This window comes from Glycine max, chromosome 18 (genome assembly GCF_000004515.6).
Source record: "Glycine max cultivar Williams 82 chromosome 18, Glycine_max_v4.0, whole genome shotgun sequence".
Lineage (NCBI taxonomy): Eukaryota > Viridiplantae > Streptophyta > Magnoliopsida > Fabales > Fabaceae > Glycine > Glycine max.
Genome location: NC_038254.2, coordinates 50,615,266 through 50,687,354, shown reverse-complemented (window position 1 = coordinate 50,687,354; position 72,089 = coordinate 50,615,266). Strand labels below are relative to the sequence as shown.

At 31.2% G+C, this 72,089-nt stretch overlaps 6 protein-coding genes and 1 long non-coding RNA gene across 13 annotated transcripts in view; 2 read left to right on the top strand and 5 right to left on the bottom strand.

Moving 5' to 3' along the window:
• The window catches only part of TAP1 (acetyltransferase TAP1), a 4,909-nt gene extending 3,058 nt beyond the window's left edge, over nucleotides 1-1,851 (bottom strand). Inside the window, exons 1-3 of one of the 4 annotated variants that reach the window (XM_003551574.5) lie at nucleotides 1,006-1,843; nucleotides 853-906; nucleotides 661-721 (exon numbers count right to left, since the gene is read on the bottom strand). In XM_003551574.5, coding sequence (XP_003551622.2) covers nucleotides 661-721; nucleotides 853-906; nucleotides 1,006-1,027 — 137 coding nt within the window. In that variant the 5' untranslated portion in view covers nucleotides 1,028-1,843. The other 3 variants (NM_001375892.1, XM_006602669.4, XM_014770469.3) reach the window with 3 other exon arrangements.
• Nucleotides 1,852-14,335: 12,484 nt separating this feature from the next.
• LOC100798809 (probable LRR receptor-like serine/threonine-protein kinase At1g06840) lies at nucleotides 14,336-31,372 on the bottom strand. Its single transcript, XM_003551573.4, has 21 exons — nucleotides 31,223-31,372; nucleotides 26,366-26,467; nucleotides 25,992-26,142; nucleotides 25,781-25,852; nucleotides 25,599-25,670; nucleotides 25,067-25,210; nucleotides 24,902-24,973; nucleotides 24,708-24,779; nucleotides 23,156-23,230; nucleotides 22,840-22,908; nucleotides 22,663-22,728; nucleotides 22,029-22,100; nucleotides 21,752-21,838; nucleotides 21,521-21,589; nucleotides 18,790-19,310; nucleotides 17,749-17,898; nucleotides 17,381-17,664; nucleotides 16,600-16,651; nucleotides 15,755-16,011; nucleotides 15,220-15,354; nucleotides 14,336-14,794 (listed from the first exon to the last, which is right to left on the bottom strand). The coding sequence occupies exons 2-21, from the start codon at nucleotides 26,454-26,456 to the stop codon at nucleotides 14,444-14,446; spliced, it is 2,862 nt and encodes a 953-aa protein (XP_003551621.1). The 5' UTR covers nucleotides 26,457-26,467; nucleotides 31,223-31,372; the 3' UTR covers nucleotides 14,336-14,443.
• Nucleotides 31,373-33,393: 2,021 nt separating this feature from the next.
• Nucleotides 33,394-33,936, bottom strand: LOC100798283 (uncharacterized). Its single transcript, XM_026126901.1, has one exon. It carries the CDS (start codon nucleotides 33,934-33,936, stop codon nucleotides 33,394-33,396), a length of 543 nt encoding a protein of 180 aa, XP_025982686.1.
• Nucleotides 33,937-43,212: 9,276 nt separating this feature from the next.
• On the top strand, nucleotides 43,213-47,033 carry LOC100813938 (BTB/POZ domain-containing protein At3g08570). 2 transcript variants are annotated; one of them, XM_006602666.4, is made up of 5 exons: nucleotides 43,213-43,649; nucleotides 44,287-44,353; nucleotides 44,700-45,857; nucleotides 46,228-46,690; nucleotides 46,913-47,033. In XM_006602666.4, the coding sequence occupies exons 1-5, from the start codon at nucleotides 43,573-43,575 to the stop codon at nucleotides 46,942-46,944; spliced, it is 1,797 nt and encodes a 598-aa protein (XP_006602729.1). In that variant the 5' UTR covers nucleotides 43,213-43,572; the 3' UTR covers nucleotides 46,945-47,033. The 2 variants fall into 2 exon arrangements, with proteins under 2 accessions (XP_006602729.1, XP_006602728.1); XM_006602665.4 differs by having other exon boundaries at nucleotides 46,228-47,033.
• An 842-nt stretch (nucleotides 47,034-47,875) lies between these two features.
• Nucleotides 47,876-48,930, bottom strand: LOC121173915 (uncharacterized). Its single transcript, XR_005889535.1, has 2 exons — nucleotides 48,060-48,930; nucleotides 47,876-47,961 (listed from the first exon to the last, which is right to left on the bottom strand). It is a non-coding gene; the product is annotated as an uncharacterized lncRNA (long non-coding RNA).
• Nucleotides 48,931-56,997: 8,067 nt separating this feature from the next.
• LOC100797753 (4-hydroxybenzoate polyprenyltransferase, mitochondrial) lies at nucleotides 56,998-64,326 on the bottom strand. Of its 3 annotated transcripts, none has more exons than XM_026126783.2 (9): nucleotides 63,694-64,326; nucleotides 62,958-63,093; nucleotides 62,046-62,167; nucleotides 60,948-61,017; nucleotides 60,675-60,824; nucleotides 60,251-60,386; nucleotides 60,060-60,156; nucleotides 59,518-59,589; nucleotides 56,998-57,495 (listed from the first exon to the last, which is right to left on the bottom strand). In XM_026126783.2, exons 1-8 carry the CDS (start codon nucleotides 64,080-64,082, stop codon nucleotides 59,520-59,522), a joined length of 1,170 nt encoding a protein of 389 aa, XP_025982568.1. In that variant the 5' UTR covers nucleotides 64,083-64,326; the 3' UTR covers nucleotides 56,998-57,495; nucleotides 59,518-59,519. The 3 variants fall into 3 exon arrangements, with proteins under 3 accessions (XP_025982568.1, XP_006602725.1, XP_006602724.1); XM_006602662.3 differs by having other exon boundaries at nucleotides 56,998-57,444; XM_006602661.3 differs by having other exon boundaries at nucleotides 56,998-57,453; nucleotides 63,694-64,325.
• A 7,754-nt stretch (nucleotides 64,327-72,080) lies between these two features.
• Nucleotides 72,081-72,089, top strand: part of LOC100797203 (flocculation protein FLO11) — a 4,800-nt gene continuing 4,791 nt past the window's right edge. The window contains exon 1 of the mRNA XM_006602659.4: nucleotides 72,081-72,089. This exon is cut by the window's right edge and continues 554 nt beyond it. The gene's annotated coding sequence lies outside the window, so the exon portion shown is untranslated.

Genomic DNA, 72,089 nt, shown 5'->3' with positions numbered 1-72,089 from the left:
GTACATGTTTGGCAACACTTAATTTTAGAGAAATACTAACTAATGCACCCCAATGCCCAAAAGCTCCTTGCTATGTGATAGTATGGGCGAGAGTTATTATGCAGCCTTACCTTTGCATATGCAAAGAGGTTGTTTCCGGATTCGAACCCATGACCAACTGGTTACCAAGACAGAACTTTACCACTGTGTCAGGGCTTGCTCTCACTTAATTTTAGAGACATAACAGCTCATTTTTCTAAATCTCTCTCAAGAAGTTGACAAAACTACATGATTATTTCTTCAAAATAAGATGAAGCATATACCCACAAAGTCGTATGAAACATATAAGAACCACCTAAGCAAGTTGAAGGAATAAATCGTACGTAATTCTTAAGTTTATACATGAAAAAGTGAAAACACACAACAAAAAAAAACAATAAAAAGTTATTTTCACTGCTTTCTATACAAATTTCTTAAAACAAGAAATAAGGTGAAAATAAAATGAAAGAAAAAAACATTTCCTTAAACCAAAACACCATTCCTACACAGTCAAAATATTTTAAAATAAGGCACAAAGTGGCCAATTTCCTGTTAATATGCATAAGATTTGTAACAATACAAGTCCAGTGCCCTTTTTGTGTTTCTTATATTAGCAAAATGGAGAATGGAAATTGAAGGTACCCAGATTTAATTGATTCCCAGAATCCAGCCTTGAGCTGAAAAGACTTGAACTTTCTGGTTGCTGAAACCAACAGAGAAAGCATTACAGCAAATAAATTATGATAAGAAATGAACACAAGGGAAGAAGGCAAGACAGTGAGAGTGTGGCTACCAGTTGTAGCAAAGGAGAAATTAAGATTGGAAGGAACTAACAATTGAGTTTGAGTAGACAGTGGATAATTGGCATGAAATTGAACAACTGAGAACCTGAAACAACATAAACACATGTATAAGTAATAATCAATACTAAAAGTAAGCATAAAAAAAAGAGTGGTACAAGATAGGAGATAAACAAAGATAACTCACGAAGAAGAGATAGCATTGACATTGAAGATTAGCATTTTGAGAGTGTGAGAGAGATGATGCGTGTCAGTATTGTCCACCAAACACTCAGATAGTTATCAGTTGATGACTGATGATGCATGTATGTAGATGATGATGATGATGGTATGCGTATCTCGGTCCCCAGCCATACTTTGTCGTTCTTCCCTTCTCTTCAATTCTGGATAATTGGTGTTTATACTTTCCTAATTACTAAACGCACTCCCTTTCCTTTTGTGTAGATTTTAGGATAAATACTCAAATTTATCCCTGAAAATGTGAGGTCCAAAAAATTGGTCAGATGAAAAACTCAAATTTAATCTCATAAAAAATGTGAAAAATTAGTCTTGTTAACATTTAATAAAAAATTAATCTCTAAACTTTAATATCAAATTAATCCTTGAATATGATGGGAATATGTTGAAAATGATTGGCATGTTTTTGTTGGGTGTGAGCAAGCTAAAGAGGTCTGGCAGGAGGTATCATTGAAGCATAAGGTGGACTGTCTAGCTCTATCAGTGGATGACATGAGAGCCTTCATCTTCGCTGCTCTTCAACAACTCTCGCATCCTAAGATTGAAGTGTTTGTTTTGGAGAAGGTGCAATGATAAGGTCTGGGATGATATAGATAAGCCAATCAACATTTGTTTGCAGCAATCAACCCAGCAAGTTTTCATTTAGAGGCTGAATCTAGAGATCTTCTTGTTACTCTGGATTGGTTATCTTCACGAGACCAGATAAGTGTCACTATAGAGACTGATTGCAAGTAAATCCTTGACATGATGAAGGTCAGAAATTTCCACAACAAACAAAGCAGGAGATATCATAAAAAGCTGCATCCATAAAATATCAAATTTACAAAACTGTAGTGTTTAGTTTGAGCCGACAAGCCAATCAAGTTGCTCATTCCTTGGTTAGGGTATCTAGATCCTTTGCTTGTCAGCATTGTTTTGATCATATTTCTTCTTGTATTGAACATTATATTCTCAGTGATTTAATATAATTATCTTTCCCTCAAAAGAAAAAAGGAGGCAATGTAGGTAACAACATTGAAGTAGAAGTGAAAGTGCCATGTAGAACATAAATGAACTTCATTGACATAAAACTTCTTTCACGTGGTCTATTTTTTAGAAACCACTGCGAGGAAAACTTCAAACCTTTGTACAATTTTCAACCCATGAAAACATAGTTAGAGTCACATAATTGATATAATAATAATTATAGGTTGTTCCAACAAACCTACAAAAAAAGAGAATTAGAAGGAATTAAAAATAGCAGAAGAAGAATATTAATGAGGCAACTTGGGATTTAAGGAATTATGCATGTATCAGTTTTAGGGGTTAACCACTCGAAAGAGGGTGATCACTAATGGAACTAAAAGAAAAGATTTCATAAGAATTCATTACTAGACATAGGGTGACATTCCTTATGCCCATGCATTTTCCGCAACATCTAGAATTAACTCTTCATGCATTTTTCTTACTGAATCTTTTCAAAGAAATTTGAGAGATAGGTAATTAAAATAGGCTTGTCATCATGAGGAATCAGAGGCAAGTAAATGGATAGATGTAAGTAGGATAGATCTAACTGCATTGATTAAGAAAAATTATGAATTCATACATCTTAGACAATTAAGACATGCTAGGTCTTAACACTTGCATCTCATTGAAATTTCCATTTTATTTTACTTCTTCGTGCTTAATTATAATTCATTGTCATTCTTCTACTCCTTCTTTTATTATTCTTCCCTTATAAATTAAAAGTTATTCAATATAAGTACAACACGAAATTCCTGTGAATTCGACACTTGGACTTTCGAGATTTTATTACTTAGACATTTGGTATACTTGTCAAACGTCTAACAACCCACATAAACAACAACGTGCTGTTTTATATATGGACTAATTTCCAATGCTATGTTATTACCCAATTAACATTAAACGGTTAATTTCAATTGTACTGCGTAATAGAAGAAAAGCTTTTAAGCATATTCTCTCTTTTTCCACATATTTTCTTATGATGAAATAGAGTAACGGAAATGCCTCAATATTTAAATGGATTAAAAATAAATGTCCAATCTTTATTGCAAAAATTTCTTTTTCCATACACTTTCTTCCTAATGGCTTTCTCCTCTAGTTGTCAATAAGTCATTAAATTAAAAAGAATCTTTGAAGCTATACTTCTCAAACACCTAGATAACAATAAAAGTGACCCAAAAAATTATAACAATAAAAGTGTAATCCGAAAGCATGTCTTGTTTTAGTAAAAAAAAAAAATACAAAAGTATGAACTTCTCAAGACATGCAACATAAAAGAAAAAGGAAATTAAGGAAGGAAAACATATTTTAGGAATGAGAATGTGAATAAAAAGAATGTAAGGCGTTAGATGATTTTCACTTTTCAATAACAGAAAATGTAAAATTTATGCAGAATAATCTCTATCTGCTACACGTGATTCATTCCGTGAATAAAGTGAAATCAGATTCTAAAATCATGTTCAATGCTTTCAGGTTCCACGTGTGGCAAGTGCTCACTAAGAAATATAAGATCACTGGTAATGTTCAGGCTTAAGACACTAATGTAAGGCATATTTCTATACAGTTCATCATAATCCATAACCTACAACATTGTATGAACACTACTTACCAAACATATATGTAAACAGAATCAATAGATATCTCTCCCAATACATACTGCTTAGTAGTTAATAGTTAGGACCATAAGTCATTACCATAATATCTTTGTTGCTGCATACTATTCAGATTCATTCTAAAAACTATCTTGGGAATAAAGAATGAACTACAACAAAAAATTTGGAAAACTAAGCCCCCATTTAGGGTGGTTGCAAGCTTTTGGTTTTCGGGTTTCAAATACAATTTTTAAAATAAAACGCATTCGGCATTGAATTGGTTTTCATCTCAATTTCAAAATAATTTTATATTCATTATTAAAACCAACAAAAAAAATTGTGAATTTGATTTTTAGTTTTAAAACACACATTCTAACTATCATCACTATACCACCACCACTACTATTGTCTCCACCATTTCATCGTCACCACCACCGCACCTTGTCTTTGCCACCATGACTACCACATCTCACCTTGATCTGTATGACCCAACACATTTCTTCTCTTTGGCGTGACCTAGTCTGGGTCAGTGGGTCACTAGTTTAATGACAATCCTAGTCAGGTTGTATTGGATTACATCAAGTTCAATGCATGATTGATCTGATATGCAACTTGACTCGTCTAGACCTTCGGGTTGTGGTCAAATCGGTCCGACTGACTGGATTGGTCCAGGTTATAAAACATTGGCATCATTCCACTGTAACTATCATGACCATCACCATTCTACCACCATTGCCACCATTGTTGTCGCCATTATTCCACCTCCACCACTGATGCAATCCAAGCCATGAACACTTGGTTCGGATCATTCCGGATGCAAATTCAAGAACACCATTGTTGGCCTTCAAAGAACACAAGAATAGAAAAACATAAAAGATGGAGAATATGAAGAAGATGAACAAAGCGACGCCACGATCCGTCGAGAATCGATAAGCCAAAGGAGAATCACCACAAAGGAATAACTTCTTTGGTAAGAATTAATTTTCAGTCAAAAACTAAAGAAGAGGCTAAGCTCTCTCTAAACACAAGCTTAATTCCAATTATGCAAAAAAGTTCCAACAATTAAGAGTTTTTGAGTATTTACAGATCTAGGCTTAAGAAGATAACTAAATCTCTAACAAAGGCCTATTTACATCAAGCTCAAGCTCATTAAACAAACAAACAAAAATTAAGAATTTTTTTAAATTCACGCTGAAGGTTTGCACTAAGTCAGACACTTCGCGCTAAGCCTAATTCCTCATCGAGTTGGAATTGTGCTAAGCTAGACATCTCGTGCTAAGCTCAATTTCTTCTTGGGTTGGAATTGTGCTAAGCTAGACACTCGCGTTAAGCCCAATTGTTGGAATTGCGCTTAACGAGCTGGTGCGGCTAAGCAAGCTGCTCAGTAGTCTTCAACGTGCTCTAATTCAACTTATGATTTTCTCCTTCCTTGCTTTTGATGAGTAGTTCATCCTTGATCATTTTGACCATCTCTTCTTGTAGAAGCTTGACTTTGGACCTTGTCATTGGACCCTTCAACTTATGAAGTGCTTCTAGGTCCTTATGCTCTTTGGATAGCCCTCTATCATTCCCTTCTTCTTGAAAAGAATCCATCCTCAGTTGTGCATCCAAAACACCTACATCACAAGAAGAAAGGTCAGCGACATTGAAAGTAGAGCTCACCCCATACTCACTTGGTAAGTCAATCTTGTAGGCATTGTCATTAATTCTCTCAAGGACCTTGAAAGGTCCATCACCCCTAGGTTGGAGTTCAGATTTCCTTTGTGAAGGAAATCTATCCTTCCTTAGATGTACCCAAATCTAATCTTCGGGTTCAAATACCATGGACTTTCTCCCTTTGTTTGCTTGATGTGCATATTGCTCATCTTCTTCTCAATTTGATTTCTCACCATTTCATGAAGATCCTTAACAAAAGTTGCTCTAGAAAGCCCATCCTTACTAAAAATAAAAGAATCATTAGGTAAAGGAATTAAATCAAAAGGAGACAAAGGATTAAAGCCATAAACAACCTCAAAAGGATAAAAATAAGTGGTAGTGTTGGTTACCCTATTATAGGAAAACTTGACATAAGATAACCACTCTTCCCAAGTTTTCAAATTACCTTTGATGAAACACCTTAGGAGTTGTGAGAGTGTTCCATTCACTACCTCGATTTGCCCATCGATTTGAGGATGACAAGTAGTGGATAAAAGAAGCTTGATTCCAAGTTTTCCCCATAATGTTTTCCAAAAATGGCTCAAAAACTTGGAATCCCTATCTAACATAATGCTCCTAGGCAATCCATGAAGACACATAACCTCTTTGAAGAAAAGATCTACCACATGACAAGCATCACCTACTTTGTGACATGGAATGAAGTGTTCCATCTTGGAAAACCTATCAACAACCACAAAAATCGAATCCTTGCCCCTCTTGGACCTCGAAAGACCAAGTACAATATCCATGGAAATGTCGGTCCAAGGGGAGGTAGGAATTGACAATGAAGTATACAAACCATGATGCATGACTTTGGACTTTGCCTTATGACACACAATGCAATTAAAACAAAACTTGATGATATCATGTTTCATTTTAGGATAAAAGAATTGTTCATGCAAAATGTTCAAAGTCTTTTCAACTCCAAAATGTCCCATTAACCCCCCTTTATGAGCTTCACAAATCATGAATTCATGCAAGAAACTTTGAGGCAAACACAATTTGTTATTTTAAAACAAGTATCCTTCATGCCTAAAGAAACCTTGATGAGACCCCTTTTCACACAACTCAAACAATTTAGAGAAGTCACGATCTTGAGAATACAAATATTTTATGTAATCAAATCCAAACATCTTTGTTTAAATAATGGAGATTAGAGCATATCTCCTTGAAAGTGCACCGACCATAACATTAGCCTTGCCTTGCTTGTGTTTAATCACAAAAGAAAATTGTTCCAAGAACTCTACCCATTTGACATGCCTCTTATTAAGCTTTCCTTGACTTTTCAAATGTTTGAGTGACTCATGGTCACTATGAATCACAAACTCCTAAGGAAGGAAGTAGTGTTGCCAACTTTGCAAAGCTCTAATAAGTGCATACAATTCCTTGTCATAGATGAAATAGTTCAAGATGACACCCTTAAGTTTTTCACTAAAATAAGAAATTGGGTGGCCTTCTTATAACAATAAAACACCTATGCCAACATTAGATGCATCACATTTAATTTCAAAAGATTTTGAAAATTTTGGTATAGCAAGAATGGGTGCATTTGTCAACTTTTCCTTCAATATATTGAAGGCTTTCTCTTGTTCACTCTTCCACCTAAATTCCACATTTTCCTTAACAATGTCATTCAATAGAGATGCTATGATGCTAAAATCTTTAACAAATCTCCTATAGAAACTATCCAACCCATGGAAACTTCTTACATCACTCACATTTTTGGGTATGGGTCAATCTTTAATAGTTTTAATTTTCTCATCATCCACTTGGACTCTCGTAGCACTCACAATAAATCCTAGAAACACTACTTGATTAGTTCAAAATGTGCATTTATCCCTATTAGGAAACAACTTTTCATGTCTAAGTACTTCCAAGACACTCCTAACATGGTATAAGCGGTCATCCATTGTTAAGCTATAAATCAAGATATCATCAAAGTAAACAATCACAAATTTGCCAATAAAAAGCCTCAAAACATGGTTCATGAGTCGCATGAAAGTGCTTGATGCATTAGTTAAGCCAAAAGGCATGGCCAACCACCCATAAAGTCCAAACTTAGTTTTGAAAGCGGTTTTCCATTCATCACCTTCTCTCATTCTAATTTGATGGTAACCACTTTTCAAATCTATTTTGGAGAAAACACAAGAACCATGAAGTTCATCCAACATATCATCAAGTCTAGGGAGACAACATATTTTGGAGAAAACAGCCATATGTATAAGTTCATCCATGTTGTTGTAGCTTTAAAGCTCTACAACATCTTGAATGTCCTTATTCAAGCCCTTAAAAAATCTAGCCATTGTAGCCTCATTACTCTCTTCAATGTTTGCTCTTATCAAAGAAATCTTCATCTCCTTGTAATAATCATGAACACTTTTACTTCCTTGATAGAGCCTTTACAATTTGTTATGCATTTCCCTTACATACTGAGGTGGGACAAATATATCCCTCATGATTCTCTTCATTACCACCCAAGTGTCCATTCTAGGTCTTCTCAATCTTTCTCTATCCACTTGGATTTGATTCCACCACACCAATGCATATCCTTCAAATTCTAAGCTAGTCAATTGCATTTTCTTTTCTTCACTAAAATTGTTGCAATTGAAAATTTGGTCCACTTTCATCTCCCATTCAAGGTAAGCCTTTAGATCATAAGTACCTAGTAACTTGGGAATTTTGACCTTCATATAATCCATTCCATCCCTATTCCTCATATGCCTATGCCTTCTACCTTCTTCATAGCCATCATCACTTCCTTGAGAAGAATAAGGTTACCGATGAGACCTCCTCCTCTCTATGTCTTTCATTCTCGCACTCAACTCTTAAGTGCTTCTTTGTATCTCATCAAATCTCTCTTCTATCCTCCTCTCAAAATTTCTTTGCAACTTATCCATTTGCTTAGCCAATGAAGCCATTAGCTTAGCGGATCTAGGAGAAGGTAGATCACTATCACTTTCAGAAACCATTGCTATAAGAAAAGGGTTAGTAAAAACAAATATTGGACCTTACCACTCACTAAGTGTTACACTCTTCAACATTTGTGTTTCACACTTATAAGACTTTTTCTATAATGTTCACTCTTGTCTTTTTCCACTCTCTAACTCTTCTTCAGCCCTTGAGATCAACCAAAGATTTCAATTCAAGGAGTATCCAAAGTGAAAGATGAAACAAATCCAAACTTGACTTAAGAGGTCAAAGAAGAAAACAAACTCTAAGACAAAACCTTGGAAGTTTAGAAGACAAGCAGTAAAAGCTCAAAAAGAAAGGACAACTCAAAAAGGAAGGCCAAATAAAGACAAATAGGAAGATATAAGAATTACAAAATTTTCTTCTCTAATGTTGTAATTTTTTTGGCTAAGTATAAACCACAAACCACTGCAATTATGCAAAACAAATGGAAGTATTAAAAAGCAACAATAAGCACACCTTAGGAGAGGGGGTTATAAAATATTGATGGTAATTTTTTTTAATAATAATTTTTTTACACTTGGGTCCTCAGATTTTTTATTTTCATTTTGACTCCAAAATATTTTTGCTTTTTGCACTTTTGTTCCTTGTATTTTTCTCTTTTAGGTCCAGAAACTTTTTATATTTGCAAAAATGCCCCAATGCTCTCCAGTAGAATTTTTGTTGGATCACTCATAATTTTTCTAGCAGTGCTATGAATTTCATGAAGAACATAAAGAACAACCCAAACTCATATTATGACCAAATCAACTCTAAATTCAACAAAAAGACAGGGAAATCGAAGGCACATGCAAGATTAACTAAAAAACACACAAGAAACACACAATTAAACACAAACAAACACCAATCAAATGAAAATCAGTTTCTCATTTTTCGAAAAAACTCAAAAACGAAAATGATAGAACTACATCTAATTGACGGATATAATTTCGAAATGCTATTTGAATTCAAGCTTTGATTACCACATGATGCAATCCAAGACATGGACACTTGGTTCAAATCATTCTGAATGCAAATTCAAGAATACCATTGTCGATCTTCAAAGAACACGGGAACAAAAAACAGAAAAGATGGAAAAGATGAAGATGAACAGAACGACGCCATGATCCGCGGAGAATCGATAAGCCGAAGGAGGATCCACCATAAAGGAATAACTTCCTTGATAAGAATCAATTTGGTTTTCAATCAAAAACCAAAGAAGAGGCTAAGCTCTCTCTAAGCACAAACTTAATTTCAATTATACAAAAAGTTCCTACAATTAAGAATTTCTGATTATTTATAGATCTATGCTTAAGAAGATAGCTAAACCTCTAATAAGGCCTATTTACATCAAGTTCAAACCCATTACACAAATAAACAAAAACTAAGAATTTTCGTAAATTAACGCTGAAGGTTTGCACTAAGCCAGACACTTCGCGCTAAGCCCAATTCCTCCTCGGATTTGAATTGCACTAAACCAAACACTCGCACTAAGCCCAATTGTTGGAATTGCGCTTAGTGAGCTGGTGCGGCTAAGCGAGCTGTTCAGCAATCTTCAACACGCTCCAATTTAGCTCCTTGTGATTTTCTCCTTCCTTGACTTTGATGAGTAGTTCATCCTTGATCCTCTTGGTCATCTCTTCTAGTAGAAGCTTGACTTTGGACCTTGTCATTTGACCCTTCAGCTCATGAAATGCTTCTAGGTCCTTATGCTATTTGGATAGTCTTCTATCAACCATCATGATGCAATCCTACCCCGCAAGGGCATTGGCTAGAAGACTCCAAGTAGATTGGGCTAGAGATTCAAGGAAAGGCCCTAGGGTTCTCATGAGCCTTAGGGTAGATTTTGAGCCCATGGGCTAAGTATGAGCCCGCTTATCTTTGTAAATATTAGAATAGGTTATTCCTTCGTCCAGGCCTTGTATTTTGGCCATTCTAGTAGTATAGGGTTTTAGCCTTGTATTTCGGGGCATTTTGAGTTGTCTTTGTAATAAGGACTTTTTTTTTTTATTTTCATGTTTTTTGGCATGGGGGTGAGCTTAGCTATTATAGGGGGTGTGTAGCTAAGCTCTAGCTTCTCATCTCAAGGAGGTGAGCTTAGCTATTAGAGAGGTATGTGTAGCTAAGCTCTAGCTTCTTAAGGAATCTTCTTAAAGAAGCTTCTCAAGGAGGTGAGCTTAGTTATGAGAGGGGTGTGTGTAGCTAAGCTCTAGCTTCTCAAGGAAGTTTTCTCAAAGAAGCTTCTCAAGGAAGTTTTCTCAAGAAAGCTTCTCAAGGAAGCTACCTAGTCTAGAAATAGAAGCATGTGTAACACTTGTTGTAACTTTGATGAATGAAAGTCTTATGAGATACACTTCAAAGTTCCACTTCTTTCCCTCTTTTATTCCTTCAATTTCATGCTCCCCCCTTCTCTCTTTCTTTTCCTCCATTAAAGCATCCTCTTCAAGCTTCTTATCCAAGGCAATTCTTGGTGGTGAAGCTCCTTCTTCCTTGGCTTATTCCCTAGTGGATGGTGCCTCCCCTATCCTCTTCTCCTTTGCCTTTCGCTGCATCTCCATGGTGAAAAATCACCATTGAAGGACCTCATTAAAGCTCAAAGATCCAGCCTCCATAGAAGCTCCGCAAGCAAGCTTCCATCACATCACTATCACCGTCACCACTCCTATCCTATAATCTCTTTCATTGTCAATATTTTATAGTAGAGCGAGATAACATAAAACTGTTGACTCAATTTATTTATATTTTAATTTATAATTTGTATTTATAAACTAAAAACAAAGAATAAACCAAAACTGATTTTGATTTTTAAAAATTTCAAAACTAAAAATAAGAAATCATCCTGAGCGAGGCATAAAATTATTATAACTACAAATATGTATACACATGGATAAATTATTAAAGTAAACTTCACTTGACAGAAGACATTGACAATTATGATACTTAATACACTTCATGTATTGAGGCAAGCAATTATTGGAAATTGGCAAAGCAAAAAAGCACCATTACTCCATGCTTTTATACAAGATAAATAAATTATTGACAAATAGAAGTGAGCATACATATAAAAAGTATTCACTTGTCAAACATAAGTCTTAATCGATGAAGTCACCATTGTTAGAAGTATAACTAAAGAACAACATTTTAGGCCTTAGAAAATCTTAGCCGCAAGAACTTGAGTCCTGTCCGCAAGAATTTTGAAGATTAACCATAGTGTACTATGCATAGGGTAGGTTATTTCAGAATTAAACTCAAAAACGTAGTGAAATAGGCATGTATAGTGAGAAATTCCAAGGTTATAGTATCATTCATGGTTGGTATGAGATTTTTGGTGTTCTGGGCAAACAAAAAAAATTATGTTCTCATAATCATTGAAATATTGTCCGCCTTGGAATTTTTGTTGTAAAATTCATTAATAATTCATCCATAATAAAGATTATTTAAAACAATAATAACATTGATAGTTAATATTATTTTAAAAGTGGTTATTAACATTAATGATAACATCAATAATTAATAATTCATACAAAATCATTTAAAGCAAAGCAAAATTAGTTTAACAAAATTGAAAATATTAAAATTCTATTTGTGATCTATTGTCACAAGATAAATTAACTAATTTTGTTTTACTTTAAATGATTTTGTATGTATTATTTGATTATTCATATTATGATTAATAATAATTTTTAGAATAATATTAACTATTTATATTATCATTATTTTAAACAATCTTGATTATGAATGAATTATTAATGAGTTTTAAAAAAAATCTAAGATGAACAATATTTCAATAATTATGATGCCTAATTTGATAAATTATAATATTTATATAAACTAAATAAAAATTTTGGTACCCATCTGAGACCATGATGTATTATGATTACAACAGACTAGAGATAAGTCAAGTTTATCAAATACTTTCTATAAATAAACCATCTCATAAGATTTATAGTTAAACTTGAGGATTTTACTGGTCGTAAACCATAAAATTTCTATTAGGAGTGCCAACTACCATTAATTGAAGGATGTTTCACTGCCATAGTATAACAAGTTTATGGGGTCACCGTGTGTGCACTGGATCTAACTGCCTTATATCCCATTATCTACAAGTAGCCAAAAAGAGTTACAAGGATAGGACAAAAGAATCAGACCAAGCAAAATAGTAACCTTCATATCATATTTAATCATAAAGATACCATACATATCAACACCAATTTTCTAATGGTCTTGCAGTCCTGCTAATTTTGAACCAAAAGATATCATGTTCCGGATATGCCAATTTAAATCGATCTTTTAATTCAGTTGCATTACATCATTGTTAGTGAATCCCCCCACCACACAAAGCCCCAGAGAACCGAACGACACATAGTGAACACACCACCCACAAATCAGAATCAAGCTAAACATCCCACCAAACCAAACCCTCAATTGCAAACCTAGAATCAACCAAGAGAAATAATCGCGAAAAGAAGACAATAGAAATTAAATTAAAAAAAACACTGGATATCTCATTGTTTGACCAAAATGTAAGAAGGAGAAAAACCACGAGTTTAATTTATCACCCAAATGAAGAAAAGCTGAATTGATCCCTTTGATATTATTATTGGGTTTGGATCTGTTGAGTTAAACTCATAGCATTAGAGCCTCACAATTTTTTCAATTAATAAGAAACATGTTATTTTAGAACCATAACAGCAGAACTTTTAATTTTACTGATATTTGAATAATCAATGTCTAAAACAAAATTAAGGAAATTTGGAAGTGGGTAGGGTGTCATCATAAACATAAGCTACAGTTGTATATCACAAAATATATATAGAATTAGAGAAATCCAATCCTCGTAAAATTCACAAACATGTAAGGATTTAATGATTAGTTAAATAGAATGGAAACAAAACAAAAAATGAACACAATAATCTTTGCCTGCATTTAAACTGTAAAGTGTTCATTGTTCGGCAGCTTTTTTTTATCCACGAAACTTTTTAGGATTTACATGATTTTTTATAACATATATTTCTAAGGTCACTTGTCAAGAGATCTAGATAATGAACCCCATAATGAAATCATTCATAATTTAAGCATATACTCTCAAATCCATTATGGACCAGCTTATTATTGCGTTATGTGTATATTAGCAATGCATTCAATTGAGATAAATGTTGTCAGATTAAGTACACTAATTCTTATACTATTTGACATTGTTTAGAATGTCCACTAATTCCTTAAAGTACAGATGTGGTAAATCTTGTTAGATTAAGTAACAATATTTCCCAGTCTGATATTGGAAATGTTTGCTTAAAGATATATAAGCAACCAAGAGATGAGAAGTCATGGTGTTAAAAGACCAAAACTTCTGCAGTTTAAGTACAGATGCGGTAACCAATATTCAAAAGGAAACCATTAAAGTTACGGCAAAAGAAACACTATATAGCTACATCCCTTATAAACTTGCTAGCATTAGTGTTTTGAAGTATGTCAAAGTAAAAGAAAATATGAGTCTTCATGTAGTGGATAAAAAATTTATTCACTAAATGAAAACTCATTTTTTTGTTCGTTCAATTGCCCTTGACAAGATCTTAATTTTATTATAGTGCTCAAAACTCATTACTTAATGAATTTCATCTTGATTAGTCATTAACTTTACAACTATTAAATTATATTCAATGTTCAACTTATGCTCTAAAACATTAGGGGTCTGGAATCAAAATATAATAAATAATAGGTCAAAGAAGAAAATTTTAACCTTACTCTTGAGAATTTTCTAAGGTAATATTATCCATTAAAAAATCTCAAAGTCAATTCAATAATTACATCAAATTATTAAATGAGATCTATTAATATTTATCCAAGAAATACCATCACACATATTGATTTATCCAGATTATTAATGTCAAATTCATAATAAATCTTATAATAAAAAATAATTTTAATTAAAATTATAAAATATTTATTTCTCATTTTTATAATTTCTATTATGATAACAAATTATTAATTTTAATTAAGAATCTTATCAAGTCAACTATTTTTTATAAAACAATATAAAAATAATAATAAAATAACAATACTTTATTATTGGAATTAGAATTAATTAGATAATATATATTGAATCTTAGATATAATTATTTCCAACGCCAAGGAAACTAGTATAGCATATCAGCGAGGAACAATGGTGGGAATGACACCACTGACAAGATTACTTCCTGACACATACGCGTACGTGTGTTGGTCCTCCCTTGCTGAGTTAGATCCTAAAGATGATGAGGGTGCCATTTCACCTGAATTATCTAAGGTAACATCTGGTAAACTAGCTTCACTTTCTGATAACATTGCAACAATATTTTCTAGTTCCCTCACAACATCTAGCATTGATGGCCTCTCCTCTGGATTTTCTTGGCAACAACTGAGGGCCAGAGATAAAAACTTGTCCAAGCAATCAGATGGACATAAACCCATTCTGCTCCCTATAATGGAATATATCTTGCCAGATCGACAAGCCTGATTAACCTGACACCAAATTGTGTACCATTAGTGATACGGGTTTGTTTACCTCTAATACTTCTTTCTACATGGTATGCAAATAAATCAGATATATGAGAATTCAAATGTGCCATTTTTCTGTGTACATTGTACTAGCACAATGGTAAAAATTTTGAGTTTAATTTGTATGCGTTATCAATGTAAAAGAAATTATACTACCAGTCAATAAAAAATCATTGATGGTATGATTCTTAAAATATTTATTATAATTAAAAGTTAAAAAATAAAACTTATCATTTATGTTGTTCTATGATTGAATGATAATACAAATTTTTTTTTATTTTGTTCTGGTATATATTATTTACTCATAATTTTTTATGATAATTTTTATACAATATTTTTAGTTATCAGATATGGAAGAGAAAAATAGTAATTGAAATTTGAAAGAGTACCTCGTAAATAATGTGTTTCCCACGTGATATTGGTTGCATGCCCGTCAAAAGCTCCAGAAACACAATTCCTAAGCTATAGACATCACTTTTGTCAGTAAACTTTTGAGTCAACACATATTCTGGGTCAAGGTAACCCTGCAGAAAAATTACAAAGTAGTCATCATATTCAGATAGTATTGATTTTCAGTGTTAGGAAAGAATGGACACAAAAATTGCCGCACCCCAATGTATCTGATCTAATGATAAGAACAAATTTAAACTCTACTACATCTAAAAATTAAATGGTAAGTGGGATTTGACTATTATGGAAGTCCCACACTTGAGACTATGATGAGGTGTGAAGAAACTTTGCAAACAACAGTAGAAGGGTAGGATATGACAATATGACAAGCCCGAAAAATCTCATAATTAAATTGTCAAAATTGCATAAAATGTATCAGTTGAAATATTTATTTGATCATAAATTTCTCAATATAACTCCGGTCTTAAATATTGAAATTGAAATCATTATTCCAAAATTTTCTGACAAACGTACTGGTGTTCCCCTCACAACTGTTGACATGTATTTAGTATTGTTACTTCCTTCTTCGAATGATGCAAGCCGTGACAGTCCAAAATCAGCCACTTTAGCTGTAAATTTGGAATCCAGAAGTATGTTGCCGGCTTTAATATCTCGGTGGAATATAGGAGGGTCAGCATCTGTATGAAGATATAGTATCCCTTTGGCTGCACCCATTGCAATTTTCAACCCCATACCAAAATTTTGTCTTTCCTTGGCCTTTTCACTTTTACCTGCCACAGCATAGTATCTATTAACTTTGCATCATATCTTATATGCATCATAGAAAACACCACCAATTCAGCATCATGGTGTTGTATTATTATATTATTCATTTCCTTTCTTTTCTGACACTTTCTTCCTTTTAACTTCTACCTTTTTGGTTTCTAATTATATAAATAGAATGACAAAAAAAATCATGAACAATATAAAGACTGCCTATCATGATTTCTTTTGTTCAACATGTCTGCCTCAAATATTAGGAGTAAAAGTAAGTGTTTTAAAAAGCATTCATGTAGATTGAATTTCTATCTATATATTGAAATATTATTTTTCCTGAATCAACTAAGTAGACACATATCAACTATAAAAATAAAATAAAAAATCACCAGTCGTGTAAATACATGAGTTCAGATTAGAAAAGCTATTAAACTTATTATACAAATACTAAACTTACCAAGAAGATATTAAAATTGCTTGAGCATATATAGTTTTTATGCAAATGAAAACTGCAGAGCAGAAAATATGAAGAAGAAAAAGAGATAATATGAACTGACAAAATAAGGTGGTAGATATCTATTTATATTCCAACAATTTCATACCAGAAATCCAGTCCCTTAGGGTGCCATTGGGCATGAATTCATAGACCAGCATCTAAACCAGCAGAAAGAATATATGAGAACAATATTATTAACTGTAAACTGTCAAGCTGATATGGCAAAACATATGTCTAAAACTAAGATTAAAAATTTTGAGTTCCAAAGATAAGGTTTCTTTTATATATTATAAAAGATAAAAACATCAAAGAAAGGAACTACAGTATATATTGACATAATGTGAATATCTAGTGACAGATTAAATACAGAAACCAGTTGCAGCATGAAATTCAAGTGCCTCTTCTAAGTGATGAACCCATCTCATCTGTGAGCTTAACATAACAGACACACCAACCAGATTGTGAGAGTCGTTTAGAATAAAAAGGTTTTAGTATGTATATTCCCTTGGCCCATGTGCTTGTATATACTTAACCTAGTAATACAAATATAAGGGTAGCTACACATTGTTGTGTACCCAATGAAACCTCATTCATATGCCTCTCTCTCTCTCTCTCTCTCTCTTTCTACACAGATCAACATAAAGAAAGAACATAAGAAAAGGTTTAAACAGACTAAAAACAGGACTAATAGAAAATTTATGTATCTTAGCACAACTGCCCTGATAGTTAGAGGAATATGTATCTTATGCTATGGCATTCTTTAATCATTATTCAGATTCGTGCACAACAAATTACTTTCTCACACATTTGAATTCTTTAACAACACTAGCTTAAAGATGATACAGACGACAAAAGTGTAGTTACTAGCTATACAATGTGATATATACCTGCTCCTGTTCTTCATTGCAGTACCCAATCAGCGAGACAAGATTTCGATGGTGTAACCTTGATAAAAGTTCAATCTCAGTCAAAAACTCTTTTTTGCCTTGTAAAGAACCTTCTGCTGCTCGTTTAATGGCCACAAGTGTTTCACCAGATAAAATGCCTTTGTAGACATTCCCATAACCTCCTTGACCAACTTTAGTTGAGCTGCTAAAATTGTTAGTAGCAAGGGCCAATTCTCTGAAAGTAAATTCTTTCACACTGTCTATCTTAATAGATACATTAGGGGCTGCAAAAAGAAATAGGCATATAAATCTCATTCTTCAAAGAAATCTAAAATCACACTATTAGCAGATAGCCATAGAATACTTACATTTCCTGGAAATCAAGTGCTGAAATTTTCCATTTCTTGTAGAAATCAAGCTAATGATTATAGCAGATAATGCCAAAAGAGCAGCAGCTGCTATTAAAGCAGCAGCTAATGTGACTGCACTTGTGGAACTCCTCCTCTCCGAATCTTTAGCTATAAAATGGAAGTTAAATTAGAGAAACTTAACAAAGGTTAAAAGGAGATATCTTTAACCGAATACAAAGAGGGATACATATTTTGGTCGCTTGTCTTTGTGTGTGCACAAAATGTCGCAAACATAAGGTATATACTATATATATATACCGAAGATCAAACCAGGTTCCATTGATCATCATCTCAGTTAAGTGGTACATATAAAAACAGAGAACCTATAACAATTTGAAGATTATTGATGATAATAATAATAATAATAATAATAATAATAATAATAATAATAATAATAATAATAATAATAATAATAGGACAACTAAGGGAAAACACTTGAAATATTTTTACCAATGAGTTTTGAACAAATCATATAAGTAAAATTAACATCATATTTTATCCTTAAATAAGAAACTTTCTATTCTCCAAAATAATCTTTATCTTTAGATTATCTATGAAAAAAATTATTTTAACAATTTGATGAAATAACTTTTGTATTTGAATATATTAAGTAAAAGGTGATTTTAAGATATTCTATTCGGTTTGATTTGTAAATTTTTATAGTAAAATTACAATAAAAGGGCTATAAAGTTATTTGTAATAGTCAATTTTATATTTAAAATAATTAATTGTTAGGGATAAAATAAGAAAAACAAAAGTTAGCTAAATAATAATAATCCAATTCAAATATGATATTTTAAGAGTGCACAATCTCTCAGTATTATGCATGGTAAATTGACAATAACTTCTACGAAAATCTTCTACAGAAGTGTTAAATAGTACATGCATTTGATGGGATGCAATGATGACAATATAAAGATCAACATGGCATAAATTTGTTACATACGTACGTTTATAAGATAACATAAAATAATAAAATTTAGAGATTAAGAAACTTACCATTTGCATAAGGTCCAATGAGTGTGAAGTTCAGGAGTTCATATGGTCCAAAAAAATGATTGGGAGGAAAAAGCCATGATGTAAATATAGTTTTGATGCGATAAACCTCGCTTGCATTGAACAACTGGCCGGGATCATTGTATGAAGGAAACAGTTTTAGATACATGGTAATACGATGTCCATCTTCCCAAGAATTTATTGATAACTGATAGTTGTCTAAGTTTAAGGACTCAGTTATATATGCTATAAATCCACTTATATAGGGAAGAAAGTAAGAAAAACTTGGACTTTTCAGCCTGTATTCAATTGTCAGAGGTGCTGCACAATAGCAAGGAATTGGGAAAGAGGGGACATGTAATTCATAGAAATTATCTGCTTGGCAATCTAGAACTACTGGACAGGCAGTTGTTGAATTTGTTGGGTTTTGGTCTACTTCATCTTCATCTTCACCTCCAACATGTCCACAATATTGACCAATACTTCGTATGTTAGAATTGTTACAGATTGGATTGCCAGAAAGCCTTCAAGGAAGAAAGAAATTAAAGATATGATTAGAGATTTATGCAATGACATGGAACACAGATATGAATGACACGAACACTACGAAATAGCAAATTTAAAAATGATAGAGCTAGCATGACACCGCGATATAATATATAATATAATAGTATAACATTTAAACTTAATATATAATTAACATATATAAAATAAAATAAAACTTATACATCGTGAGAGAAATTGTGATTTATAAGTGAACATGAATTGTTGTATACATAATAAAATGCTAAAATTTATTTAATTATTATAGTATTCCAATTTGTATTTATATTAGAGCTGACAATGAGTAGTAATATGACTAAAATAATATATAGGTAGGAAATAATCTTCACTTTTTATACTAATTTTAAGGATTGTGTTGGATTCAAATCCAACACGTTTGATAAAGATAAAATAAAGACAAATAAGGTATACAAGTAGGTAAGAATTAAAACATGATAAACTGTTATCATATCATATTTGATACACACCATAGAATCTAATAGATAATTAATTAATCATATAAATTATGCATAAATGATAAAATTATCCTTATAAAAGATGATGGCAGTTGTGTTTAGAGTTGTATGATGAGTGTGCAATGATGATGGTTGAAGTAATGATAGTAGTAATAGTAGTCATGATGATAATCAACTAGTGTGGGAGGGGAGACACAAGTAATAATGACTTTGACAAGAATAGTGGAAGTAAAGGCAATGATGGGGGTTGGGAGTAATGGGGATCAGTGTGGAGACATTAGTAGGGTGGAGTGACATTATTAATAAAAATGTGATGAGAATAATGATTATAATGATAATGACAATGATAATAATGACTGGGATAAAGAACTGACAAAATATAAGTAATATGACATTGACCACAAGTGGTGATAACGGTAACAATATATAGCAATGGTGGCATGGTGGTGGTAGGGTAAGGGCAATGATGATAATAATGGTGGAAGTGATGTAAATAAAGCTTGAAAACAAGTTAGATTAGGCCAAACATTGTAAGGTTTTAGTTAAACTTGGTTTCTAATTACAAAGTCTAGCCTAACTCATTTGCCTATTATATATCCTTGTTAAGTTTAATTTATTTTTTTTAATTATGCTATTGGAATAGAGTATTTATTAATTTTGTCGATAATTAATCTCTATCAAAAAACCTAATTAACTATTTTTAATGAGATTTTTTCTTCCAATCATATTTTTCTATCAATAAAACTTAAATATAAAATCTTACTTAAAAGAATAGAATCTAATATTACTCAAAGAAACTATTTATTGATTTGTTAAGTCTAGTCTGAGTTGTTTAAAAGTTAGATTTGTCACAAAAGTCTATTTATAATAAGTCTATTTTGGATTAAGGTTTATAAACAAGCGAAGAAACTTGTCGAAGTCAAATACGCCAACGAGCCTATCAGCATGAATATATTATTATATATAGAACTATTATATATGTGCGTGTGAGAGAGATACGTAGGTGGATCCGTCAGGCCTAACAAACTTTTATAAAGGCCTAAAGCTTATCTTATTTTGTTTTTGGTACCGTGGAGATAAAAAAAAAAAAAGAAGCTTATTTTAATTAATTAAACAAGCTTATATTAATAATCTAATTTAAATTTAAACTTTTTATAAAAAAAAAAAAAAAAAAAAAAAAAAAAAAATAGGTCTTAGGCTAAACCTAAAGTGGGTTAGACCATAAGCACTAGATTGGCCACGTGACCTGTTTCCTAGCAGCAATGGCAATAGAGTTGGGGGCAATGGTTATATAGTGGTAATTAACAGAAATGACCATGGTGGAAATAAGAAGAACAATTGCTCGGTGTGGGGTTGTGGTTGAGGATAAACCAAAAATATTTATATATTTTATCCTGCCTCTCTGTAGCCCATCTTTTTTGTATCAAGCAACATCTCTCCTTTTAGGTTAAATTTTTAACTAACGAGATAAGATATTCTATTGTGTCGGTTCATCAAACTATGGATTTAAATAAAATAAGATAGGTTATCCTATCCTATCTTCATATCCGAACCACTAAACAAATCCTAAAATTTTGAAAAGGAGAAGGAAAATATTATTAAAATACAACTGAAGTGTGACAACAGATGAAATGAATATTAAACATAAATGCATGTGATATATTATGAACTCGATTTGAACAACAAAGATTGAGCATATATGTAATTGAGAAAACCTTAAGGTAACATTTGCTGGGGGGTTCAGATTTCCCAGAACTTCCAATAGCGAGTTGTTTTGGAGATTACTGCATAGATAAGAGAAAAAATGAATTTATTTTGGAAACAACAAATATCAAAATACACTCAATTTAAAACAGTAAGTTCCTTGTCAAAATTGTTTAGTTTGTTGCAAAAATTAAACTCAATATTCCTTGAGTCTGTAGTAGTAACCCGGATTCAGAAGTTACATTGTAAGTTTATCTTTAGTATTTAAGGCCACGTTCTCCCATATGCTAGCAGGGATGGATCCAGACAGTAAATTGTTCTCAAGTGACCTGTGTTTAACAATGAAACAAAAACATCAATCCAATGTGCAAACAAATTCACTTGGATAGAAGTCTCGCTAAATTCCAGAGATGGCAACTTGCTTCTTACATAGAGAGTTATTTAAGAAAATTCAAGATATTGTTATGAAATAATTAAATAAATATCATGTGAAACACAGGTTGACAAGAATCTTCTTACAATTTTTGAAGATGAGGGTATATGAAGCTTCGAGGAATTGATCCATCGAGATGATTATTATTGGATAGATCACTGCAATAGCAAGAAAATTATGACTAATTAATTGGCTAGGATTAAGCTAAATAAATTATTAAATTACATAATATTCTCTTATTTATTATTAGATAGTAATTAGAGATTTATTCCTTGTTACTCATTATTAGATTGATGAATGTAATTAATACTGATCTCACTTACTTTTTTAAAATAAAGGCTTCATGTGATGATCAGAACACACACAACTTACAATAGTACAACATTTTTATATGATATTAGAGCAAAATATTCTTATTCTTGGATGAGGTATCACTAAAATCCTGTCTTACCCGGAACCCACGCGCGCGCATCTCACGCTTTCAATGTGTGTTCTATTCACTGATGAACAGTACCTCCCTTAATTGTGGGCATTTTTTTTACTAAATTGATCTTAGGTAATCAATTCTGATCTTATTTGTTTATTGTAAATAAAGACTTTGGGTGGTCATCCAAAACTAAAAATTTCTACAAATTCTATATAAATACTGTGAAAGTAAGGAAACCAAGAACATCATATATAGATACAAAATATATAAATAAAAATTGACTATTTACGTACATAGTTGTCATATTGTCTGCAAGTTCTGATGGTATATGTCCAGTAAACTGATTCCAGCTAAGGTCTCTAAAACATGAACCAATCAAATTAGTTTGTAACTAAAACATGAGTAGTAAATGATTTTACTGTCATTGATGCAAAATATAAAGTAAAGCAACAAGATATACTTAAACATACAGATAGGTGAGGTTGGCTATTGAACTGAAATCAGGAATAGTTCCTTGCAGACTGCAGTTTCTCAGACTTCTGTTGAGTCAGAGAAAAAATGAGCTTAAAAAACAAAAAATAATCACAATTTTGTTCTTGAATCCATAGTTTAAAAGAACATTTTGAGGTAAAAGCTTAAGCACTCGGGTGAGAACTAAAAAGAGGTCATTAAATATCTGTAACATGCTATTTAACATAGTAAATTTAATATTCCATTCCCACTCATCAAAAAAATATTAAATTTAATACAAACAAAAGAACAAGTATCTATCCTAAAAGTACTTACAGTTTTACTAAACTGGAAAAGTTTGCATAGGTAGAAGGAATCCCACTCCCACTGAAATTATTGTTATCAAGTTGACTGCAATGGGAAAAAGTCAATATGAAAATCATAAATTGTAGCTAAAGTGCCTATTCTAGCCAAGTTAATGTACACATAAAAGCACTTAAAGTGATAGCATACAGTGACATCAATGCTTATACATTTAGGATTTTGATATCTTTCTCTGTTTTTGGAGATTTTATTTTTGGTAAGATATTTGTTTCATGGAAATTTAGATAGGATATATTTAGGATTTTTGTAATCTGATACAAACTAGAACCAACAGTGTGAAATAATGGAACAATAAACAATGGTCAATTGAAGGCAAAACAATCGGTATTAATAAGGGAAATTAGAATAGAAATGAGACTGTTTGATCAGCACCTAAGTACTTGGGAACCCTTAAAAGCTAGTTGTTAAGGGGAAAGAACCAAGCACTACTTAAATGCTCCACCGATCGTCTTATACTACTCAATGTGAGACTTAGGCACCCCATAATACCCAAGTTCCTATGATATCACCACCCTTTAGATGCCTTGTGCATAATATTGTTCCAAATACCCTTTAGATGCCTTACCAACATACTTGCAAAATGTGCTGAATAGTATGGTATACATGTAACTGAAGACTAGAAGAAACATCTAAAGGCTACACTATAAGTATTGAAACACAATGATAAAAAATGAAAATGTTGAAAAATCACCCTAATTGTGATCACCCCTAGGTAAATGTCGGCAAAGAGGGGTGTGTTAAAGTCTCACATTGTGGAGAGTAGTCATGAGCAAAAGGGGACATGTTGAAGTGCCACATTGATTATAGATAGTGCCGAGATATAATATATAAGTGAAGATCAATCCTCCTCTTACAAGTTGATTTTGTAGGGTTGAGTTAAGCTCATAATTCACATCTATCAGAAACCACTAATGCATGCGAGACAACAATAATTGCAATCATATACTTGCCCTGAAGAGCTAAAATCAGCATAAAGTGTAGGGAGTCCTTGAGAACAAAGGATAGAATGCCTACACAGACATTTTGTTTTGCCATTTAGTTCTGTTATGTGATAGATCCTCCATGGCTCTTCTATAAGTCATATCTGTTAGAAGTTGAGATTTTTCAGCTGTTATATGAAATGTCTCTGCAACTTTTCTGATTACTTTTTAAGCTAGGCTAAAAGATTCCTTTGTTTTATAAGAGCTAGTTGTTGGCTAATGATGCCTACTTTTATATCTTAGTCATAATTATCTTGTTCCTCTTCATGTGTGTGGTTGCTTGTTTCTTTTAATTGCTTTTATGTTGAGTCCAATAGCTCCGCTTTTGAATCCAATAGTATTTCTGCATCGTCCAATAGTATTTTCGAGTCCAATACCTTTATGTTCTCTTTTCAAACGATATCTTCTATTATCATACTCTCAAGAAAACATGTATCTACACTGCATATTAAGCAATGCACGTCGACTACAGTAATACAAGTAATAAATGCTACAAATCTAAACAATGTGGAAGCAGAACATACAGTATTCTTAACCGTTCTAACATAGAGAATTCTGGTGGAAGGTAACCAGATAAGTTATTGTTGTCCACAAGCCTGAAAATCGATTTAGAAAAGGAGACAATGAAAACTTGCAAAGTCATTCCAATATGCTTCCCAAGTTGAAATGGAAGCTCTAAATCACAATCAAAATGTAAAAGTTTGGCTTCAATACTCACAAATGCACAAGATTGGGCAGCTTTGAAAGCTTGGATGGAAGTTGATTGTTGAACGAGTTGTTATTCATGTGGCTGCAAAGATTAAAATGAAGCAGATAAAAGTACATGCAAGAACTCTAGCTCCTAGCTGAGTTGATGGTGCGTTTGGTTTATAGATTCACTTACAGATGTTTAACTTTGACCATTTTGACAAATGACTCTGGAATAGGACCTGACAATTGGTTTTCATCAACTTGGAATCTATCTAAATTCGTAAGGTTGCCAAGCTCATCTGGTAAAGTACCAGATAACTTATTCCCGCTTAGAAGCCTACATAGACAATATAACGAAACAGCTATTCAGCACTAGCATGATCACTGCTGTTCAATCATGAACATTGACATTCAAAAATCAAGACACCAGACGTTTCCCCCAGATAGAAGCGTTTATTTTACCAAAAATCTTCCTTGTATATTCAGTCAATTTTAGACTCTGATCTGAACTACAATCTTATGTTACAAAGAAATACAATGTGTTTATTTATAGCACATCAAGATCAAGTGAAGTCTAAATTTTATTTCCCGTACACACTTAAGCAAATAAGATCCATCTTTTAAAACAAATCTTGGACAATCAAGTAAGACAGACAGATTTCCATCAAATAAAAACATGATGAGGAACTATACTAATAATTTATCTGCTTTAGCAAAGTTCTTACAAGAGTTCCAATGATGTAATATTTCCAATTTCCTTTGGAATTGTGCCTGTCAAATTATTCCGCATGAAAGACCTTCAAGCATAAAACAATGAGGATATTAACATGCCATAAGATATTACATTTTTTCTGATACTGTTTTTTTCTTTCTTCCAGACAACAATTTATGACATTACACAACTCACAGTATCTTAAGATGAGATAGCTGACCAAGCTGGGGTGCTAAACTTCCCGAGAGATTCATAGTCATTAAGTAGCTTCATTAAAAGTGGGGTAACAGAAAATAATTAGAATATAGAAATCCCTTGAATATTATATAAACACTTTATAATATCTAAATAAAAGAAATTGAAATTGAGAACAAAAAAAGAAAGTAGAAGGATAAATATTGCATACAGCTTTTGGACATGGAAGTAACCATTAGCCTCCTCCCTATCAGAGCACCAAACCCCTGCCCAGTTTGCCATACACGGATCTCCCGAATTCCAGTTCCTCATATTGCCCATGGGATCAATCAAACTTTTCTTGATGTCTATCAGTGCATTTACTACAAATATAGGTCAACTTTTAAGGTTAAAAGTTTTAAATGCTAAAGCAAATTACATGTAAACAGCACATACTACCCCTAAACTTATCATTATCATGATAGCAAACCCCTCCTCATTTTCCAGGTTGGACTGAAATTTTAATCCAAGTTCACTCGTTTAGAATCTTAAATCACAAGATGAAAACAGAAAGATTCAAAATTCTGTAGGCCTTTACAAATTCACCTTCTGAAGGATCTGTTTGTGAGGCTGCTATGAGGATGATGAAACAAGATGAAACAAGCAAGGCATATCCATGAATTCTTAGAGTCGGCATCACAGTATATCCTGGAAAGCAAGCAAATGGAAAGGATGAACGAAAGAAGTACTGAAACATTGTAAGGAATAAGTTTCATTCATATCCTACATTCAAAACATAAAATGAATACTTTATTGGCCTAAAATTTCTTGAAACAAGGAAGAATTAACCACTACCAAAATACATGGAAACCCTGACATCTTTGTCATTTACCCAGGTAGCATCAATGAAATTTAAAAATAGAAAAACTAGCTGAAAGCAAGTATGTGCAATAACATGTTGATTTTTCTAGTTCCAAACTTGAAATAAGTTCAAAGCTGGTTAGTTAGTTTGTGGAACCTAAGAGACTATTTGGTTCGAGTATTATTTCTTTATTATTTACTTACTGTTTTCACTCTTTCTAATAATTATGAGTTTAATTTTCATACACTCTAAATAAGAAAGAAGTTTTACATTCAGCCTAACCGGTATAATGGGACACCTCGGCCTAGAATATCTCAGTGACTCAACCTCAAACTACAGTTGTTGATTGAAGTCAACACCCAGATGCAGGGTGCTTAAAGTACAGTTATAAACAGTAGATTGCATTTTGATCTGGAGTAAAGTTATCATATCATAACACTATATTGGGGAGAAGGAATGATGAATTTTAAGTGTAACTAAGTCTCAGATCATGGCCCTCAAGACACTTTGAGCTCATATCGCTGTATCAGATAATCTAACTCATCTCTAACCCTGTAAATACCACTAATGTCATTGATCAGATACGCATTTAATGCACATCATCACGCTGTTTGGTTATCTTGTGCTATGGGAGAACGGAACCTAACTTCTCAGTTTTTCTTTCTGCTTCAAAATAACAATGGAATGGACCCCAAGCCTAAATTAATCACCAAATTCTGAACAAAACCGATCCCCGTAGGCCATTACCCCGAAGGACCCCCCACAACTTCAACCACCCAATTAAGGTAAGGTATTGTTCTCAATCCATGCATGGAGATCTAAAGTATAAACCTGAACGTGGAGAAGGCCAAGCAATTGAGTAGTCTCAAAACAAATCTAATCCTAAACTATAAAGCACTTTTAGTTTATAATGTTTTAGTATTTTTTTTTTCATTTTAGTACATATAGTTTTAAAGTTTTATTTTTATCTTTTATATTTTCAAAAGTTTCAGTATATTATATTTTAAAAAATTTATTTTAATTTTTTATATTTTTAAAATTTTCATATTAATCATTTATTTCGTTTTTGCTAAAAGAATGTTAATGTTCCATGATATTTTAAATTTTGATGGAATACTAGATATAATTAAAATAATTAATTTAAAATATTAACGTAAAAAATAAACTCTTGAGAAAGATTAAAAAATATTGAGAGATTAAAAGATATAATTTTTTTATTTAAAGGGCTAAAAGAAATAAACTCTTGAGAAACTAAAAGCATAATTAAATTTTTATTTTATGGATTACAAAAGATAAATGTTTACTTTTTAGACTAAAATACTTTTTTAGTCATTTATGTTTTCCAATATATCTTGGTCTCTTATATTTTACAAAGTTTAATTTAATACTTTGTGTTCTTAAAGTGTTCTTAAAGTGAGACAAGATAATATTAGTCCTTTCAAAATAATGATCTTTTTTTACACGATTTAAAGCTCTTTTTTAACTAATTCATAAGCTTGTTCTATTAGACTAAAATTATGAAACTCACCTAATGTTAGAACAAAAAGAATCATTAAGTGAGTCTTGCAAGTTACCAAAAAATAAATGATATTACATTTTTCAAATTTCTGATAACTCGTTGGATTTAATTTTCACGTGATTTTTTCATGTTTATGGTTCTTTTTTATTTGAACGTCCCTTAGCTTCTACGGTTTCATATAACTAAATCAAACAAAACAAATTTCACATCTCGAATTGATAAAAAAGGATTCAAAATTGAAAATGATCATTGTTTCAGAAGAATTATTTTGGCTCACTTAAAAAATATGAATGATTAAATTCAAATTTAAAAAAATAAGAAATCAAACTAAATATAATCAAATATATAAAGGACTAAAAGTATATTTTAACCTATTTTTTATAATAAATAATTATTTTTATTATATAAATTATATTTTGAATTTAAAAAAATAATGAATTTTATTATCTAAATATTTTTTAAATTTTTAATAAGTCATTTAAATTATAATATAAAGTTATTTAACTATTGAAAAATTAAAAAAATATTAAATTTTAATTTAGAAATAGAGATGAAAGATAATAGAATTAAAGAAAGAGTATTAAAAATATAATAAAAAAAGTATTCTACTATATTATAAATTAGAATCATAACTTGGAGTGTTTCACTTTCCTTACTCTCTCAAAAATACATTATCAATATTTTCCTTCATTTTTTAAGATAATTTCATAATTTAAATTATTTATTATAAATTTAAAATATAATTATGTATTTAAATATATATTTTAAATTTTAATCATATAAAAGTGAACATTTATCATGTATGTTCTGATTAAAGATGGCAACGAGACGAGACAAGCAGGAATATCACTTAAGCGATTACTTAGATTTTTTTAATATTTGGGATATCAATGTGTATCCATGGATATTTACAAAAAAATATTTTAAATCAAAAATAAATTTTATTATATTTTTATTTATTCTAATACTTTCTTTTAAAATTTATTAAGTTATAACTAAAATTATTCAAACATTCTACACTATTAAAAATATTGATGGATAATTCTTAAAAAATATATAATTATTTTCTAAACTCCAAACAAAATTATTTAAAAGTGACTCTCTAAAGTATAAACTCAATTAAGACTACACTAAAATATAAGTCCAAAAAAAATTATATTCCAAGACATAAGAACAACTAAAATATTATCAGGTAATGGTACTTGTGAGTAAGAATACCATGATACTTGTTCCTGTCTTATTAACAAAAATGTGGTGAAAATATTCATATTCATTATCTATGAGTACGTTTATTTGTTGTGAATTTGTGTGGGTGCACATATTTTTGTCATCCTTAATTTTTATCAATCAAAAAGTCTCACATGATTAAGGAATCAAAATCAAAGATAAATTTTAAACATTTTTCTTTCTTAACCCACCAAGACACCTTTTAAGGATACATCACAGTCCATAAAACTCCAAAACAAATTATAATTTGAATATAGAGTTTCTTACCGACTAGACTAACCTTTATTGGCATTATTTACTTATTATAATTTAAAATAAAATAAAAACTCATGTAAATAATTTTAGATAAGAAGAAATTTATACTTTTATAACACTAAAAAAAACTTTTTTGAATCTTTAATGTACTTAAATAACTAAAAAATGACAAATTTTATTAGATAAGGACAAATTTAAAATTTTATATTGATAAGAAACTTTGTAATTTATTAATAATTTTTCTTATAATTTTATATTTTAAAATTAAATTAAAATAAAAAAAGTACAGATAGAAATGAAGAAAGAGAAATAGTTTTTCTAATTTAGAGATTGAGTGAAAGTCATTTTAAAGGAGAGAAAAAAGAAAATATAAATAGTGAATTAATTGAGAGAGTAAGAAAAATGAAAGTTTTGCTCTCCAGGTTTTTTTTTTTTTACCTACTAAACCACTTTAATTTAAAACTTTTCATTTTTTTTCTACTCTTTCATTTCTTTTCATCCTTTTTTACCAAACACACCATAAGAGGAATAGAATGTAAAATTTGATTCCTAGCTTGAACAATAAATGATATAGCTAAATTATGAGCAACCTCATTTGTTTTGCCTCCTAAAAATTAAATCAAACAATAAAGGTTTAAAAACACCTTTCCTTTGTTTCCCCTGCAAGGCTCCAACTAGGGGTGTTTGAAGATTGGAAAATAATTCTCATCATTTTCTTATGAAGATTATACATTCTTTATGAAGAGAAATATTTATTTTCTCAAAAGCTTAATAATGAAAGAAATGGAAAGGATGTGTATCCTCAAAGATTTGTTTGAAACAATTTTGAGCCAAAATTTTAGTTTTTAGTTTTCATTAATTTATTTTCAATTTTTTTAATTGATTTACATTTTTTTAGATTAGATTGAATTTAAGCCCAACAAAAAAGTCTAACTTAGTAATTAAGCACGACGTGTCAGTTATCATTATTACCTTTTCTTTTATTGGATCTAATGACTCCCATCAAAACGTACGGATTTAGATCTCCTGTCCTAAAAAATTCATTGCAGGAAGTACAGTGTAATATCACACAACACACTTTTTCTTATTCTATTTTTTTTTTATCAATGTTTTATTTAATTAATAATAAAGATGTGTGGTTAAATTTAGCATTGCACCGCTTGCAGTGAATTTTTCACTGCAGGATATCCAAACCCCCAATCAAAAGTCATGTAAGTAAAAGAAATTTTATCGTGAATGAGAGATATTATTCAATCACAATCCATTATATATATATATATATATATATATATATATATATATATATATATATAAATATAAATAATAAGTTTATTAATTTTTAAAATAGTTATTTTAAAATAATTTAAATAATAATTTGTAATTAAATGATAATTTCAAATTATTTTATATTATCAATAAATAAATTTAAAACTTTATTATTAAAAGCAAAAAGTCTCTTAAAAAAATAATACAAGCTAAATCCGGCCTTAAGTACAAGATTAAAAACAGGCCTAGAGCTAGGATATGAGCAGCTTAGTTAGTCTCGCAAAACATGAAGCAAATAAAGATGGTCAGAAATTACATATATAATAGAAATTACCTTGTTAGCAGCCACTTCCTTTTTCTTTCTTTTCTTCTCCTCTCTCTCTGGATTCGTCTTTTGTTCTCTCTCACTCCTCGCTGTCCTCTGTTTTCTTTTCTTTCTCTTCCACATTCTGCTAATCCCTTCCTTCTCACTTTATAATGCTTGTTTTGACGCGGAGTGGACTTAGTCAAAATAGATAATTAAGCTCCCTTTTCCACACGTATTTTTAATAATAATAATGCCAAAATATATTTATCATCTCTAATAAATATTTCAATTTTATGTTTATTTTTTAATAATTTTTTTCTTTTTTTTCCTTGATAAAATAAAATAAAATATTTTTTATCCTCAATATTTTTTTAATCTAATAAATTTTATATTTTTACTCTTTTGATAAAATTTTTCATTAGTCTCTTTTAAAAAAGTTAGTCTTTCTGAAAAAAGACTAATAAAAAAATAAAATTATTTTATCAGGAAATAAATACAAAATTAACTAAGTAAAAATTAAGAAATATATCAAGAACCAAAAATAAATACCTATTTTTTAATAGAATAATTTTGTGTCCTTAATGTTTTTTTAAAAAAATCAATTTAGTCTTTCATGTTTTTAATTTTATTAAATTGAACCTTCCTAAAATCATGTTAAGGACGAAAATAATCTTTTTAAAAAAGCACATATATTTATTTTTATGTGACGTTTAGCAATTGATGACAAGATTAATTTAAAGGTAATAAAAAATATTAAGAGACTAAAATAAAACTTTTAAGATATAAATGATCAAACTAAAAAAACTAAAGCATAAAGAGTAAATATGTCTTTTAACCTGTAAAATATAAATATTTAATTCATCCATACGTCCATTTATAATTAAATAAAAAATAATTAAAAAATATTTTGATTCAGGGGTCATACAATTGGCATAATTATAAATTCATTTAATATAGTAAAATATAATAAAAAAAAATGTAGTAAGTGCATGGTGACAATGATATCCACTACTGTATGAATGGAAACGATAGTCATATCTTGTAAAGTGGAAAACCCTAATGATCGAAGACAAACATTTAACGGTGAATCCGTGCATGAGACGCATGTCTGATAATATTGTCAAGTTGGTTTCAGACGCAAAGAGCATTTTAGTGATAAATTTTAAAGATTTTAGATCATTTTTTTTCAGTGATAAGATCTGATTTTTACATTTTAGATAATTTTTTTAAGTCTGACATGGATCTCACATTTAAATATTTTATTTAATTATTTGTTAAATTAAATATAAATAATTAAGTAATTAATTTTAATGAAACATTGAAGAAAAAATAATAAATATTAAAAAATAGGAAAATTGAACATAAATTTAATTTTTATTTATAACTAAATGTTAAAGAAATAAAAAATACATAAATTAGATAATAAAAAAATTTGAAAAATATTAATGTCAAAGAAAAATTAAATTTCATTATTGTTGTGACCATAACATTTTCAAATATGCTCCACCAAATCGGCTTGAAGTTGTTGATGAATTGTTCTTGTATGCATAACGCAAGTATGTAACAAAGTCAGGAGGAGTATCATGAAATACTTCAACATTTGAAATGTCATTTTTTACGTGATCATAATCAACATCGACATTATCATTGAACGTATCTTGTTTGTCTTTGACAATCATGTTATGCAATATAATGCATGCCAACATTATATCATTCATTGTATCTATGTTCTAGGCACGCGATGGATCACATATAATTGCGAATCGAGATTTAAGCACATGAAACACTCATTCCACATCCTTTCTCATTGTTTCTTGAAATTTTACAAATAATTTTCTTCTAGGACCTTGTGGCATTGGTATTGTCTTCACAAATGTGGGTTAATCTAGATAAATATCATCTGTAAGATAGTACCCCATATTATATGGAGTTCCATTAATTGTAAATTGTATTGGAGGAACTCGACCTTGCAAAATGTCATCAGACACAAGCGATTGGTTTAACACATTAATGTCATTGTTTGAACCTGCAACTCCAAAAAATGCATGTCAAATTCACAAGTCTTGTGAAGCGACGACTTCCAGTATTATTGTAGGTTTGCGATTATCACCTCTACGATATTGGTCCTGTCATGCAACTGGACAATTTTTCCACTCCAAATGCATGCAATCAATAGAACCTAACATACCTAGAAACCCTTATGCATCTCCAATTTGTAGTAGGTGATTGATGTCATTGTTGTTGGGTCTTTTCAAATACTCTTGTCCAAATATCTCATTAACACCCCTTACAAATTTTTGTAAGCATTGAGTTGCAGTGCATTCGTCAATTCTAACGTACTCATCCACACAATCAGCATGTGATCCATATGCAAGTATACGAATAGCTGCAATGCACTTTTGTAATGGCGAGAGACACATTCTACCAACAACATCAGATCTCATTTGAAAATACTCATCATGATTACTAAGAGCATTGATAATTCGGATGAACAATTTTTGTCGTATTTGGTACCTACATCGGAATTGAGTCTTGGTGTATATCGAATTTTCTGAGAAGTAGTCATTCATCAATCGTAGATGTTCATCTTCACGATTGCGATTAATGACTCTTCTAGGCCTTCTTTGTTGACTGTTGTTGCCTCCTTGTTGTTGCATCGCACATAAGTATCTCATGATTTGTTCATCACTATCGTCAACTGTTTCGTAAACAATTTGTTTCCAATCTTGGTCCAAAGTCATTATTTCAACCCATTGTATGAATGATTGAATGCACAAACAAGTGAAAGAAGAATATTGTTTGAAGGAAACGTACAACAATGAATGAGAATTGAACAAGTAAATACCAAATTGTACAACATCTAGTTCCATAATGGCTAGTTTCAGAAATTAAAAAAATGAACAAATTATAATACGGTTAAAATAAATAAATAAAACAAATCAAACATGATTCCTAAAAATAAAAATTAAAAGACAGTTACTACAAATTAAAACTACCTAATAAATTAATACTAGATTCCTAAGTTATTCCGAATTATTTTACAAAAGGTTTCATGGTATTTGAGTTGAGTCTCAGACATTGTAGAGTGTCCTTCATTAGAATGTCCTAATACTCCTTTTTCAATTCTTTCTCCCTTAAGGCTGCTAGTTTGGTGTTGACAACATTTTTTCCCTCATTGCTTCCTCCACACTAGTCAAATCAACAGTATTGGTAGATGTTCCTACTCCTTTCCCCTTGCTCTTCCTTTTGGCCGTCTTTTGTCCCATTGGACGGACAATTGTAGACGGTGTATCAGCTTTAGCATCTTCGATCAGTGTTTCTGGATTAGATGATGAAGAATATGCCTTAGATGTCGAAATCTTCATCTTTTTGGAGCAATTTTTAGTAAACTACTCTAACCATTTAGGTTGATCTTTCAAGAGTCGCCAAGCATGTTCCAAACCAAAATTGGTTCCTTTGTCTTCCTTCCAAATGGCATATGCATTAAGCATGATATCGTTATTTGTGCAACCACTTTTCTTCAATGATATTGCTTGCTTGTAATGACTCTTGAATTTTTTCACACCGAGATTATTTTTTTATCATTGTGATTTCAATTGATTAACTGTTCTTTCACAAAATTCACCTCGAAATTTGTTGTAATTTTCCATGACACTCAACCAAAACGCTTTTTTTCCTTGACCAACTCCAACAATTGGATTAGTTGAGATGTTGAGCCATGAACTAATGAGGTGTGTATCTTTTTCAATTGCAAAGGCGATTCGAGGCTTCCTTTATGTCAAAGACCCTCCTACTTCGTCAATGGTGATCTCGTCTAGCCCAATTTGGAAAGAAAATTGTGGAAATTACGAACCAATGTCATCATTTGAAACCATTGTAGGACTGTTTGCGCGGATTGAAGGAAATATTTGCAAACTTTGAGAATTAACGGTAGAAGCGATTTGAGTGTTTAACATAAAATAATTTGGTGGTGGTGATGGTAAAAAAGGAGGGGGAAAAAAGAAGACAATTTTGTGAATTTTGGATTGAAGGAGACATGTTGTGATTTTGTATAAAAATTTATATAATTTTGCCAATCAAATTGATTTGGATCCATTTGAAAAAAAAAATTAAATGAGCTTGAATTTGGAAAAAAAATTAATTGAGATTGAATTTGGAAAAAAATAAATGAGATTGAATATGAAAAAAAATTAATTGAGATTGAATATGAAAAAAAAGTGAGTTTGAATTTGAAAAAAAATTAACTGAGATTGAACTTGGAAAAAAAATTAAATGAGATTGAATATGGAAAAAAAATTAATTGAGATTGAATATGAAAAAAAATGAGCTTGAATTTGGAAAAAAAAGTTAACCTTGAATTTAGAAAAAAAAATAACTGAGATTGAATTTGCAAAACAAAATTAATTGAGCTTGAATTTGGAAACTAGGTTGACAAATGAAAAATGAGAATGTCAATTGGGTGTACAAATTGTTACTATTTGAATTAATTTATACTGTGCAAACCACTTTCCGACTGTTCAGATTTTTTTTCTGACCGTTGTACTATGTAAAACATTTTTTTCGACTATTACACTATGCAAAATGCTTATTGTGTAGTAATGGTCACTATGTACACAATGACCATTTTCAATCCCTCAACCTTCCCCAGCGTCCACTCTCCTCTCTTTTTTTCTTACTTTTTCCTCCTCCCTCTCTCATGCCTCTTCATCTCCCATGCTCCACTATCTCCTTTCCCCACTCAGATTTTTTAATTTCCCCATTTTTTCCTCTTCCTCCTCCCTCTCGGCCTCTTCATCTCCCACGTTCCACGTTTTTTTCTCATTGTTTCCCCCTTCCCTCTCCCCCTCCTACGACACCCAACGTGCACTCAACAAAGGTATTTTTTTTCCTTCCTCTTATGTTCTTCCATTTTCGTTTTTGTTTTTTTTTCTTCTTCCATTGTTTTTTGTCATTCCTGTAGATTGGTTGTTGGTTTGTTGGTCCTGTTTGTAATTTTATTTTTAAACATTGTACAAAGATTTTTAGGGTTCTTCTACAAGAACTCATTCTTCATCCTAGAGATCTCTGCACTATCTTTATTGCAAGATTAGATCTTGAGTATAATATATTTGCTCAATATCTAACATTAAAGATGCTTTAATAGAAAATCAACATTTTTTAAAGCATATTATTATTGCAGGGAGCATTTATTGATTTTGTTGATAATTAATTTTTGGAGAATCTAATCGGTCATCTTGAATATGATTCTTTTCTCTCAATCACATTTTTTCAACCACATTTTGCAGATCTTAAAATGATTACAGTTTTAGTCTTTAAAAAAAATTATTGATATTCTCACTTTTCAATGAGATATTAAAACATTTATTCCATTTTTATCTTGTAATAAATAATATTATCTTGAAATAATTAATAATATATCTATTGAAATTAAGAGAGAAATATTTTAATAAAATCATTCCCTAATAAATGTTAATTATCTTGAAATACTTACTTTTTGGGCATGTGTGAAAAAACCTTAAATATCAATTATTTTGGGACAAAAAGAGTGATTTTTATATATTTTTTAATCTATTTAATGTGGTTTTATCATCAAATAATCATATTTTAATGATTAAATTATAATTTTGATCTCCTAATTTTAATTGTAACATTTCTTCAAATTTTATAAATTGACCATTTTAATTTATCTGTTAATAATTTTGATTAATAAAGTTAATAGGTTAGTTATAAACTAATTTTTTTACAAAAGTTAATTACAAATAAATTAAAAATTATTAATTATTTAAAAACTTAATTTATAATTAATTTAATAACTTTACTAGTCATAGTCATGATTATTAGTTAATAATTTAACCGATGATATTATTTTTATACAAAATTAATTAACTTAATATTAAAATAAAAAATTATAGACATATTACAAATTTAGAATTAGAAAAAAAAAGTTGGAGAGACCATGACCCCATCCTTCCAAATACCTAACTTATAAATACGTACAACTTGACTTGACCATTCAAAATATGTCATGTATCAACATCCTTCTATGTGAGAGATAAAGTTAGCATACAAAATATCTTAACAAGGCTTCACATTTAATGGAGCCATAAAGAAACTCTATTTGATTTAGAGCATTAAAAAGTTAATACCTTAACTACTTTTTTTTAGGGTAATACCTTAATTACTGTGGGACTTACTTGTCATGGGTCTTCGAAATTGAAAAAAAAAACTTTTTTGTGATTTCATATTTTTTATCAGAGTTTCTATGTTACGTTTAATAATTTGGGAGATTTTGATACTATTAATTGTTTAACTAATTAAATTATATGTCACCTTTTGATTTTTTTTTTCAAATTATTTTTTGATTATTAATTTTAGAAATTTTAAGTTGTAAATTTTTTCAATTAAAAAATATGATTAAAGATAACCTTACAAGAAGTCTAAAATCTTTTAGTTACTTTTAACACTTTTTATAAAAAATCTCTTGAGATTTAGGGTTTAAAAATTTCTTATTATTATTTTTTAAGCATAGGTTTTATAAAAATTGTGAAAGTAACTAAAAATATTTTAGGGTTTAGATTTCTAATTTTAAAAGTGTGAAAGTAACTAATTTTAAAAAGTTACAATTTTCAAATTTTTAAAAATAATAATTAAGGATTAAGTAAAAAATAATAATTAATAAGAAAATGACATATAATTTGATTGGTTAAAAATTTAATAGAATTAAAATTTCTCAAATTATTGGATCACCATAAAAACTCATTTTTTATTAATATTAAAAAACATGTTAACCAAACACCCGTTGCTAATATATCTATCAATATAATATATCCGAATGAGGCATGCATAAGACTAAAAAAAATGAGAATTTCATGGATTGTTTCATGTGTGGTATATAGCAGTCGCTTCCATTATTCCCATCTTAATGTCAGTGTATCTAATTTTCCTAATGGACTTTTCATTAACTTGAAACAGGTGGCATGTGAAGACGATTTGGGAGAAAATGTCTTACCCTTAACTCGGGGTACACGCTTCACTTGACTTATAATCCATTGATAAAAAATACGCATGGAAATTGGAAACAGAATAAAAATATTGGATAAAAAAAAGTTTGGAGATGTTGATCGGTCATCAAATAATTTAACAACTAAAGTCATAAATATAAAAAAATTTAACGATTAAAATCATAATTTATCCTTTTTTGAAATATATATTAATGTATTTGTATCTTATATTAAAAAAAATTCATGCATCTCATCCCCTATTCGTACCCAATTTTAGTTGTTGAAAAATAATTTAAATTTGTAATTTCAAATCTTTAAAATATTATTTAGATTTAAAAAGAGTGTTATCTTATTTTTAGAATGTTGTTTAGAATATATATATATATATATTAGAGATTTATTTACTCATTTATAATTAAGATTCTAGGATTTATAAATAGAGACTTTTGACATGAGAAGAATTACACCCTCAAGAGAGATCATCACTCTAAGCTAAGTGAGAGAGGAGGTTATCATGTGAAGAAATGGTTTATAAATTTGTCCAATTTATTCAAAAACTGTGAGACTATGAATGTAGGAATGATTAACAAATTCTGTTTAGGAATGATTATTACGAAAAAAAAAAAAAAGCTTACAAATATGTGATCTTTTCTTTTTAAACTTATGGTAATGTCTTTTGTTTTGTTATGTGTTTTCTCGTCAATATGAATCAAGTAAACAGAAGTGTGTTTTTCCCAACACCATAGATGAAAGATGGAAAAGGAACATGAATCAAAACGATTAGGATGGAGAAGGAGAAGTGATTGTACAATTGCTACCTAGACTTTTTTTCATTGATGCAGACAAAGGTGGGTTCACTGGGTTAAGCAATAAGCAGTGACAAATTCTGGTAGATATATAGGCTGAACAATAAGCAGTGTTGAGAGGATGATGGGTAATTAAAGAAATAATCTGGATTATTGATACAAGAGTGTCTAATCAAATTACTAGAAATTTAATTGATATTTCTGCACAAGCTGGAAATTATGTAAGGATGCTCCGTGTGATTGTTAAATGCAAAGAAGATTATGTTAATTAAGAAGGAAATTATGATTCTTGAAGGTAGATTGAAACTTAGCAATGTGTTATATGTTCCTAGATTAAACTGCGACTTGAGAGGACGTTCATTGGAATGAGTAAACGAAGAGAAGGCACTAGTTCATTGATCCTAGTTGCATCAATATTTTCAAATTAGCAAAATGGAATAAACCAAATCACAAAATGACAATATCTAACATACTTAATTTAAGCACCAAAAGGTTCCAAGTACATCAATAAAGCAAAAACATAATTTGCTTTGTAATTACAATACGCAAAAAATTACATTGCTCACAAAGCTATTACAGTCATTCACTAGACTTGTCACCATCTCCTTTTCCATTAGCTAGAGAAGCTGCTAGCAATGTCCCCTTTGTAAAAAATTGTAGCTTTATCAATGTGAAGTTTAAGGGTCACTCAATGTTGTAATTAGGTGGACTATTATATCTAAATGGCATTAGTTCAACATGTCTAAAATGTGGGGGTTCTTCGAAAAGATTCCTCGAACCAGTGTTGCTCTTCACCATAATACAAGGAATCAATAAAAGGAACAAGAAGAGGAGAGGAAACCATAAGTATTCTCAAACCTAAAGCAAGCTTCCCTTCACCTCCATAGCTCCAAGCCCACACCAGTTCTATAACTGAAACTCTCGTAAAACCATAATCAATGATAATTCTTAGACACAAAATATTGATGCTTCAACCCAACCATGTTGCATAATGGGGAGAAAATAACATAACAAAAATAAATAAATCTAAGAATTGATAAAGTATTTTATAAAACTTCTGATATGTAGGGTATGGACAGTTCTGAGTTCCCTAACACCCTTCAACTTCTGTCTCTCTCCCCCCCACCCCCGAAAAAAAAGTGATGAAAATTAAAACCTAAAAGAAGTGTCATATGTACACCGTATAATAGATGAAGTCAATCATAGATGTACCTTGAAATACACAGTGACACATGAAGAAAAATACGCATTTACAGGACTGACCCAATAAACCAACTAAAACTTATGTTTTAAGTCCATTAATATAAAGTTATTTGCTATTAGTTTTTAAAGTAAAAAAGACCTCACATATTAACTAAAATGACTTGCATATCACTCTTTTCTTTAAGGTAGAAAATGTTTTTCTCAACTTTTACTTTTGACCTCATTTTCTATTGAATTGGCCCTCATCACGAATAAATTTGATGGAAAATGTGGTATTATGTAAACAAGTTTAAAGAATAATGAAGATGGAGGTTCAAAATTAGGGTTTAAATAATAATAAAGATAGGATAAAAAAGAGGATTTTAAAAATAACAAATATGGAGGTGTAAAAATAGGGTTTGAAAGGGTATGGTTGATAATTAAAAAATATATAAACAAAAGGATGGGGGGGGGGGGGGGGGGTAAAAATAGGGCATAAAAGGGTATGATTGTTAAAACATAATTCCAAAAACTACTTTTCAAAAATGATATATGTTGTTTTGAAAAGTTGTTTTTAGGATTAGGTATTTTGTTGAAACATAGTTCTGGAAATTACTTTTTAGAATTGATATATATGATTCTGGAAAGTATTTTCCAGAACAACATTTTAACGAATAAAATGGTATAATTGACAACAAAAGAATAAAAAGAGTAGGGATGGAGGAGTGTACTTAGAAAATTAGAGGTGTAAATAGCAAGTGCCACACTTTAGTTTTGTGCTCCTCGCTGTCCCAATGAGACGAAATCCACTGTAACAAGTATGATGGAAACTCTTCCTCTAAGCTCCTAAGTAATGGAAGGTGATAGATTACGTGCGATGATTCTAACAATAAATTCAGTAAAAACGAAAACTAAGAGATAATTAAAACTGGAAAAGAATGTGAACCTTTTGGTGTGTATCCTTTTTGTGTGTGTGTGCGTGTTATTCTATTGCATAAAGGTATATCATATTTATGTGATATTATTTGAATTTCAGTTGAGAGAATTTAAAAGTATTTTTATTAACAAATCTTCCTTTTTACCATTTTATGTATTGGAATTTAGAACTGTATATATTGTAATTTATCTAAATATAGCCTTAATCATTTTGATCCCATTATACTTGCTGGTGGTTGCTTGGTTTTTAAGACACTTGTTAAGGTATGTCGCAGGTACATGATGATGTGCTTCTGGGCTCATGTGAATTGGGTTTTAGATTCTCCTTTAATTAGGACAGATGTAGTTTATGATAATTGAGCCGTTTAGGTATAAGACGTGCCCAGAGCATTTTGTAAGGTCAGAATTTTACTTCATAACTTTTTTTTTGGAAAATAATTTCGTTATATTGAAAAATGATTATACTTGTCTTGAAGCTAAATAAAGTATTAATGGTTAAATTATAAAAGGTCACCCACAAATTAAGGAGAACTTTAGTATAAAATAGAAACGGGATGTTAATATCTTATTAGACGCCAGACAAGAAAGGAATATACTTGTTTCTTAGTACAGTTGTCTTGCCATATATTATTTATAATTGGCAAATACTATCAATTATATAACAAAGATTAGAAACTATGAATTAATTAATATAAAATTATTTGTTTAAATTTAATTAGTAATCTTAATTTAAGTTTCAAACATGTAAACATTTAGAGACTTAGATTATTTTCATCACTGAAAAAGATAAATATAATTTAGAAAAAATATATTATCAATAATAATAATAATAATATATAAATAATTTGGGAAAGGAATTAAGAAGGCAGAGTGTGTAGTGGTGCTATCTCTATAATTGCATCTTTATTGAGTTCCGTGACATGGATCCATGTCAGATGTCCTTAGACCACTTTTTCTTTTGAACCTCTCTCCCTTCCCTTTCTTCTGCCTTCTAGGCTCCAACATTGACCCCTTACCCTTACCTTCACCAAATCAACCCCACTATGCCATCGTGATTTGTTGCATCATATGGATCGTGCCCTTACCCTACGTGTCACTTCTTTTACTTTGCAACCTTAATCCCATTGCTACTATATTGTGCAAGGATATATACTTCCGTAGATTGTATAAGAATATCATAAGGGTAAAAGTAAGATTAAGGTGATTTTCACAGTGGCGTGCATAAAAGTATGTGACGAATTCTCAATCATTATTCTAGTTTGTCTAGTAAGAAATGCATAAAAATAACTTATAATCTTAATCTTAATATACATATATATATAAAAAATTATCATTATCAACAAAATTTATATTATCATCTGATAAATTATAGATGATAATTTTCTTTAACAACTGCTAGTCAGAACCATTAGTTAAACAAATCAAAAAAAAGAAAAAATTATTGAAATACTTAATATTATATTATTTATGATTTTTTTACTTTAATAATAATTATCTTAAAAATCATATTTACTATTATTTTTTATTGAATGCAGCGTGAAATTTTTTACACTAACCATACATAAAAATTTAAACTTATTTCATCATTCTTTGATAAACATGAACAAATTAAAAAGAGAAAGTTCATGTTTTGAATTTTGAAGTTCAATTGTAATTCCCACACAAGTAGTGAATTAACAGTTTTTACATATAAAAACATTTAAATTTATACAACAGATACAACTTCACATTTGATTTTAACTTGCTATGTTGTGTAACTGTGATTAATGGGGACTATTAAAGCCATAATTGTAGCGTTTGGTTTTGGTCATTTCAATTCAAAATCGAAACCCAATAAAGCAAGGTGGCGCCACAGGCACACAACCATGTTGTGTTTCTGTTAGCAAAAAAATTACCACCGAAACTCAGTCTTTTTGTAACGTAATGTGTCCACGTCCAAGGCCAACAATGGTAATTGATTAGATAATAACATGTGAATATGAAGTCTGAACACTGTATTTGTATAGTGTATGGTAATTGTATTATAACGCAAAAGCCAGAAACAAAAGCAGCCAAAAAGCAAAAGATGGTTCAGCACTGGTAATAAGAAGACCATAGGCTGGCTATTACTACACACACAGCACATGTTATGAAAACGAAAAGAAAAAGCTACTATGTTGTATTTTTCTGATGGCACTTGTGAATAATTGAATGCTATGGTGAGGGTCTTTTGGGGCGTTTACTCCAAAATATTCCTGAACCATAGCAATCTGCAATCTCCCCGTACGCATCATTTGATAGTTTAATCATCAAAAACAGCCACAGCACAGCACAGGCCTCATCAGTTTTGTGTTGCTGTTCCTGAAACATACACAGATCAGGTAGCAGGAGGAGGAGGAGTTGCACTTTGCTCAACTCTCCTCACTCTTTTCTTCTAACAGATAGATAGATAGATACATAGTGAGAAAGAAAGATGGTTTCTGAAACCTCACTCTCTTCTTCTAAACGCTCTCCAGCTACTCCTAAGTTCTGCAACTCATTCACTACTAGGTACTTCAGCAACACCCGCACGTCATATCCTCTCTTTGTTTCTTGTTTCTATCTATTTGACTATGTTATGTATGTCTTGTTGTGGGAGTGTAATATGTACTAGTGTGTCATATTTCATCTGATAGTAGATTAAGAATCTAACTTCATCTCTAACCAAGGTAGTCTAGTTTAGTTGATTGAGTAGGGTGCGTGAGTTATTGTAAACCTCCTGATACCTGTCTTCAATTCTTACGGATAAAAAAAGAGGATGTAACTTCATGTCCTTGTTTTGCTACTCTTCATTTCATCCTAGTTCTATCTAACTGGTCTTGAAATTAAAGTATTTGTTTGCTTGGTATGTCCTTCTGGATTTTATTGACAAAGGTTATGCATATTATCCAACAAAATTTTGATGGTGAGATATTTTCAAGTTTTTGAGCTAGACAGAGATTATCTAAATTCTTGGGAACATTCAAGATGAATTGCATGCTAAAAGACAACATTTTTTATGTGCTGTTATTCTCAACTCTTTCATTTGTTTCATTGTGAAATTTTTTTGGGTTAGGGGTGGCAAGAGTCAGAGGATGCTGTGGATTTCAGAATTCATGCTTCCTTAATAGGATTTGTGACAGTTGTCATATTGTTTTCTTGATTGCAGGATATTTGCTGATGTTGCTGGTGACATTACAATTGTCGTTGATGGCGAGTCTTTTCTTCTGCATAAGGTAAAATCTTTGAAGATGCGGTTGTGTTCTATTTGTCATTGAGTTGTAAGTTTTTATCCGCTAAACTTTAGTTGTCATGGCTTTAATTTGGGTGTCTCTTTTACCAGCTGCTATGAATCCATTATATGCTAACAAACAACTAAAATCAACCACTATTTGCCAAAAGTCTTATGCCTACTTTATGATACCAAAGAAAAAAGTAGATGACTTCTATTTGGCTTCTTTTGAGTACAAAATAGCTGCACCAGTCAAGTCAATACTATTCAGTTAATGTCTTTACAGAAACAGTATCTTAATTCAAAATCTATATTAAAACTAATTTATTAGTTTGTGCTTGTTCATGAAGTTTCCCTTGGTGACTCTAAGTGGGAAGATCCGGAAGATGGTGGCTGAAGCCAAGGGTTCCAATGTTTCAAGCTTGGAGCTCATCAACTTTCCAGGGGGTCACCAGACATTTGAACTTGCCATGAAGTTCTGTTATGGAATGAATTTTGAGATTACAACATTTGATGTTGCGCGGCTTCGATGTGCAGCAGAGTACCTAGAAATGACAGAAGAATACAGGGAGCAAAACCTCATCTCAAGAACAGATATTTATCTGAATGAGATTGTATTTCAAAGTCTTCAGAAGTCAGTGGAAGTGCTATCCACCTGTGAGATGTTACCTCCAGATACAGTGGATGAAATTGAAATATCAAACGGATGCGTGGAAGCCATTGCAATGAATGCTTGCAAGGAGCAACTAGTTTCTGGTTTATCTAAATTAGACTGTGATGGTAAATCTGAAGAGCTAAAGGAGGATTGTGTTGCATGGTGGGTTGAAGATCTCTCGGTTTTGCGAATAGATTACTTCCAAAGAGTTATTTGTGCCATGGGAAGAATGGGGGTGAGATCGGACAGCATTATTGCATCACTGATGCATTATGCTCAATCATCATTAAAGGGCATTGGAAAGTGTCAATTTTGGAATCCATCAAGGACAAACTCAAGTCCAACTAGTGTAGAAAAGGACCAGAGGATAATTGTGGAAACTCTAGTAAGTCTCATGCCAACAGACAAAAGCTCTTCCATTCCATTGACATTTTTGTTTGGCATGTTAAAGATGGCTATCATGTTGGGTGCCACTATCCCCTGTAGGCTTGAGCTTGAAAGGAGGATCGCGTTACGGTTGGAAATGGTCTCACTAGATGATCTGCTTATACCATCTCTACAGAGTGGGGACTCCTTATTTGATGTTGATACAGTTCACAGGCTACTGGTGAATTTCTTGCAACGGGTTGAAGAGGAAGAAACCGAAGATTATGGGTATGAATCTGATGGGTTTTGTTCTTCTGGCCATGGTTCTCTGCTAAAAGTGGGACAGCTTATTGATGCTTATTTAGCAGAAATTGCTCCTGATCCCTACTTAAGTCTACAGAAATTCATTGCTTTGATTGAGATACTTCCTGATTATGCTCGTGTTATCGATGATGGCCTTTATAGAGCTGTGGACATTTATTTGAAGGTAACTTTGCTTGAACTATAGGGAAGAAATATCTATGATTCCAAAATTCTAATGGTTGGGCACTTCCTAGTTAAACCTCATATTCTCAATCATGTAACACTTACCCTCACAAAACTAACCAGTTTGTTATGTTTGTTATTCATTTGAGTTTAATAGACATCAATGTAAAAGTTTTTACACTATCAACTAATCACAAATCATTTTTTATATGACATTTAATCTATATAAAAGTCAATAAACTTAACTTAAAAGATGATTCATGATTATATGACTCTAAAAAAACATTTATACTGTAAGTGCATATATTATTTATTCTATTCATTTTCCTTCTTCATGTTGATAATAGCATTTCTTTTCACTCAATGTTCAGGCACATCCAGCACTAACAGAACAAGAATGCAAGAAGCTATGCAAGTTGATAGACTGCCAGAAGCTGTCTGAAGAAGCATGCAACCATGCAGCCCAGAATGACAGACTTCCACTGCAAATGGTGGTGCAAGTCTTGTACTTCGAGCAGCTGCGTTTGAAGAACGCGTTGTCGGGCAGTTCCGGAGACGGGCTGCTGTCGCAGAGAATAAGCAGTGGTGTTCCAAGTGCAGCCATGTCCCCTAGGGACAACTATGCTTCTCTGCGAAGAGAGAACCGGGAACTGAAGCTGGAGATTTCAAGAATGAGGGTGAGGCTGAGTGAGTTGGAGAAGGAGCAGATGTTCATGAAACAAGGCATCATTGACAAGGCAGGAAATGGAAGAACATTCTTAACCTCACTTTCTAAGGGAATAGGGAGAATTGCAATTTTTAGCAGTCAAGGCGGGGGAAAGCGCCAGAAATCAGGTAGGAAGTCTCGGGGTTCGGAGGGGAAAACTGGTAGGAGTAGGAGATATTCTGTTTCATAGATATTGTTCTTCTTCTTAGCTAAGCTTTTACAACACTCTCTATTCACAACTTGTAAATGAGTTGATCAAAAGTTTGTGTTCATCCTTGGTCACACTAGTTTAGCAGTTGAACTTGAATGTCTCTCATTCTCTTCTTTTTCCCTGCTGTATATGATTTCAGCTGCTGAGCTAAGGTCGAATACTACACAGTGACACTGCTTGCTGCAGTGACACCAAGGAAGCTTCATCAAATACCTCAATTCAATGTGTAGCATCACCTTGTCCTAGGGACACAGTAAAAGCATCTCCTTTCTTTCTCTCACTTTCACACCCTCCTGTTGATAAAATTAAAATGCACTTATTTCTTGTCAAACTTGCCCCTTAGATTGCTTGAAAAAGGAAAATAGTGTAACTTATGCCATCAAATACTCAAATGATTCACCACGGGCTTAAGTTTCTGTAAATTCTAATGACAAATTTAATGATACTAACTAAATTAACCAACTTAAAAGATATAATTTAGTTAAAAGAGTCTTATATTTAGGAATAATAAGTCCAAACTTGGCTAGTAGATGCCTATGGGCGACACTAGTAAGTCTGTTGCTTCCTGCACTCAAATATTGCTTTTTGCACCTCTGGATAATTTTTTTTAACCTTTGGACTGGCCAATCTAGAAGCCAAAAATGGTGCAGCTAGAAATTATGGGTGCAGCAAGAAACAGCCCACTAGTAATTGTCTCTATCCATTCTGTCAAAAATCTCATTATTGGTACATTACTGGCATGCAGCATGCTTCACAAATCCGAAACATATTGTTGGTACACAAGTTGTATTGCCACCAAAAATCATTTTTGGTCATGTAAGATATTTTAAGTTATTGTCAAACTCGTACACGAAAACTGTAAGTTCGGGGTAGTTTAAAAACGTCTTTTAAAATTTCTTTGATACAGAAAATCACAGTCAATGAATATTTATGTATTCAATTCAATGATTAAATAGTAAAGTCTTCTCCATGAGAACCAAGAGTGCACCAATCTATTTATATATATTTGATTTGATTCACATCCTAATTCTTCCTAGGAGGCAACAAGCAAGAAATCCATCATGATGAAGGCCTTTTGAATAATAATGTGTCAAGAAACCTGTCATAGTAATGTTCCTTCTAAGTTGCGATCTTCCAATAAATGTTTTTTGTACCCAATAAATATCTTCAGACACTCCATGTGTTATTCTGAGAGAGAGAGAGAAAAAAAACAGAAAAAATATATAAATATGATTGTGATATTTTTTTTTGGTGGAAAAATGCTGAAAAAGAAACAAAGAAATTACAATCTGGATAGACATTCCCAGAGAGTCGAGATGAAGCAAATCCTTAAGCGAGGCCCTGTCTTCGCAAGCACATCTGCACAGGTATTATCCTCCCTGAGGTTGCGGTCGAACTGAATAATCCAAATTCCAATCCCTATGGATAGTGTGAAGCTCATTAGCATAAAGATGTTGCTGAGGGCACCCATCTCTAATCAAGTCATCAACATGCTTAGAGTCAGAAAAGACTGCCATGATCTCAGAGTGCATGATAATAGTATCCCCAGCATAACCATAAAACCCAATTGTTCCTGTCACTGATGAACTCCACACTTACTCGTCGTCTGCAGAAGGATCTCCTGTTGTGCCAAAGGATCTCTCTGATGCTAACTTGTTTCCGGTGTGTACGAGTTCGAAAAAACGAAGGGGTACCTGCAAAAGACACTTCGACACTTAAGTGAAGGTTCGACTCATAGCTATCGAGGATGTCAAGTGAATATTCAAGTAAAAAACAGTTTTATGTACCTGAGGCTCTACCCTTTATATACTTATCTTATTGGGCCATGGGTTTATGGGTTAGCATGTTTCGATTACCAATTAGGTAATACGCCTCTTAATTTTGTTTCGATGCTTCTGACCAAATAATTATCCTTAAACGGGTTTATTGATGATAATTATGGTCAAATGATACTCACCACTTGTATATGCAAAAGACTGAGACATGTTATATAGAATAAGAAGGCATATGGCCGAAAGGGTACCCAACTTCATAGGGTATGTCACATTAGGTGTCCGCCTTCTTGTCTTGTCCAAATACTTATCCGGTATACCAACCAAAAAGTCACCACTATGGTTCGTGCAAAGGCCTCCATACCCAGCTTTTCTGACATCAATGGTAACACTCTCATCCACATTTAAGACAATCATCTCAACATCTCCCCACAGCCATGAACCAAAAGTGATGGGCCGAGAAAAGGGCTACTGCATAGGAACATCAAAGGCCCTATAAATAGCTTGTTTCAAAGAAGAGACCCTAGCCACACAAGAAAGGGTAGAAGGTTGGAGTGTGACACCCTCTACCCCGACATACATATAAATAAGAAAAACATATAAAAATACAGAATTTAATTATACCAATTTTATCAAAATCATGTACACAAATTCAATCATGTGGGAAAGGGTCACATTCGCTTCACTATTACCAAATAAAACTTATTAAAAACATATTCGGCTCAAAACAAGGTCGTCAAAGTTTATAAGAGAAATCTTGTTAAACAGTAGAATAAAATAAAGTAAAATAACATCATACAATTGAAATAAAAAAGTATGCCTCAATGTCACATGCTATCAGATCATTGTGTCTCAGCGTCCTTTAACACGAGTTTCTTTAAAGTCATACACCTAGTCATCTGCTCCCATGAATACAAGGTTCGAGATCATCACAAGATCTAAACACAAACAATACATAGAGAGTAAGTTATCATATTTCTAAATAAAATACAGATAAACAAAGACATAATTAAAATAAATTATAGAAGTATTTATAACATAGCTCAACTTAATACAATCTACATTACTTCACCACTTTATCATTTAAAATTCATTATAGAAATCACTAATCACGTTATACATGAATCACACACTCGAGTCAAGACGTAACAACACTCATCAATTTCATAATAAATAATTCACAGGCGTTATGCAAAAATTATACTAAGACTCAAGCCTATATGCAATGTGATACCTTGTTAGGGAAAAATCACACCGGACGCTTAGGAGTACATAACAAGACACACCACACAAAAAGTATATCAGGTCACTCTCATCAAATAAAATCATAAGGTGACCAATCAGGGTCACTCTGTTTTACGAGAATGCTCCAACCATATGGGAATGAGATCAACATAGGCTTAAAGGAGTACTCAAATCGAGTGTCTTTACCCCCAATGTCTAGACTCCAAAGAATCCGTTAGGACCTCACCTTCCTGATTAAGTTCCAACCCCTATAACAAGTTTTGCATGCAGACACTGCTCATGAATTATACAATACCCATAATCTCACACTCGTGTTTCAAACATGTTTAACACATTGTGCTACAATTTAACACTCTAGGTTTCTAACTAGGAATCATACACTTTCCCTTTAACACTTTGCACATAAACACTCTTCTCAAGGTAAACATCAGTCAGGTTATTGTATAATTCACAACTCACAACACAAGTATTGTCACATCAAGTGTTAACCATACACTTATTCACAACCAAATTTCATGTTCACAATTTAACATCTCATAATGTCACAATCCACCATCACATGTTTACGTGTATCTCAAAAATTAACACATGTTCAACTTTGCACTAACAATGTTATAATCTCAAAGCAATATATTATCTCACAATTCATCACATATTTAATTTATCACTTATACACAATTTAAATCTCAATTTCACGATCTCAATATAACAATTTATCACAATAAACTAGTAAATCTTATCCAAAACACAAACAAATCATACAAAAATGTTTCCCACAACATGGGGAGTAAAACCCCTCAAACAATTTCACATAATCATACAAAAAGAATTATAATACAATAAACATCTCAAAATAAACCTCAATTTGATCCTCTAAGGATTCATACACATGTTTATTCTAACCCCAATCATGATAAACTCATCTCTTACCTCTAAGCGGACTTACATGTGTAGTCTTAATATAACTTTGCAAATCCTAATGGTGGAGATGTGCGGAAATGCATTTCGAACCTGGTGTCCAAATTTCATGACAATCCAATAATTAATGAGTCCGGGAACGTAGTTTTACTAGGATAGCTTTGGGTGTATGCGGGGAAAACAAAGAGCTACATACGAGGGATATTCCCCTCAGTACAAACATTATTTTGAAAATCACAACATTTCGAACAATGTTCAAATTTCATGACGATCCAACGGTTAAAGAGTCTGAGATCATTATCTTACTGAGATAGGTTTGGATGTATGCAGGAAAAAAAATGATTTTGGAAGAAGGAGAAGGAAAAACGAAATTGAAAAAAAAAAAAAAAGATAAGGACATATCCTCAATGTGCAAATTGACCTAATATATTTATTTAGGTACAACCTATTTTTTCTTTATTTTTTATCATTTTATAAACAAAAATTATATTTTACTCTTTTTATCAAATGAATAAATAAAACATCTTTTTTTTATTTTCATTCAAATCATTATTTTTATTTATTTAATTATAAAAATTTTATTATTTTTCTAAAATTTTATTTATTTTTAAATAAAACAATTAATTTATTTTACAAAAAAAAATAATAGATTTTCCAAACAAACACCATTTCTGTTGCACCATTTAGTGCACAAGACAATAGGGACCATGTTCCCAAATCTATGAGAAGCTTGCTTGATCCAAGCAATCCAGTCATCCCCACGAGGACGATCAACCACAAGCCCTCCAAACATCATGAGCATAATCACATCGGAGTAAATACTGCTCAATAGTTTCCTGGTGATTCTGATAAACCGGGCAAGTGTCATCAAGAATAATACCACGGGCCATAAGCAAAGATCAGGTTGGTATTGCTTTGTGGCAAAGCTGCCACACAAAGAATTGGATGTTCGCAGGGAGTTTAAGCTTCCAAATCCAATTCCAGCTAGCCCCACTATAAAACAGCTCCCTTGAAGCCATTTATAGATTGCACTAACTGAAAAAGTGCATGAAACACAAGGCTCCCAGATCCACAAATCCGGAAGGCTTACCACCAGCATGGGTTTAACACTGACAACATCAGCAGCAGCAGATTGAGGAAGAGTAGAATAAAGCTTGTGAAGATCCCAATCCATCCCATTCCAGACATCTTTAACCTTTAGGATAGAATCATAGATATGCACCAAAGGAACTTTGCCACAAAGAGGCTCCTTAGAAGCTAGTTTCACCATCCCCCACCTTAAAAGGCGAAACCACACCTTAGATCCCTCAAAATCTCAACCCGAAACTTAGTTAGGGAGTGCATTAAGTCCCAAACCAGTTTTCCATGAAGAGCAGTATTTTGAGAACGAGCCAGCCTAACACCCAGGCCGTGGCTACTCCTCCTTTTGGTAATAGTCTTCCAGTTAACAAGGTGGAGACCCCTACTCGTATTCCTCTTCCAAATAAATATTATCACAGTTTTATGCAATTCATCACAAACAAACATATTGAGGGTACCAGTTCACCTGCATGTCGTAACTAGACATGCAGGCCAGAGCTGCATTAGTTAGCACAACTTTTCCTGGTTTATTCAGCAGCCTGCCCTTTCAAGCAGCCAACTTGAAAATGATAATGATATGATGTAATAAGAAGAAATAGATATAAAAACAAATTATCCAATCATTGATCACATATTTAAGTGATAAAGTTATTTGTCAATTATCTCAATCACATCATGTTGGTGATATTTTTGGTGTTTTAGGCAAACAAAAAAAATTATCCTAATTTTTTTTTGTTTGTTCAGGCACCAAAAATCTAAGATCAACCCTGAGGTGGTCAAAGACCCAGAGTTGGTTAATAACTTGTTTTTTTTTCTTCATGTAAGTGGACTTCTCCGGTGTGGAATGGCTATTTGCAATGGATGGGTATTTTAACAGCTCAACAACAAGATGTGGTTTTACATTTCAGCAGTTTGAAGGATATGGATAAAGGGCTTGGGAAGAGATTCAAAGGCAAGGCAAGTGATATGGTTCGCTGCTATGTGAGTGTTATGGAAAGCCGGGAATAATCTTATTTTTAAGGAGAAACAAATTAATATTGAGGAAGCATTGCAAGTTGTAAAATCATCTCAGGGAATTGGCTAAAAGAGCCCGTAAAAAAGGTTTTATTTATCAAATGTCATGTTGGTTTAAATGTTTGCAATTGTAGTGTCATGTGTGGTTTGTGGTATGAAGTAATTTTGCATCCACTTTAAATTAGGTTTAAATATTTTTTTTTATAAGTTAGTGTCTCTTTATTTTTGCTAAGTTAATTTTTTTTAATTTTAGTCTTTTTGTAAGTTGACATTTTTTTTAATTTTGGTCAGGTATTTTACTCATTAATAATCTTTGTAATTTTTTTATTAATTTTGATTCATGTAAGATTTTAATTTTTTTTATTTATAATTCTCATAAGTTCTCACTTACAAGGACTAAAAGTGAAAAAATAAAAATTTACAAGAATTAAAAATGAATAAAATATCTTACAATAATCAAAATTAAAAACACAAAGTTACCATGACTAAAATTAAAAAAATAAACTTACACAGACCAAAAAATAAAAAAAAAATAATAACTTATAAAGATCCAAATTAAAACATATTTAAACCCTTGAAAATATTCTCTTTGCTCAATTGGTTGAAGATGATGGAATGTAAAATATACACGAATTTTCTTTGTAGTCAAAACTTAATTTTAAGAGACTTACAATGATATAATCTAAAAGTATATAACTAAATTGACCGTTGAAGCCAAGAGATGTACACATGAATTCCTGGATAATTACAAGTTGAGTTCTTAGGATCTAAAACATATTTAAATCCTTCAAAATATCCTCTTTGTTCAATTGGTTGAAGATGATGGAGTGTAAAATGTACATATGAATTTTCTTTGTAGTCAAAACTTAATTTTAAAAGACTTACAATGATATAATCTAAAAGTATATAACTAAATTGACCGTTGAAGCCAAGAGATGTACACATGAATTCCTGGATAATTACAAGTCGAGTTCTTAGTGTAGCAAGATGGGATTAAGGATTCTCCATTAAAAACAAGGATAAAACAACCCATATATACATAAGATGAAAGATTGTCCTTTGGTGTTCCTAAATGGTCCTTAAACCCGCAAATAAACCAAGCAAGCACGTAAGAATTATTGGCAAGCAAGAACTCTTCAGCTATGGCATTGGTTTGACAAGTTGTGCTTGCTGGTTTGGGTTGCCTGACGCTTGCTAACGATGTGATCCAAAAGGATCCACACTTAGATCAAGGTTACTTGGGAGATGACGTCAGGCTCAGGTTGTATCTTTGTCTCAGTCAAACTTGCATGAAAGAGAAGATACAAAGTTGTAATACGTGTAATTTCTCCCCACTCCATTTATTTGATACTCAACTTTAGTGATGAGAAAATAGGTTAAAATTAAATTAAACTTCCAAATTCAAAATTAATAACTTTCCCTGAATTTGTTCAGTCGACACATGCTATTTTTAAATAGAGAAACAGGGAAAATTTTATTAAGGAACATATGACTATCATTTAAATCTTAAATTGATAATCACTTGCCTAAGAAAGTTTTGTACTAGCTAGCTAGAGAATTTCAATCAGGATGAAGTTTAACCTCTTTTTTTTTTCTATACTTGCTCTACTTGATTACGTTAGTGTTGAATACATCAGTCTAGAAATAAGATTGCTAATGCAAAATTCAAGGACTAATTTACTCCACTGGCTTCATTTAAAGAGTCGTGAGTGGTTTAATGAAGCACCACTTGTCTAAATTTAATGAAAGTGTTTATTAAGTATCATAAAAGACTGGTAAAGATGTGATAATTTTACTCATATTGTATAAGATCAAATTTTTAATAAATTAATATTGTTCTAAATCAGCGTTTTATTTTTTTTAAAAATAGAATTAAATTAAATAAACTTATATTATTTAAAATCAATTTTTAATATTTAAATATTTTATTAATATCATTTAAAAAAAATCTTTGCAGATTAGGTTTTTTATATTCAATTTTTGTTTAGTGACCAAATATTTTAAATAAAATTAAAAATAAAAAATATAATAATTCTTTAAAATAAACAATTTGACATTAAACAAAATTTAAAAAAAGTAGAATTCTATGTATTCATAATAATGAAAAAAAAGTATGGTAGTATGTCATCTAGTGTCTAGTTTTCCATAATAAATTAGTAATATTAAAATAGGTAAAACAGCTTTTAAATTGAATAAAATGGTAAAAAATATGTTTTAAAAAGATTTATGAGGATAAAATTGAGAAGAAAAAAAAACTAATAACTTATAAGTACACATGACAATGGGTTGGGTCAAGAGAAAACTTGTCTATCCTCAATCCTTGTTCCTACAAAAGACAGGGCGAGTTCGAATTCAAATTTATAAAAGGCAGGAGAAAAAAAGTAGAATCTAATCCTATTTCCATCATATTTTATCCAGTTCATGAAATCCTATAGCCCTAGGAACGTATCTCATTTAATAAATAAATTCTACTTTTAGTTAAATATATAATTTATATTTAATTCAGTAAAAAAAACTTTTTTATTTAACTATTATTATTATTATTATAATACTATTATTCATTTAACTATTAAAATAATTATTTTATATTTTAAATGAATATGAAAATAACTGCACCATTATTTTTATAGTTAATAATTACATATAATATATATAATAATAGAATTATGTATAAATGTATAATTATATATAATAGATTATAATAGCTATAATATATATATATATATATATATAAAAGTAGGTGGGTACCAGGGAGGAATGGAATGAGGACAAGCTCAAACTCACTTTTCTAAGTCAGGGAAAACTTGAACCCGAACTTGATCCTGATAAAAACATATTTTTTCCGTCAAAGTCAGGACATGGTTGAACATGTATTCACATATTCGGTGTTTATGGTCATGTCTACTTATAAGCTAGCTTATTAAAATAAGTGATCAAGGTAGTTTAAAAGTGAGTTAACAAACGTATAAGCTTTACAGAAGGCTTACTGAACTCACTATCAAGCTAGCTAAAAGCTTTTTTTAAAGAGATAGGTTTGGGCCTCTCTCATCACTAGACTTTTCAAGTTGGAGGGAGAAAGACAAAAGGGTTGTAGGATCCATATGAGCATAATTATTGTGGAACTCATAAAAAGATAATTGTTTGTCTGATCTGATAACTGAATTTTGTTGAGTCATCGAGTTTTGATTAGAGTGATTCGATCGATCAGTTTGATTTGAATTTTAAAACACTGTTATAAATATCACTACCATTATCCTATATGTGTTTATTTATTTCGTTATACTTAAAAAAATTCACAAACCATAGTTCACAATATCATACAACTAGATTTTACATCTATGCGATGGACATATTTGATTAAATCATATTTTTTTAAAATTTATATTTAGTATTATTTGTATTTAGTATTAATTAAAAAATATATAAATAAATGAATTTATGTTTTTTAAAATATTTAATATCATATTAAATAGATCCATTGGGGTTAAATCCATCAGTGGTGGAGGCATGGGAAGTATGCATAAGGTTCTAGGTTTAAATCATTGTATACTAAAAAATATCATATTAACTATAATTACATTCAAATTGAGTAAGAAGATTAATGGTATGTTAATTGAGCATATATTCTTAAAAAATTTAAGCCTATTGAAATTATTATTGGTTCTTCCTCCTAATAATATTAACAGTGATGTAATACCTATATGTATAAATTCAAATATAAACTTAAAATTTTTTATATTAAAATTTATTAAACCTTTGCATTATAAAATATTTAACAAATAAAATTGTTATCGATTTATAATTTATTATAAAAAATTCATTGTAAATGAAATTTTTAGAAATTATGTGTGTATATTTTAACATTAAGCATGTTGGTGATCAATCTATTTATAAGTTTATTACTATAAAATAAAATATATCATATGGTATAGATCAATAAGAAGTTGTTATGAGCAATGTTGGAGTGAGTCCCCTTAAATAAGATCTCGTGTTCAAACCTTGTAGATAAAAAAAAGTTTATAACAAGATTACTCTTCTGGGTGGATACTCTATAATAATAATAGCATACAAAAAAATATCAAATATATAGTTTATTAAATCAACTTATCAAATATTTTCTTATAAAACTATGTTTCATATTTATTAGAATCTAAATAAGAGAAAATATAAATTAATTAACTTAACTCTAAAATCATTAAAAATGTGTCTAGTTTTATAGCACATAATCCTAACAATGATTCTGAAGGAAAAAAAATCATAATAATGATATGAATAATTTTATATTTATATAATTTCTCACTCACTCACATAATCGATATGCAATGGAGGGAAAAACATAAAGGATTGACTCATTAATGGAAGAACAATCATAGCAAGTGGGTGCTGAACTACTCCACTTGGCAATCCTTTGAGCAGTGGATAATCTACCATGTTTCATCAACCAAATGAAAGTCCGAAGTCTGAGGAACTTTGAGCTTCCAAACTTTGTTCCACGCAGTATCACTTTGACTATCCAATCCATTGGCGATCAGATTATAAGCACTACAGACTGAAAACTCACCCAAACGATTTCCAGGCCAGACTCATCTTCCTCATCATCCAAGGAAGGAGGGGGAATAGATTTAATACGCTGGATGATATCCTGAGGGGCCTAATCATCAATGAAACTTAAACTAATGGATAATGAATTGATCTGTTTTTATTAAAATAATAAATCGAAATTAATCATAAAAACAAAATTATTAGATGATTTCAAAATTTGATAAAAAAAAAAAACTAATGGTATAATTTTAATTTTAAAATATTCATTTTAAATGAACGATTAGGCTAAGTGACCAAATTTATGCAACACATAACATAATCCAAGATGCAATATCTGAGTATGGCTCTATCTTAAAGTCAAGTAGCATCAATTCATGGTGGAGATAAGTTCTTAAACTAATACTCCCTTCGAACTGAAATAAAAGTAACGAATATTCTATGTGCAATGGACTAAAATATAAGTAAATTTTAACTAACTTCCTTTTTAATGATACCATCTCCAAAATACCCTTCATTAATTAGGGTTTTATTTCCAACAACTTTCTCTTTTTTTGTCCTATTCAACTAAATGTAAAGGGTACTTTAGGAAATGAAATTGATTTTATTTCTAAGACTATCATAATTAAATGATGTTAACTAATTTTCTTAATGGTCTTAATCAGTTTTTTTTTTGCTTATATTTAAGTCTCGAGGGAGTAATTAATTTGAGTATTGTTCGCGTTCGAGGATGCTGAATAGAGGGAACATAATACCCTTGAGCTTAAAGCCTCTGTCAACACCTCTAGCTCTGCCTAACCATAAACATGGACGAGCCATGCGGCTCAACACTAATTATACGTGCTGTCCTCTATCAGTACTTTACATTTTTTCTCTTGGTATTGGGTCATGTAAACCACACACTTGTACATGCACGATTTTGTTAGCTCCGTACTATGTACAGGTGTGTTGTGCATCCCTAACCTATCATAGATGTAGAGTGCTATCTAGCATTGTCGCCACGTCCTAGTGGTTTTGGGGGGATAGGTACTTGATAGTATAGTCTGTTTAGGGTGAGATAATCGGCTAGTGAAGCAAGTCAGTCATTGATGTAGGCTGATGACCGACACTCAGAAGTAAAGGTCTAGTGTTGATTATGTAAGAATTTGTCCTCTGAGGAATCAAGTCAGTCAGATGGTCCACAATCCACCAAGCATTGAGCCTATGACATAAATTGATAAATGCTTAAGTTAATTATGTAAGAATCGATCCTCTAAGTGATTAAGATGATCGGACGGTCCAAAGCCCTCCAAGCATTGAGCCTATGGTGTAAATACTTAACTTGATTATGTAAGGCGGCCCCCAAATGGTTAAGTCAATCAAACGGTCCACAACCCACTAAACATTGAGCTTGTGGCATAAATGCTTAAGTTGATTATGTGAGAGTTGGACCCTAAAGGGTTAAGTTGATTATGTGAGAGTTGGACACTTTATCTTCTCACATCAGAATCACATGTTTCAAGTGTTGGTTTCCAGCCAAATTTACTACTCTCTCCAGCCAAATCTAATCATTCACTTTAAAGACTGAACTTTAATTAAGTTAAAAAAAAAAAAGGCCAACCCACAGGTCAATCCAATCCAACTTACCATTTGATTGGCCTGTTGGGTTGGTGAGTTGAACTTTTCAACCCAATTCAACCTGTTCGGACAGGTTACATGGGTCGATCAGTCGTATTGAACCCATTTTTGAGATTCCTAGTAATAATAGTAAGAGTAAATGACAATTTTGATCCCTGGATGTGTAAATAGGGGGCAAATATGTTTCTGAAAGAACAAAAATTCTTATTTGCATGTGCTGACCTCACAGTGCAGTTCAACCATTACCGAAATTATTTCAATGAAACAACATTTGATACAACTAACACAAATGGAGAAAAAATGTTTCATTTCTTGTGCACAAATATCATGTCAGCAACCATGTTTCAACAATTAGTTCCCAAAAAATAACTAAAAAGAATAAGCTTCATCATGCAATGAATAAAGCTCAGCCATAAATTAATTGGCTCTGCAAACATGTTCTATAGAAGGAAAAAAAGAAAACGTAATCAGATACAACATTCTAAGGTCCAGAGTTTTGATATGCGAACAATGTTTGATTGTTCATGTGTGTGTGTGTATACTGTAAGGGAAAATGTACCGCTAGGATGAAAGTCTTCCAGCCAGAATTCCACCAAATATGATAGCTCCAAACCACTTATTTGAAACAAATCTGTATGGAGAAAAAATAGGAAACAAAAAGGTACCAAATCAGCTCGTAATGTTCAGATTTAAGATAAAAGTAAACAATATACAGTAAGCTAATTGATACGTCAGATGTTTTCTAACATATGGTCATCAATCAATAAAGCACTTGAAAAGTAATAAACAAAAAAATTGAGCAATCACTGAATTTTGAAGGGGTTCTATATTTGAGGTCATATGCCAATGCCATCAAGTGGTTGAAGCAAAGCTATATTAATTTATTCTTTGAAAAACTGAAACTGAAATTTGAAAACGTTTTATGATAATCTCAGAATTTCTTTTCCATGGTAATATGGACTTATTGAGTCTTGAACATTAAAAGAAATTCTGAAGCTCCAACAGTAAGGTCTAGCCAATAAATCAAGATTTGAGATCCTTTCAAAAGATGCTTGTGGATAATTAAATCACGAGTTTATGCAATGAACCTCCCTAACATACTTCCTATTGCAGTCAGCGCGTGAAGAAAGGTCGACTGTCCATATTTGCCAGCCCAAGTGTCCAGACGCAACTGCTAGAGATGCATAATATGGCCAGCCTACTCCACATAAATGAATTGGGAGGTAATAAATAATCATTGCAACCCAAACTATTCATGAAAAAAAGAGAACAAAATGTTCATAAAATAATACCTATTTCAGCATTAAATCCACTAACAGCAAGACCACCAAGGCATGCAATCCCAAACCCCGTAATCCACTCCTTTGTTGAATCACCAAAGCGCAAAGCTGTTGATTTAACTCCCACTTTCAGGTCATCTTCTTTGTCCTGAATGCCAAGGTTACAAAACATTCTGTTAGGAATTTCGATTGCATTGCCTTAAACAAAAGATTCAAGTGGAGGATACGAAGCAGTCTTTGTCATTGTACTTTTTGTTTCATAACTTGACTTTTACAACTTCCATATTTGAAGGAGTATAATAAGCCCGTTAAGAGGCAGAAGGTCAGGAAAGCAAAAAACTAGTAATCATACTTTACACATCAATGCAGATTATGAATCAGTTAAAGGCAGAGGAGCAAAATCATAGGGATTGCATCTTACACAATTCTGTTTTACCTGATGTGCGTAGATAGTATCATACACAAGAGTCCAAAATACTCCAGAGGCATAGAGTGGCAGCACAATAGATGGATCCAGACTTCCTTTAATTGCTGCCCATCCTAACAAAGCCCCCCAGTTAAAGGTCAACCCAAGAAAGGCTTGAGGCTAACCAATATCGTTACAGGAGAGCACCATATAAAAGCATGATGAGATCAAGCATCAAAAATTCAAAATAATAATAAAGAAATAGGATAAGAATAAAAAACAGGAAATGAGGAAATTCATTACCCAAAATGTAAACCTCTTCATGAGGGGATAGGAGAAGACAAGCAACAAGGATGAGGCACCCAAAACACGGCTGCAAAATGTACACAAGCTCAAAAAAAAAATGCCAAAATTCACATGTTCACAATTTATATTGATTCAGTTATGCCAGCATATGAAATATTGATAACATGGAAATCAAGTAGAAGGATGCATAACACTTGCAAGTCATGTGAAGAGGCAAAATTTGGAGCTATTTACTTTGAGAAAATATCTTTTGTTTTTGTTTCTTATTTTCACTTTTAAATACAAAAACATATCACATTCTTTTCATTTTATTTTAAAAAAATTGTGTAGGAAACAATGAAACTAACTTTTTTTATCATTTTCCCTAATTCCTATACAAATATTTGAAAGAAAAAAATAAAATGAAAACAAAGCAACACTTTTATAATTAAAAAGTGAATTGAAAATGAAAAAAAAGAAAGCATTTTTTTAACCAAAGTAATCATCATTAAAAAAAGGGGGGATGAATCTTTATCCTGTACATGACTGTTTTCTAGGATGCATAGCAGTATATCTCCTTTCTAAGATAGCATTTGGTAATGGATATAGCAATGCCATGTCTTCATTGCTCCCACATAACAGTGTTTTATTATCAAACAATTGAATCAATTTTTGGCCACGGCTGGCATGGAGGAAAAGCAGACGCTCATTGTGAAATTAAGCAATTTAATATAGAAAGTCACCTTTTTCCTCCACTTTAAGTGGAAAAAGTTCAAAGTAGATGGTCTTCCATGTTTCTGTTCCTATCCTTTTAACCTACTTTCCTCCTATTTTTAGTAGATAAAAGGCGTGTTCTGGAGAAGAATCTTGGTTGATTTTCCTCAATAACTCTATAGTATTTAATCCTATAAAACATCAAAAGTATTTGGTGTTGCTAGCTTTACCAATCGAGGTTGCACAGCCACAATCAAGGACATGCAACACAGATCAAAGTTCCAGGCAGGAAGATTCTATCTTTGCATAACTAATTGAGATACTACAAATTGAAGTGTCAAAAGCCCCAACATAACAAAGATAGACCCTGATTCATTTTTAAAATTCAAAATTAACACTAACCTATAATTATTCAGTTGTAGAAGAATCCCAAGACCCAAAAGTAATTGAAAACCAAGAAAACAAAGTCCTTGAAATGGTGTCAAAAGACCACTTGCCACAGGTCTCAACTTTGTCCGTTCTACCTGCATTCCGCAATATCATTCGTAACATAAATTCTTAGATCAATTATGATGGGGAAAACAAACTGAAGCATTTCTGAAAAGGCTAAATGGAAGAAGTACAACACCACATGCAAATGATGCAATCATATGCTTAGTAAATGTGAAGTGTTTTTACCAAAACAAAATCACAAAGATAATGTCATAGCAGTAAAAACAAATTAAATAAGACAGCATCCGATGTCTCCATTGTTAACCTAATGGATGTGAAATAACGAGTTGAATTAATTTGGGCTTTGATATGCTCATTAGGAACTGATTCTTGCAATTTTTTGGGCATGGAATCCTAATCCAATCCTCTTATCCATCACTTAGACCTACACAATCTAGTAAATACAACTTTTTTATCAATAAAAATAGTTCAATGACAGTAAGGTTAAGTAGGAAGAAAGGAGGACAACAAATCCCCCTATATCAGGCCAAAACAAAAAAGATGGGGTGGGGTATGAGCAAAAGAAAATAAGGAAGTTTCATGCCGGTAAATTGATAATTTAACCATATTTGAAACATGATAGGCAAGGAGAAAAAGAATTATTTTTAATACAAAGTATAAAAAATAAAGATGAACTTACAGGCCATATGAAATGTTAAAGCAATACACTTGGCATGACTTAGTTTTCAGTTCATTCTCCTATCAGTACCTATTATACTAGTCAAACACATACACAACCCTGTTACAGTGATTTGCAACACAGAATTGCAATATTGGCATATCCTATAAAAAACAATGCAACTAAAAAGACGTAACACTTGCCATTGTATCAATATCCCGATCAAGGAGATCATTAATAGTACATCCGGCACCTCTTAAAAGCAAAGCCCCACATCCAAACAGAGCCAACATTTTAAAATCAGGAAGGTGACCTGGGGTAGTAGCCAGGGTAATTGACCTAAAGCATGAAAAATGAGAAACATTACAAAAAAAAAAAAAACAAAACAGAGAGAATAGGATTTCAACAAATGGTGAACTTCTTGGGTGTGTGTTTCGTTGCACATCATAACGGCACTCTACATGCGTTTAACCTGATGATACAAGTTGTAGCTTCCACATCCATTGCCAATCAGACACGAAAACAAAACAATCGCTAGATCAACAGAATTGTCATGTAGGAATTTAAAATTTATCAGAGGTGAAAGAATAATAATGTAGGCATATATAGCAACTAGGTTGCAATACAAAAAAGGAGCTTGAACTTTTCTCAACTCATCACCAATGTCACAGGTGTTACAACAATTCAATATCTACACATTTCCAAGAATAGATAATACATGCACTAACAATTTTAAAAATCCTTTTACACTATCATCTAATCACAAACAGTCATCTATCTTAAAAAGTCACACCAAGGATGATTTCTGATTAGTTGACAATGTAAAAACGACACGGCATGCTTACTTCTACTCTATTTCCAATTAGCAATGAAGTTCATTTCTGAGTTTTGTGAATGAATGTGAAAGCAAGCATTCTTAAGTGAATAAGGAACTCTTACCACATACAAGGCCATAGAAGCAACCATGTCCCAATTGGCTTATCAAGGCGAGCAAGGCGAGCATAGGGCTGAACCTTCCTAGGCAAGTACAATTCAACCCAACTACTACTCACATTACCACCACTTTGGTGGTTCTTGTTCTCCTTGGAAGGCCACGTGGACACGTGCGCAACAAGGTGGAAACTTGAGAGAGACCCAGTAGTTTTACGGAACTCAAAATTGAAACTTTGGAGCTGGGGTAGCTTGAATGGGGGATTTTGAGAGGGGTTTTGGCTTGCCGATTGTTGAGAAGAAATCACAGGATTGAAGATGGCAGGGTAAAGAGATACCGAAGAAGAACAAGGTTTGAGAAACCTACGCGAAGAACGCGAGATCAAAGCCGATGCCATTTCTCAAATGCAACTCTTCAAATTGAACGCTCTAGAATACATGAAAAGTGGATTCTGATGCACAGTGGAGAAAAACTGAAAAATGGAGGAAGGAGGTGCAACATGGGCGGGGGCAGCGGTGTATGACAGCAACGATGCGACGGCGGAGAAAGGGAGTTAAAAGTGGGAGTTTTACTATTCAGGTTTTTTCTTTTTATTCTCGTTTCAAATTATTTTAAAAAAGATAGTCGTAACAAGTCTTGTTATTTACCACTTCTCAATTATACATCGTATTACTACTTATTATTTATTTATTTATTTTTAACTAAAATCATAATATATTTATAATTTTAGTGTAATTTTTTTATTTATGACTTTAAAGTTCTCAGATTTTATTTTTTTACAACTTTAAAATTGTAAGCTTTTTCCTATATTTTAGGACATTAAAATCGTAATTTTTTTAAATATTTTACGTGTTTTATATTTTTTATATACTTGACTTCTATTTTCTTTTTCTTTTTAATGGTAAATAATTTTATTTATTTAATTATTAAATAAGTATTTTTAATTTTAATTGTTATTAATTTTATTTAATATCTAGTACATTTTTTATGATTTTATTTAATATGTTATATATTTTTTTAATATTTTTTATTTAATATATTTTTTATATTTAAAATTTAGATAATATTTAAAAAAAAAAGAGATATTAAAATTAAAAAGAGATATTTTAATTTAAGAAACCAAGACATTTAAATAAAAAATTATATATTTTTTTAACAAAAAATAATAATAATAAGATGATATTTTACAATGAGTTTTTCTAAATATTGTTGAGATCTCTCATCTTGTTGCACCAAGTTCAAAGTTCATTATTTTAAAAATCTATGGGACATCATCTCATTATTAATTCTTTTGTTAAAAACATGTAATTTTTATTTAAATGTCTTGAATTTTTAAATTAAAATGTTTTAAAATTTTAGTATTTCTTTTTATTAGAAGATTGTCTAAATTTATACAAAATATATTCAATAAAAAAATATTAACAAAACTATATAAAATATTTTAAATAAAACAATATTTTAAAAATATACAAGATATTAAATAAAATTAATAACAATTAAACTTAAAAATTCTTATTTAATAATCAAATAAATAAAATTATTTACCATTTTAAAAAAATTGAAAAAAAGAAGAAAATACAAGTAAAATATATAAAAAAAATATAAAGCACTTAAAATATTTAAAAAAAACATTACAATTTCAAATTCGTAAAATCAAAACAAATTTAAAGTTGAAGTCGTAAATAACAAAAAATTATATTGAAATCGTAAATAATTTTACGGTTTTAATTAAAAATAAATAAATAATAAATTGTAATAGATATTACAACTTGTAATGCATAAGTTGTAATACCTATTATGACTTATCTTCTTTTTTTAAATATTTTGAAAATGGCCTTGATATGAAAAAATCAAATAAAAAATACCCTTGAAGGGTAAAACTCCCGTTAGAAGTGGGAGATGAACTTAGATATAAGGGGTGTGAGAATAACAACTATCTTAGTTGTGTTGAGGATATTTGTGTTATTTAATTTTTGTTGTTAAGACCCAAGAAACTAAATCATGTCTGTCTTGCTATTTATACTCCACATTTGTTAAGTACACTTCTCTATTTTTTTATGTAAAATTACTTAAATAATATATTTTTTTATCCAAAGGATGAAGCTAGGTTAGAAACCAATAGGATAGGATAGTTGCTTTCACTCTCTTCCACCCTCTACCTCCCCCACTACAACCATCATTGTTGTTATCACAAACACCATCACAAATATTACAACCTTAATTATTGATGTCACCATCATTACTATTGTCGTCTCTATCACAACAACCTCCATCATTGTCCTTATCATCATTGTTATCATTATCATAGACACTATCATTATTGTTGTCATCACCCTAGTATAATCTATCATTATTTAGTATGTCTCAAATATAAAACATGATAACAGTTATCGTATGTGCACCAACATTTTGTATAGGCATTCATCACAAATATATTCATGATTTACTTGTATGTTGGATCATGGACACTCTTTCCACTTTTACATGGCCTATCCTCTCTACACACATGCATCTCTTTGCTTCAAAGGAACCACACGTGACGAGTGATGACAAGAAACATAGAAAATTGTCAAAGTTAGCATATCCAAAATTCATCCCCTGTACTTGAAACATCATTTAAAGGGACTGCTCTGTTGGATCACAAGGTAGTGGAGAGTGGTCAAAATTCGATTGTTCAACATTATCTAAATCAACCCAGCCAGTATTCCTCGGAAAGCCTCTTAATTAATGCTTTTGTCATTTTTAAAAAAAAATATACTCTTCTATTCTTGATTCTTCTACCACAATAGAAAAATTAATGGATATCTTGTAATAAATAATGCGCTGGTCCTGCATGTGGTACCATTATAATTGTTGCCCTTGTTGTTTTGCTTTGTCTTGGTCTCAATTTCACAATACCTTTTTTTATTCAATTTTTTTTTATTAGAAACAATCTTGTTCCAGAAACAACCGCACACATATCTCAACGAGAGATACAAACTTTTTATGAAAAATATACATAATGGATTTTTAATTGCTCGTCCCACAAACTTGAAATTTTTTCTCGGTGAAATTAATATACAGGTATAATTATAAATTACTCTCATAATTTGAAATGTAGTATAAAAAAGTGGATCTATACTATAAGTATTGTTTCCCACAATTTTATGTATAAAAATACTGCTTTAATTCACAGCATAAAAGTTTTTAGATTCATCATGATTCAAACTCGAATTCACTATGTGGCGGAAGACTATATATAGTTTTGTTAAATCAACCTTCATTCGTACTCGCAGTGTAGTCACATAATTTTTTATATAGAGAGTGGAAAAATGTTGAAAAGCTAGTCAAATTAGAATGCATTGGAATGACATGAGCCAAAAAGGGTGCACATGCATGGAACATAGGAGGGTCAAGATTCAAAAGAGTCGCCACGCACTCGATCGCAATCACTGACACTGGACGCAACATGTAACTCTGCAATGCATTTGTCTTGGGGGAGTCCATGTAACGTGTGCTCAATAAATGAATAAATACAATATCCATCATATGATTTATATAATTCATATCTTGGTTTGTTCTAATATCATTTTCAATCCATTTTTTGCGGATCAATCACTTTGCTAGCTATTAATATGCACTTGCTTATTTCAACTTACGCTAACCATGTCATTTTCTCTTTCTGTTCCCCCATTGGATTTCATTTCTATTTCACACCGATATGGTCGGTAGACATTTATTATTATTATTATTATAAAGTTAAATTTTATATAAATTTTTTAAACTAACTTGGAATTATTATAGTAGATAAATATGGTTTGTAAATAATTATTTAATTATAAAAATATATTTTTTATATGCAACTGTAATTTTATTATATTAGACCAAACTTGGTTCAAGATGTAACACAGTTTAATGTAATAATTACAAAAGAACATGAATGAATAATAATGATAATAAAAGTATTAAAATATTTCTTGAGAGTATGTTTGGATGAGGTAGTTTAAAATTTTAAAGGATTTTAAATTCTGAGAATTTTAAATGCTTTAATTTAAAATTATGTGTTTGAATACGATCTCTCTTTTCTCTTCAACAATCACATAATTACTACCAAATGACAACCTCATATTTCAAACCAAAATCAACAAGTCAAACTCAAATTCTCCTCTCTCCCCTAAGCTCAACCTCTCCCTCTTCAAAAAAAAAGGCTTCAAATTCAAAGTAAGTAATTCAACCTTCTCATATTTAGAATTCTCCTTTTCATTTTTAATTATCTCTGCCACCATATTTGTCGGCCTCTTGGTCTCTATCGCCGCCAAAATCAAAGAGACGTCGTGGCTCTAGCGGTGCTATAAGACCCCGCTCCGGTGGCTGCTATGTTTCCCCCTTGGGACGCGTCCCTCTGGTTGTGTTTTTTTCTGGTCCTACGTTTTCTACCTCTCGCGTTTCCTTCACATGTTGAGAATCGTCATTGTCGTCCTACGACATCGTAAGCTCATTTTTTTCAGCTCTTCTACCATGCGATTTCTACCTTCATGTCTTTCCTGTGGCTCGAGTTCTCGCAATCTTTCCAAGTTCTCGCGATCCTCTTCACCACGCTCGTGTTCTCTGTTATGTACAGCTATCGCTTCTGGACATCAGTGGCGGCCTCCGATGGATCTCATGACGGTGCTTGACATTGGCAATAGCATGAGCAACGCGGAACTTCACATGCTAAAGCGCGCAATGCGGTTGGTTATATCTTCTCTCGGCGCGGCTAACTGGCTTGCTGTCGTGGCTTTCATGATTGATTCCAAACGGTTGCTACCATTGCAGAGAATGACAAACCAAAGAGAGAGAAAAGTTCAAGAAAAAAGAGAGAAGATGAACCAAAAAGAAGAGAGAAAAATTCAACTTTGTTGATCTTTAATTTTAAGACTATTGACTCCGTGTTTGTCACAGTCCCATTGAATATAAAAAAAAAAAGAAGTCCAAAGAGTAACTATTGATATTGTTACTCCATTTAATAACCTTTTGGTATATATTAAAGTTTAATAATTTAGGTTTTGTTGAGAAAAATTAATTGAAAAGTTAGCTTTTAGTTAAAAGCTTAAAAACTAATTTATTAAAATACAAGTGTTTGATAATTTAACGATTAAAATATTTGAAAAGTATAAAATGATAAAAGAATAATAAATGAGGTAAATTTTTTCAACTAATAAAATAACCATTACCGAACATAACGTTAATCATTCATATTTTGGTATTATTATAAATTAAACATTTGTAACTATATATTTTTCATCATACACTTGTAACTAAATAATCTTATCATGAACATTTTCTTGTATTTTTATAAATTAATTTATTTAATAAAATATCAAATAACTTCAAATTTTTTAAATAAAAAAATATAGACTTAATTTACTAAAAAAATGATTTAACGATGAACTATTAAAAAATAATATACACAAAGAGTTAGTAAACATAGTAACTATTAAAAGTTGTTTTTTTTAATCAGAATATTCCTTAACCAAAAGCTAATAACTAGTTAGAAGTACTGAGATGAGCTTGGTATCTTCCTGCTCAATAACTATTAAAAGTTATTCCTTGGATAATTTGATTCTCAGTCAAGAATAATAATAATTGAAAAAATCAACAATAGAAAAAATTTACTAAAATTGTGATTAAAATGTACTAATAACATTAAATGTGACCCTTTTAATAAATAAAAAATTACATTTAATTTCTTAACTATTACCCTTCAAATAATAGATAGCAAAACTAAAATTAAAATTATTAAAGATTTAAGTTTCACGCGAGGCCGCTTGGTCCGAAAACGACATTCATTTTCTAAATTAGTGTTTTACATTTTTACTACAAACTTCCCATGGATGCTAAATAAAAGGATGAAAAAATCACGATTAAGGTCCGTCTTGTAGTTGTTCTTGAAATAGAAATTATATTTCAAAACAGGTAGTTCTTCAATAGAAATTCTAACCTGTTCTAGGAATAATTAATGCTTTCACCCATAAAAAATCTTCGCCATTGATTTAAGTTCGGTGTGGCTAATCATTAGCCTTATAAGGGCAATGATTAAAATAAATAAATATAAATATAAAATACAATCTTTTACATATATTTTTTTTAAAAATATTTTAACAATTAAGACGATGATTAATAAAATTAAGTTAGGTAACTATAATTAGTTGTAATCACATTATCTATCTTTTGTTTATTAAATTAACTGTGTGTTTTCTAAAATATTTTATTCCAATTATATATATATATATATATGCTTATTTTCTCTCTCTCAACTTACTTTTATATTATAGTTTAATTCTCTAAAAACCCACAATATCATTTTGGTGACGGAAACTTTCATCTTTCTTTAGAAAGATATTATTTACCACTAGATCCAATTTCCTATAGTGTTTATTTAAGGGAAGAAATATGAAGAGAATTTTTTTTGTAAAAATGTATACTTTAGATGGATAGAAATAATAAGTTTTTTTATTTATTTAAATGAATGAAAGAAAGATAAAAAAAAAAGTAAAATTTGTATACATTGCTTTTTCAGCCATGGGTTTGAAATTAAAAAGGATTAATATTAAAAAAATATTTTCTTCGCGGAAGGACAAATTTTTGGAATGGACTAAAAACACTCAAATTCCTTTGTCTTTCCTTCAATTCACTCTTATCCAATCAATTAACTTTACACATTTTTATTTCTCTTCGCCCTAAAACCTACATACTCTCTTTGATATAGTAGTGTTTAAAAACTAGTCATTAAAATTGAAACTACTCGTAGGTATTTGTCATAAAAGGACAGAAAAGACAATTAGGTTGGTGCGTTAGAGCTAACGGTAGTTGCAACGTCTCTAAAAAATGCACCTTAAAAATGATATTCCAGTGAAAGAATTAAAGAAAGGACCCAAGTTTTTATTCTATAGGACTTCATCTCACTTACTCTGTTGTCTCTGAATTATCATCATGCAAGCAAAAACAAAAAATTACGATTATTTTACAATAATTGAATGCATATAATATTAAAGTGGTTGAGGGGGGTTAAGAAACACTTCACCTTTTGTGAATGCGACTTATATTAGCAACCTTCTCTAGCAATACCCACAAAATAATAACAACACAATGCCATTGGAATTGAAAGTGGGTCCTTTCATTGACACCAAAATGGTTAAGAATATTAAAATAACAACACAACCTTAAAAGTCTCCTCTCTTTTTTTTCTCACGGCCACACAACGTTTCTAACTTCTAAAGATAGCCAAAGACTCAAGTTTCCTGAGGAAAAAGGTAACACTTATGTTAACATTCTTATATGTGTATGAATTTCACAACTTTCGTGCATTAATTAATGATGAATAAATTATCAATTAATTGCATATCATATCACACACTTAGCTTACCAATAACACATTATTGTTTTTTATTAATGACCGCTTCACTCGTCAACAACTCATGTAAGCGCGTATAGGTAATGTGTGGGTTTTTCTACATAAATGAATTATTTCCCACAAGCTAGGTAAAAGAAAAGAAATCCATTTACTTTAAAATAATTTAAGTTTAAAGTTTAATTTATGCATAAAAATTTATGATTGATGAATAATGTAAAAATATCTTACAGTTCTTTTTCTTATAATAAGATATCAACACAGTCAAAATCATGAAATATTTTACATTATTACTAAAATATGATTAAAGATACTACTTATCACCTGTGTTACATCATGTGGGTGAAGTTGTTCCCTCTTAATGCATAATCTTTGTATTTTTCTCTAAATTAAATCCTAATATTTATTATCTGACAATACATATTAATTTTCTACATCAATTGAATTAACGGACGGTATAAAGCATCAAATGATTGATAATGTAGCATGACAATGTGAATCATAGCTATCATACCCTATGTGGCTATATCCTAGACCATGACATATTTTTCCAATGATTTTTACAAAACCTTAAATGGGTTAGAAAAAAGAGGCTGAATATATCCAAGGACGAGATGCAATTTCAACAACAGTGGAACTCACGTGCTGCTGCAAGGTAATGTCCATGTAGAGTAGCGGTAACATGAAGTGTCAATGTTGTTGCATAACAAGATTCTCCTGCACCAATCACCAATTCAAGCGAATCTAGAAGTAGAAATGAATAGTAATGTAAAAAAAAAAAAAATCATCAAACACTAGGATTAATTGTTTTGGAGTTGTTATGCCTGAACCATCAATATCGATTTAAGTTTTAGATATATAACTTTATTAAATACTTAGGGTGAAAATTTTGTTAGTATATAATAATTCTATCAACTCAAACAAGATTATTTCGACAGAAAAATATACGTGGTTTTAAAAAAAATGTAAAAAAAAGTAAAATAATAATAACACTAAAGGATTAAGGAAGCTGGAAGCACGAGAAGTCCACAAAAG

Coding starts and splice junctions, on each gene's coding strand:
- LOC100798809 (XM_003551573.4), bottom strand. CDS start 26,456: ATGCCGACTCTAAGAATTCATGGATATGCCTTGCTTGTTTCATCTTGT. Junction 24,974..25,066: donor ATGGTCAAAGTTAAACATCT/GTAAGTGAATCT, acceptor TAATCTTTGCAG/CCACATGAATAACAACTCGT. Junction 17,899..18,789: donor CATTGGACCTTATGCAAATG/GTAAGTTTCTTA, acceptor TCCATTTTATAG/CTAAAGATTCGGAGAGGAGG.
- LOC100798283 (XM_026126901.1), bottom strand. CDS start 33,936: ATGACTTTGGACCAAGATTGGAAACAAATTGTTTACGAAACAGTTGAC.
- LOC100813938 (XM_006602665.4), top strand. CDS start 43,573: ATGGTTTCTGAAACCTCACTCTCTTCTTCTAAACGCTCTCCAGCTACT. Junction 43,650..44,286: donor TGCAACTCATTCACTACTAG/GTACTTCAGCAA, acceptor TCTTGATTGCAG/GATATTTGCTGATGTTGCTG. Junction 45,858..46,227: donor CTGTGGACATTTATTTGAAG/GTAACTTTGCTT, acceptor CTCAATGTTCAG/GCACATCCAGCACTAACAGA.
- LOC100797753 (XM_026126783.2), bottom strand. CDS start 64,082: ATGGCATCGGCTTTGATCTCGCGTTCTTCGCGTAGGTTTCTCAAACCT. Junction 63,094..63,693: donor CTTCTATGGCCTTGTATGTG/GTAAGAGTTCCT, acceptor TTCATGCTTTAG/GTCAATTACCCTGGCTACTA. Junction 59,590..60,059: donor CGCGCTGACTGCAATAGGAA/GTATGTTAGGGA, acceptor TTCTCCATACAG/ATTTGTTTCAAATAAGTGGT.